Genomic DNA, 72089 nt, shown 5'->3' with positions numbered 1-72089 from the left:
TTTTACGTGCCTGGTATATCATAGGTTTTCAAGGATATTTTTTCAAGGGGGTGTTTGTGAAATGAATAGAATACATAAATCTATCAGTCATTCATACTTTCCCCTAATCTGCAACCTTTCCTCATTCTGTGAAGTAGTGAACAGGTTAAAAACAAACAAGGAAGATAGGTATACTATTGTCATTCATTCGTCTCTTCTAAATATATTTATTGAGATCAGACTCTGTTCTAGGCTCTGAGACTATTACAACAAACAGAAAGAATCTTTTTCCTTCTACACAATTGAGCAAATGTGGGCAATGGCACCCCACTCAAGTACTCTTGCCTGGAAAATCCCATGGACAGAGGAGCCTGGTAGGCTGCAGTCCATGGGGCCACTAAGAGTCGGACACGACTGAGCGACTTCACTTTCACTTTTCACTTTCATGCGTTGGAGAAGGAAATGGCAACCTACTCCATTACTCTTGCCTGGAGAGTCCCAGGGACGGGGGAGCCTGGTGGGCTGCCGTCTATGGGGTCGCACAGAGCTGGACACGATTGAAGCGACTTAGCAGCAGCAGAAGCTGATACAGACGTATTATCAGATTTAGATGAGTGCTATGAAGAAAAATAGAGACTGAGATTTTGTAACATTCAGAAGCTGTTTTTTGTGTGATTGATCTATTTTTCGGCTCTGAATGTTGTTATCTGGGAAGATGTACAATTTCTACAAGCTTCATGGGCAGAAATAATGACCACCAAAGAACTTAGAATTTCATTATAACAAGTGGCTAGCCATGCCCTGTTTAAGACCTATGGTGTGTGCATCTAAAGACATGTCCGTGCTGGGCCAGAATTTTGACTTTGATAGCTCCAGGGACCCTCCCCACACAGGTGTCTGTGACAGGATCCAAGGAATGTTATCATTCTGAATTTTATGAATCTGGGCGAAGAATTGGTGGAGAACATTCAATTCACCCTATGAACTGCACCAGGAACAGATTACCAAGCGATCAACTAGATATGAAGAGGCCACATGCAAGAGGCCACAGTATTCAGACCCAGCAAAGAATATGCAGGCATGAGTCTGCAGGAGATCTGCAGTGGCTGAGGACAGAGGTGCTGGGAGGACCTCAACTTCTTTCCCAGTCCAGAGGTACTCTCTGGGCCACCACTAACAGGGATCATTGTCCTTAAGTGAGGCCACTTATGCAGTAAATTTCATGATGGCTGTTTATTGTTTTTAGGTTCATCCTTTCCTCCCCTATTTATTTCATTTTATTTTCATTTATATTCTTTTGTGGAAAAATGATTGTTCCAAAATGCCAAAATGACTAGGTCATTTTCATATTGGAAACTCTAAGATGGTGCTTCTCCACCCGCAGACTCAGTTACAAATGCTGAGCCCAGTTCTCACAACCTCCTGGTCTTCTGCCTTCCCAGCTGTCAAGTCTTATGGCCTGCCCCTTCCTACCGCTCTGACCTTGAAGTCTAAGAGGACCAAATTACCCACGCCCCTTTATTGCATTAGATTATGTCCTACCTCTCTGTCTTCCCAGTGTTCCTTCTGGGTGGGATGTCCTCCTCCCTCCTCTTTACCTTCCAACTTCTGTTTAGCCCTTAGACTTGTCTTAGGTGCCACTTCTTCCAAGGATCAGGCTGGGGGAGTCGGGGTGATATCTTACTTCAGCAGCCTGGACATCTCCCTAGCCTCACTCTTACACTTTGCTGGTGGGATTCCAGCATCACAGGAACAATGTCTTAGTAGTTTTGAATCTGTATCACCTAGCACAGTCCTAGGCACAGAGCAGGTATTCAGGAAATATTTGTTAAACTGAATTGCAGATGGAAGGAAATGAGGCATTATCAGTCCCATTTTGCTGTTGAGGAGACTGAGGAAGGTGAAGACCTGCTGGACAGGTGGGTGGCGTGACTGAGATTATCTAGGAAGAGCTGGGGTGAGGCTGACATCAGAGGGCAAGGTGATGGGCACCTCACTCCGCTGATCTGGACCGATTTCCTAGGTGATTTCAAAGCACTGTGAAATTTCAGCGCTCAGCCAAGTCTGTTGCCCACAGGCATACTTTTTGTTCAAAATACTTCTGATTTGCAACTAATGATTTTTGGTGGTTATCACAGTCATCAGATGGCCTATTTTTGTTGGTGCAGTTTATTCTTTCCATGAAAATTCTTATTCATTTTCAAGTTAAATAAGATCTGACTTTTATCCCCAAAGGAACTTATATTTCAAACTCCTGATTTGAGCAGGATTTTGGTTTGAGTTTGGGTTTGATTCATCTCTTTGATTAAAGGCTTATCTTCTAAATAACATGTCTTAATAGTTACTCTTTCCCTTTCTAGACCTTCTAAATTTAGATAAATGAGACCAATTATCGCTTCCAGAATGTTCAGTTTATACTCTGGTCCTAGAATTTGGTCTCTAAGAGATGTTGATTTTCTTCCTGTGGGATCACTTAAATTCTGCATTTTCTCAGTTGCTGTCCTTACCCGAAGGGGAAAGACTGTGGGAGGAGCCTGTTGGCTGCTGATTCACCAGGAGCTGTAAAAGGATGGGCATTTGGCCTCCTGAGAGCTTGGGCATGACCCACAGGGACCTCATTATCTGTGAACAGAGGGCTGTCCTGCAGCAAGTCAGCTGGTGCATGAACAAGTCCACTTAGAGCATCGTGTTTGTGGACACCCAGGTAAGGAAGAGGAACCTCTGAAGATGTGCTGTGGTGACATGTAACCTGCAAGGAGAGGTTTTTTTTTTTTTTCCCAATTCCTTTTCTTCTTTGTCATTTCCAAAGATGATCTTCAATTTATGATGGGAAGATATGGAATATCATTCATGCATTACTTCAGTATATATTTAGTAAGTACTTCATGTGGGCCAGATATCAAGCCACACTTTGTATATGGGGTGGGCAGGAGACGTATCCCTGTTCTGACCTTGCAATCAGAATGGGGAGGAGGGTTTGCTGCTAGCTGTCAGGGGTGAGGGGGACAGACTGTTATACTCAACGATTTTTGATTATACTCAATTCATACTCGATTTTTGGTATATATGTACCATAGATTCCTTATCCATTTCACCTATCAATGGACATCTAGGTTGGTTCCATGTCCTAGCTGTTGTAAATAGCAATGAACATTGGGGTGTATGTGTCTTTTTCAATTTTGCTTTCTTTAGGGTATATGCCTAGTAGTGGGATTTCTGTTTTTTTTTTTTTTTTAAGTTGCTCAGTCGTGTCTGACTCTTTGTGACCCCATGGACTATTCAGTCTATGGAATTCTCCAGGCTAGAATACTGCAGTGGGTAGCCTTTCCCTTCTCCAGGGGATCTTCCCAACCCAGGGATTGAACCCAGGTCTCCTGCATTGCGGGCAGATTGTTTACCAGCTGAGCCACAAGGGAAGCCCAAGAATAGTGGAGTGGGTAGCCTATCCCTTCTCCAGAGGATCTTCCTGACCCAGGTATCTGACTGGGGTCTCCTGCCTTGCAGGGCAGTTCTCTAGGTTGTTTCCATGTCCTAGGTATTGTAAATAGTGCTGCAATGAACATTGGGGTACATGTATCTTTTTCAATTTTATTTTCCTCAGGGTATATGCCTATTAGTGGGATTACTGGGTCATATGGTAGTTTTACTCCTAGTTTTTAAAGGAATCTCCATACTATCTTCCATAGTGGCTATATCAATTTGCATTCCCACAAAATCTAATTCTCTTTTGCTGCTAAGAGAACTTTTCCCCTCAGGGTCTCAGAGCTTGGCACTCTGAAACCCTCTAAAGGGTTGCACAGCCTGGGAACTGCTTCCAATATTATAAAATCTGGAATTGGGGAGAAGGAACTAAGGGGTTTCTTTCCTCAGATGTCTGCCTACCTCTTTCACTGAATTCCAGTCCTGTCAACCCTGACTTTTTCAGACCTTCCTGTCAAAATGTGAACTTGGAACTGGCTCCCCAGGCCCCTGTAGACAAAATCCATCTGGAGAGGACATAGCATAAGATATGACCCACCCTCCCCCATCCAAGTCCTGTTGAATCTGTGATTGTTGTGATGTTGCAGGGCTGGAAGTTTCCTTGGCTTGATCCACGGACATGAGGCTCACTAGCACTAGGGTAAACAGCTTTACAAGAGTAGTAACCCTTTATCTGCTTAGAAGTAGAATCATCAGGGGGGCCTAGAAATCTGCACTGACCTGCAAACGAGGTGGGGGTGATTACAGTGTAAGCACAGACTAGCTCTGCTCAGAGAAGAAGCTTTTAGCTGGGACCCTTGGGCTGATCCCAGCTTTAGAGGGTTTCTGAGTGTCATCCAATTGCACGTGAATTTTCTTTTTGTAAGTGTGAGCATATGTGCATTTTTTTTTTTTTAAGCGGGTATGTGGTTTTTATCATATTCCTGTAAGGGTGCAGAGTCTGGAGTGCAGGGGACTTGATTCCATTCCTTGCTTCCTCTTTTTGTCAGCTAGGTTGGAGGGAGTCAATGGGGCTCTGTCTTCATCTCTGATGGGCTGTTCTGAAGTCAGAATGAGAAACATAGGTAAACAATAAGGTTTGCAAACCGCAGGCTACTATGTGAGCCCACCCCTTTCCCTTCTGTCTTCCCCCTTCCCCTTATCTCCCTGCTTCCTGGTTGATTTCTAACTGTCCTTTAAGACCCTCTTCCAGGAGCACTTCCAAAAAGCCTTACCCTGGGTAAGGAGCCCCTGTCTGTGCTCCATCACTGACCTCTAATAAGATACACTTTGCTCTGTGGCCATCACTGACTTACTGCCCTGGGTACTGACCTCGTACCCAGATGGCACACTCCTTGGAGGACACAGATGGCAACCTGGTTGTTTTCTCTGCCTGGCACAGTGTAGTTGTACTGTAATTTTGTTCAACTGATAAAATGTTAGTTAATTTATTTCTAAATCCTGCCTTAATGAGCTAACTACGAATCATTTTTATCTATTCATCCAAGGCAGACTCAGCTCCTTTCACTACGTGTAAATGGAAGTGATAAAATGGAATCCTTTAAGAGCATCTTAGTACTGTCTATTGGGTTGGCCTTCTAGCAAATTAGTCTGAATTAATGAGGGCTCATCTCCCTCTGTGGAGAGAAGAAGGGCACAGGCAGTTGCTTGCTGCGGTGTCTGACCAGGCTCTGTGCCCGCCACAGTGATTCCATCCTCACTGCCAAAGCAGCTCACGCCTCTCCAGCCTGTCATCTGTGACACGTGCTGCCCATCAAGATGGATAGATCTGGGGCCAGGAGCCATACAACAGGAGAAAGTGGCCTCGCTGGCCTCGCCCAGGCAGCACTTGACTGGAGCATCAGGCTGTCCCCAGGCTGGCTCCCCAGTGCCTCCTCTCTTTTTCTTTGCTACTTGCTGGCAGGTTATTCCCAGGAGCTGTGAAGTTCCATCTTCTGAGGCTCTTCCTGCTGGTCTCTCCAGGGCTTTCCTCTATTTTATCTCCTGCTTCTGTCCTAGCAAGTGCCCACATTTTCCATCCCGTCTGCTTTTATTTCTATGACTGGAAGGGAAAAAGGAATTATGTGCTTCCCACTGGCTCCAGCTCAGCTGGTATCAGACATTGCGTAGACTGATGCGATCTTACCAAGGAGGAAATTATTAACAGGGCAAGGCTAATTTTCTAATTCACACCTGGAAAGTGAATCCGATGGCGCTGGCACAGATCTTTAATGAAATAACATTGTTTAAGAAGTTTCCAGAGAAATTCATCACTAATTGATTTTTGAACTGTGGGAAAAGATAACAAAGAGATGAGATATGAGCCTCTGTCTGGCCTGCCTTCCCCGCAAGCTTTTTGTTCCCTTAGTTTTTCTTTCTCATGGAAAATCAATCCCAGCGGCTTCCTGAATTGGCACTGCGGATGGTAGGGCCCGCAGAAAGGCCCCCATTTGGATGTAATATTTTCTTTCTGTTTCAGTTTTCTTGTGTTTGGACTCTGCTGTGAGGTCTTGGTGAAAACCATAGGCTTCCACAGTGGAGCTGGGAGATTCTTTGTGACTCAAGTCAAAAGCATTGAGTGGGAGAGAAGGACTTGGGAGCAGGGTGTCCTCGGAAGTGGCAGTTTTGTAGTGGGGACAGCACCGGGGCACAGTCCTCCCTTTATCCCCAGGGGCCTCCCAGACTCTCTCCATCCTTAAATAGGCATCATATATATATATATATATATATAGATGATCTTTTTTTTTTGTTCATCATGCAGCATATGGGATATTAGTTTCCCAACCAGGGATCGAACACCACCCCCGCCCCTCCACACCTCCAACCCCTTACCCCTGCGCTGGAAGCACATATTCTTAACCACTGGATCACCAGGGAAGTCCCAACATATATATTCATGTTATAGTCATATATATGAACATATATTCATATACTCATATTTCATATATGAGAGGTACTGCTGACATCTCCTGGTCTTCCATTAAGCATTAATAAAAAGAACCTTAAGATTTTGTTTACATAAATTGATCTGAAACATGTGATTCCATTAAACACTGAATGCCAGAAATGCAAAGCCAGCTCCATAAGTAGCCCAGCCCCTCTCCACACAAGTTGCCTCACTTTGCTATCCCTTCTCTGTTTAAAATTTTAGAGTTCTGCCACTGAGCTTTAGGCTCCTGGACTGACCAGAGAAGTTGGCTTCTGGTCTTTTCATCTTCCTGCTGATGTACTCTATGAATTTGTCTTTTTAGAAATTTTGAGGACTAGTGGGGGCCTAGATCTCAGGAGGAATAGTTGGCTTAAAGGACCTTATTCCAAATCTGGCTTGTGAATGTATTAAGGTAGGTAGATTGGACTTGAGGTGCCCTCCATAAAAGCAGTCAGTAGTCTTTGCCAGGCCCTCACACTGGGGATGAAACAGAATGCAATTTTGCCCTCAAAGAACTCACAGCTAGTGAGATGGAAGCACATGATGACGAGGCTCAGAATATTATGAAATCCATAAAGCAGGTTTCTCATTCAGTCTTGGGAGTGCCCAGGAGGACTTCCTGACAGGGACTGTAGGGACTGAGCCTGGGAGAGGGAGACAGCTATGGGTAACACTCTTTAACTCTTCCCCTCACAGAGCCTCGTGCATCCCTTACTGGCTACTACTCTAGCCTTTGATAGGAAAAACAATATCCTGTTTATCAAGGAAGTATTCTTTGCATGATTTTTCTGCCCTTGTTGTCAACTTATATTAACTCTATTCAGTTCCCATACCCCATAGAAACTCCCATCTTAGCTCTTACTCGGGATCTGCTGAGCTAGTTCTCAGCATGGTGTTGATTATAATAACAGTCCCAAAGTTTCCATTAAAAATTTTCCTAAAGGGTTTAATACAAGGGAAAGGGACTTCGGACCCAGAGGCAGGTGGATGGGGGAGGCACTGTTGGTGTGAACATTTCTTTTGCTCTTCAAATAATGTTTTAGAGAACCACCAACCCTGGCTCCTGAAAGGTTGGCTTTTCTGGGTGGTTTGGATGGTTGGGGTGTGGAAGTGGGGCTGGGGAGCCCTGTCTGGTCCATGAAGGCCAGTGTGGAAGTCTTGTTCTGCCAAGGTGACTCATGGTGACTGAGCTGGGAGCACTAGATTCAATGTTCATTTCTGCCACTATCTATTTGGGTCAAGGTCTTGTCCCCTCAGTCCTTATCTCTGTAAATTGCAAGGGTAGCTCAACAATTCTGGGAATGTCTGAAATGGATGTATACTCACCATATTAGTCAAGGTTCTCTGGAGAAACAGAACCAATAGAAGACTATATATATATATATATACACACACACTGGGGTTGACTCATCCAATTATGAAGGCCAAGAAGTCCTACCACCGACTGTCTGCAGGCTGGAGGACCAATAGAGCCTATGGTGTAATTCAAGTTGAGTCTGAAGGCCTGAGTACTTGGAGCTCTGATGTCTGAGAGCACGAAAAGACGGACATCTCAGACCAAGAAGAGAGAGGGACTTCCCTGGTGGTCCAGTGGTTAAGAATCTGCTTGCCAGTGCAGGGTACACAGTTTAATGTCTGGTCCGGGAAGATTCCACATGCTGCAGGGCAACTGAGTCGCGTGCCACATCTTCTGAGCCCACTCTAGAGCCTGTGTGAGGCAACTGCTGAGCCTGTGAGGTACTACTGAAGCCTCTGCCTTTGTTTCATTTGCTCCATGAGTGGATTGGCCACACTGATGAGGGCAAATCTTCTTATTCAGTCTACTGAATCAAATGTTAATCTCTTCCAGGAACACTTTCATAGACACACTCAAGAATAATGTTTACTAGTTATGAGGGCTTCCCTTAGGCCAGACAAGTTGACACATAAAATTAACTCTCATGCTCACTCATCCTTTGTTGAGAAATTTATAGAAACCCATTGGCATCCTCCCAGAAGGAACATTTTATTAAGGCTATACTCATACCTTTTAGCTTAGTTTGTGAAAATAAATCATTGTGTTTATGTCAATAACACTCTGAAATTGTATAGGATTTTTCTAGTTCAAAGTGTTTTTACACCCATGGCCACTTTGGGTCTCCAGTCATTTCTATGAGGTTGCATATATTGAATACTTACTGCATGTACTTTAGATACTTCACCCCATTTAACCCTCTCAACAATTCTGTAAGGCAAATACTATTATTATCTAAGCATCTTAGATGAGGAGTCTGAAGGTCAGAAATGTAGAGCGCTTTGCCTGAGGTCACACAGCTAGTCTAAGTCTGTGGGGGAGAGTGCAGTTCTATAGCAGTAGTGTGCCCACTTGTGTCTTTGAGCCTCAATTATGCTAGTGACGTCTAAGCTGGGCATGCATTTTTGCTATGCAATGACAAGAGGGTAGGTGGGCTGCTGAGCTTTTAGCTCTGGACACCCCATAATACCAGAGTGTCACAGCAAAATTCCTTTGTGTTTCAGCTACAGGACAGCATATCCTCGCAGCACTGGATGAGCCTGAGGAACATGAGATGCTGTTAATTGGAGCAGGTAGCTCAGGGTCTGAACTTGGGAGACAGCAAGAAGAGAGAAAATAAGACAAGTTGTGTAATTAAGTGGAGAACAGAACAAGGAATGAAACTTTTAGAGCATTGGAGAGAGGTCTGAATATTTGAGAGGATGGTTTTAGAGGCAACTAAAGCACCGAGGAGTCATAAGGAAGAGAGAAGGAGAAAATGATTGTAGCTTCTTAACCAGCATAAGAGGAAACTGTGGGGGACTTAGTCAGTGTTCAAACATTTGGGAGGTGATGGCAAGCTCTTGTAGAATTCCACTGAAGACAACATACAGAGGACTCTGGTTAAATAGGGCTCTGCAGCAAGTGGGAGTTTGGTTAGCCTCTAGGGAGGATTTCTTGGATGCAAGGTGTTTCTAACACTGTAACAGATGTAGTCAAGCTACTTGTAGGATAGCTGTCAAGCCACTTGGGCACCCAGCCCTCTTGGACACCCTTTCCTATTTTTGGAGAATTTCTCACCTCTGAATCTATGCCTCTCCAAGAGAGAAGCCAGAAATGGGCTTTCCCAGCTTCTCTTGAGCAGAGTACAGGCTTAAGGTCCTTCCAAATAGATGAACCCGTGTCAGGCTTCAGTTAGGAAGCCAGTGATGCTAGAAAGCAGATGTCCAAAGGAGTCCACTCTGATCAGGAAAAAAGTAGAGCCATTCAGCATCCAGAGATGGATATGGCAGAGACTGGTGGAAACACATGGTATGCAGTAGCGTTGCTGGGACATGTGGTTTCTGTGCCAGTGGGGATGCTGGCGGGACCCTGTGGGGATAATGTGGAGGGTGGCATGATTGGTCTATTGTTCCTGGCTTTGGGACCTCCCAGAGATGCTAATGGAGAAGGCAATGGCATCCCACTCCAGTACTCTTGCCTGGAAAATCCTATGGATGGAGGAGCCAGGAAGGCTGCAGTTCATGGGGTCGCTGAGGGTCAGACACGACTGAGCGACTTCACTTTCACTTTTCACTTTCATGTATTGGAGAAGGAAATGGCAACCCACTCCAGTGTTCTTGCCTGGAGAATCCCAGGGACGGAGGAGCCTAGTGGGCTGCCGTCTATGGGATCACACAGAGTCGGACACGACTGAAGTGACTTAGCAGCAGCAGAGATGCTAAAAGCTAGCAGTACCCTTTCATAAATGTCTTTTTCACTTAAATCAGCTAGGGAGAGTTCTTTTGTTTGCAACTAAGAACCTTAACTGGTATAACAGGTTACTGAGTGAACTTTTAGAAATAGGAAAAATGCTCAGCTGTCTACTCAGCACGATCAGGATTTGTATCAGTTAAGGTTCTTGGTTGCGAACAACGGGAACCAACTCTGGGCATTTTGAGCAGAAAACGAATTTATTGAAGGTTCTGAGATTCAACAGGAGGCTAGAGAACCAGCTTTCAATATGGACAGGAACTAGTGCTTTAGTTAAGAACTCTGCTAAAACAAGAAACAGTCTTTGCTGCTCCAGAATACCACTTGACCTGCTATTAGACACCAGGAATGAGACACCCCTATGGCTGCCAGCAATAAACCTGACTGTCTTAGAGCCATATACCACTTACTCCAGCTTCTAAATAGGAGAATCTAACCATCTGAGCTTCCAGAGAATAGAGGCAGACAGAATCTTCACCCTGTGGACTTCTGAAGTGAGAGGCTGGGCACGGTGCTCCACCAGTATTAGACACAAAGCAGCATTACCTCAAAGAGAAGGGGCATTCAATACAACAATAATAGATGTCCACATCCAGACACACATCCTTGACTCCTGCTGCCGTGGGGTGTTGAGCTGCAAGAGATAAATGGAATACAAATGCCTAGCAGATGACAGGTTTTCATGCTGCACAAGTCAATGAAGGGACAAAAACTCATTTCTTTTTCATCACAGTTTCATTGTTTATTTGCATACTATATCCCTTTTATTGCAGTCTATTTCTTTTGCCTAATTCTAAAGCAACTGCCAGGACAATAGAATTGGGTGCTTTAAGATATATTTCTCCATCCATCCATCCATCCATCCATCCTCCAGCAAGCATTTCCTAAGCACCTTCTCTGGGCATGCCCCAGACAGGCTCTAGTGATGCAGAAATGAATCAATAAGGCAGTTTCCACTTTAAGAGCTCAGTGAATGGGTGAGTTGCTATATAATGGGCAATTACAGTACAAGTTGTGTTAGTTTCTTTTTGTTGTTGTTGCTGTGTAACAAATTACCCCAGATTCAGTGGCATAAAGGTAGCTCACAGTTTCACAGATCAGAAGTCCAGCAAGGCTGAAATCAAGGAGTTGGCTGGACTCAGTTCTTATCTGGGGGCTCTGAGGGTAAATCCACTTCTGAGCTCATCTTCATTGTAGGCAGAATTCAACTCCTTGAGGTTGTAGAACTGGCGTCCTTATTCCAATGTTGGCTGTCAGCTGGAGACTGCTCTTAGCAACTAGAGCTGCTCCTCAGTCCTTGCCACAGGCCCCCTCCATTTGGGCAATGGAGAACCTCCTTGGGGTTGAGCTCTCTCATGCTTTAATCTCTCTGACTTCCTCTTTTCTGGCCAGTTGAAGAGAACTCTGCTTTTAAAGGGCTCTTGTAATTAGGTTAGGACTACCTGATTAATCTTCCTACTTTAAGGTCAATGGTATAGTGTACAAAATACAGCATTATGGGAATAAAATCCATCATACTCACTGTCCCAGAGACTATGCAGGGTGTGTACATGGACAGCTGGGTGGGTAGGAAACCTTAGGGGACATCTTAGAATCTGATCTACTACACTATGTGACATGTGCAAAGTATGGAGGTGTACACAAGGAGTGGTGGGAGTACAAAGGAGGGATACTGATCCTAGCTTTCGAGGTGCGATAAGAAGTCAGGGAAGTCTTTGTGTAGGGGTATCATCTGAATTATATTAAAGGTTGAGAAAGACTTAGTTCTGCAACGTGAGGATCATCTATCTATAGGACCAGTCCAGCTAGTGAGGCTGGGGTTATGACACAGCACAGTATATTTGGAAATAGAAAGTTTGGGGCTGCCCAGGTGGTGGTAGTGGCAAAGAACCCACCTGCCAATGCAGGAGACCTAAGAGACGTGGGTTCGATCTCTGGGTCAGGAAGACCTCCCTGGAGAAGAGAACGGCAACCCATTCTAGTATTCTTGCCTGGAAATCCCATGGATAGAAGAGCCTGGCGGCTGCAGTCCATGGGGTCACACAGAGTCAGACATGACTAAAGCGACTTAGCACTCACACACGCACAGGGCTGCTAGAGAGTAAATTTTAGGGGAAGGAGTGGTCAGACAAAGACATGGTGAAGCCCAGAAGGGTTAAGTCAAAGAGGACTTTACCATCCCAACCTACGGGAGTTAGATCTGTGGGCTCAGCCTGGAATTTCCGATTTGGGGTGGGTCCTAAGAATTTACATTTCTAACAAGTTCCCAAGTGATGCTGGTCCTGCTGGCTGGGACCACACTTTGAGAGATCTCCTCTGGAAAATGAATGTAGAAGAGTAAGACCGTGTGCCTGATGGGGGCCCTGGCTTGAGTCTAATAGGAGTTATTAAGGCTCTGGCCAGGCTCAAGCAGGGTCGTCAGGGTGGAAATAGCATGGAGTGGATGCGATTTTGGGAAAGACGTAGGATGTAGCACTGGGGTGTGGGTGTACAAGGCAGGACAGCTTTAGGGTGACCAGCCATGACAGACCTGCGAGAGACCTCAGCCACTGATTAGTCCAGACTTCTCATTCCTCTGATGGACAGAGTGAGGCCCAAGAGATCAAATGACACCTTCAAAATCACAGACTTGGTGTCAGCAGCAAAACATGGGGCTCAGATTCTGGGGTATCCAGGACACAGCATTTGTAAGTTAATTTGAAAAGAAGGAAACAATATAAAGACAAGGCAGCCCCCAGCCCTCCCACAAACTACTTGTCAGTTTCACCTCTGCAGCTCCCAGCTTCCCCTGCCCATTCCTTGGGCAAGCCTGCTGCAGCCTGTGTACAAGAGCAACAGCGTCCCCTCCCTGGACAGTGACCTGTAAGGGCTCCTAAAAGAGAGGTCAACCTTATCAAAGGTGTTTTAAGTCCCCTAACCCATCTCCTTTCAGCCCCCAGCTCTCGGTTGTGGAAGAATTTTCATGGCTGAGAGAACCTGCTTGTGACAAATCTGCTGAAGCGTGGAGACAAGATTGGGAAATTAGAGGATGCTCTTGGATTTCCAAAGGGACAGATACCGAACGTGGACATTCCTTTTCACATACACAGACGTCAGTGCACACATGCCTGCGAGGGAGATCAATTCTAACCCCCAAAGACCCCTTTGTCTCACTGAAGCGCTTATTAAATGAATCTGTGTTTTCCACCGGCAGCCCAGAGTCATCTAGAAAGGGAACACAATGCGATGTCAGTCAGTATTTGTTACTGTCAGAGCCTTGCTCACAGTCTGCCCGGCGTTTATTGTCTTTTTGGGGCCCATTTTATCCATTTTCTGTGGGCAAAGTCATTAATCTTCCTCCAGGCTCGGGTGCTGTGTATCCCTGACAGCCAGGGTTCCAGCTTCTTGGGTGGCTGAGTAGGGGCACCTCCTGGCCTTGTGGTGCCCGAGCTTTGATTAGAAAGAGTGAGGAGCGAGTGGAGCCATAAAAAAGACCGAGAGGGGAGGGGTGCCAACGTCTGGGGTCCCAGGAGGAACAGGGGATCTGCGGAAAAGGTCACTCTGTTTTTGAATCATCTCCAGTGCACCCTGACACCAAAATACGCTTAGTCTTATGCAGAGTCACTTGATAAAGAGGCTAATGAAGTGGAAAGATGTCAGCAGAACTAAGCGGGCCAGGCTCTGGGGGATACGCCATGATTCACCCTTCCGTTTCCATGGAAACCAGAGAGGCTTGGCTTCTTTCTTCCTTTCCTTCCTTTTGGAAGGTCTTTCCTTGGTAACCTTGACCCTTTCCCATTGGCAGCCAGAGATAAGGAATTCCATTTTGCCTTATCTGGTCATGGTTGGCTGGTAGACACTGATGGGTCTGCGATGGGGGCGGGGTACTGGCCAGGGGCTCTGGCGTGCCTTAATTCAAATGCATGAAGTGGAGGGTGGGAGGGGATAGAAAAAGAACACAGTTAATTAAGGTTGATATTGCAGAGAAGGTTGTTTTCTGAATAATAAATTCTATGGGCTTCAAAAACAAGTGCAATTAAAGGAGTGCAAAAAGGAGAGACAGTTGAAGGGCAGAGGAGGACCACTTTGGTCAGAGGATGTTTTTGGAGGGTTGGGGTGAGGGATAGAGGCTACATCTAAGGAGCCCTCACTATGCTAGGATCTTGATACACAGAACCAACACTGTGTTCAATGATAGCTTGTGATATTACTGTCCTTACAAGCACACTTTGCTTTGAGCAGTGAGGTCACTTGTGGCCTCAGCTAATGGGGGACGGCTTTGAAATTGATCCAGACAGGAGAGTTGCCTTTAGATTATTATCAAGGAGAAGAATTTTTCTTCAATTTGGGATCAGAAATGTTGCTTCTCGGCAGATGCCTTCCCCAGACATGTTGTGTATCACTTTTCAGTTCAAATGCCCACTATACTCTTATGTTTTCTGTGTCTTCTGATTAAATTATTCCAATTAGAGTTTTTATTTTTTCTAGATACTCAGGACTAGAATTGGTAGGTCATATGGTAGTTCTGGGCTTCCCTGGAAGCTCAGATGGTAAAGAATCTGCTGGAGACCTGGGTTAAATCTCTGGGTCTGGAAAGTGCCCTGGAGAAGGGAATGACAACCCACTTCAGTATTCTTGCCTGGAGAATCCCATGGACAGAGGAGCCTGGTAGGCTACTGTCCATTGGGTCTCAAAGAGTAGGACAAGACTGAGAGACTTTCACTTTCACAGTAGTTCTATTTTAAATTTTTAAAGGAACTTCTATACTGTTTTTCCCCCAGAAAGGGCTAGCAGAGTTATGCCAAGAGAATACACTGGTCATAGCAAGGACCCTCTTCCAACAACACAAGCGACGACTCTACACATGGATGGACATCACCAGATGGTCAATACCGAAATCAGATTGAGTATATTATTTGCAGCTAAAGGTGGAGAAGCTCTATAAAGTCAGCAAAAACAAGACCAGGAGCTATCTGTGGCTCAGATCATGAACTCCTTATTGCCAAATTCAGACTTAAATTGAAGAAAGTAGGGAAAACCACTAGACCATTCAGGTATGACCTAAATCAAATCCCTTATGATTATACAGTAGAAGTGAGAAACAGATTCAAGGGGTTAGATCTGATAGATAGAGTGCCTAAAGAAATATGGACTGAGGTTTGTGACATTGTATAGGAGGCAGTGATCAAGACCATCCCCAAGAAAAAGAAGTGCAAAAAGGCAAAATGGTTGTCTGAGGAGGCCTTATGAATAGCTGAGAAAAGAAAAGAAGCTGAAGGCAAAGGAGAAAAGGAAAGATATACCCATCTGAATGCAGAGTTCCAAAGAACAGCAAGGAAAGATAACAAAGCCTTCCTCAGTGATCAGTGCAAAGAGATAGAGGAAAATAATAGATGGGAAAGACTAGAGATCTGGTCAAGAAAATTAGAGGTACCAAGGGAACATTTCATGCAAAGATGGGCACAATAAAGGACAGAAATGGTATGGACCTAACAGAAGCAGAAGATATTAAGAAGAGAAGGTAAGAATAAACAGAACTATATAGAAAAGATCTTAATGACCCAGATAACCACCATGGTGTGATCACTAACCTAGAGCCAGACATCCTGGAGTGCAAAGTCAAGTGGGTCTTAGGAAGCATCACTATGAACGAAGCTAGTGGAGGTGATGGAATTCCAGTTGAACTAATTCAAATCCTGAAAGATGATGCTGTGAAAGTGCTGCACTCAATATGCCAGCAAATTTGGAAAACTCAGCAGTGGCCACAGGACTGGAAAAGTCAGTTTTCATTCCAATCTCAAAGAAGGGCAATGTCAAAGAATGCTCAAACTATCTCACAATTGCTTTCATCTCACAAACTAGCAAAGTAATGCTCAAAATTCTCCAATACAGGCTTCAACAGTATGTGAACTGAGAACTTCCAGATGTTCAAGCTGGATTTAGAAAAGGCAGAGGAATCAGAGATGAAATTACCAACATCCATTGGATCATAGAAAAATCGAGAGAATTCCAGATAAACATCTACTTCTGTTTCACTGACTATGCCAAAGCCTTTGACTGTGTGGTTCACAGCAAACTATGGACAATTTTTGAAGAGATGGGAGTACCAGACCACTTTACCTGCCTTGTGAGGAACCTGTGTGCAGGCCAAAAAGCAGCAGTTAGAACCAGACATGGAACAACAGACTGGTTCTAAATTGGAAAAGGAATACATCAAGGCTGTATATTTTCATCCTGCTTGTTTAACTTATATGCAGAAATAATGCATGTGAAATGCCAGGTTGGATGAAGCACAAGCTGGAATCAAGATTGCTTGGAGAAATACCAATAACCTCAGATATGCACATGACACCATCCTTATGGCAGAAAGAAAAGAGAAGCTAAAGAACTTACTGATGAAAGTGAAAGAGGAGAGTGAAAAAGCTGGCTTAAAACTCAACATTCAAAAAACTAAGATCATGGCATCTGGTCCCATCGCTTCATGGTAAACAGATGGGGAAACAATGGAAACAGTGGCAGACTTTATTTGCTTGGGCTCCAAAATCACTGCGGATGATGACTGCAACCATGAAATTAAAAAACACTTGCTCCTTGGAAGAAAAGTTATGACAAACCTAGACAGTGTATTCAGTTCAGTTCAGTTCAGTTCAGTCGCTCAGTCGTGTCCGACTCTTTGCGACCCCAGGAATCGCAGCACACCAGGCCTCCCTGTCCATCACCAACTCCCAGAGTTCACTCAGACTCACATCCATCGAGTCAGTGATGCCTTCCAGCCATCTCATCCTCTGTCATCCCCTTCTCCTCCTGCCCCTAATCCCTCCCAGCATCAGAATCTTTTCCAATGAGTCAACTCTTCACATGAGGTGGCCAAAGTATTGGAGTTTCAGCTTTAGCATCATCACTTCCAAAGAAATCCCAGGGCTGATCTCCTTCAGAATGGACTGGTTGGATCTCCTTGAAGTCCAAGGGACTCTCAAGAGTCTTCTCCAACAGACAGTGTATTAAATTATTAAAAAGCAGAAACATCATTTTGCCATCAAAGGTCTGTCTAGTCAAAGGTATGATATTTCCAGTAGTCATGTATGAATCTAAGAGTTGGACCACAAAGAAAGCTGAGCACTGAAGAACTGATGCTTTTGAACTGTGGTGCTGGGGAAGACTCTTGAGAGTTCTTTGGACAGTGAGGAGATCCAACCAGTCCATTCTAAAGGTGATCAGTCCTGGGTGTTCATTGGAAGGACTGATGCCGAGGCTGAAACTTCAATACATTGGCCACCTCATACGAAGAGTTGGCTCATTGGAAAAGACCCTGATGCTGGGAAGGATTGGGGGCAGGAGCAGAAGGGAACGACAGATGATGATATGGATGGAAGGCATCACTGACTCCATGGACGTGAGTCTGAGTGAACTCTGGGAGTTGATGATGGACAGGGAGGCCTGGCGTGCTGCGATTCATGGGGTTGCAAAGAGTCGGACACGACTGAGCGACTGAACTGAACTGAACTGAACTGTTTGTTTTTCCTTTTATTTCTTTTGCCCTGGGAGACTGATCTAAGAAAATACTGTTATAATTTATGTCAAAGAATGTTTTGCCTATATTCTGTTCTAGGAATTTTATTGTGTTATGTCTTACATGTAGGTCTTCAAACCATTTTGAGTTTATTTCTGTATATGATGTGAAGGAATGTTCTAATTTCATTGTTTTATATGAGGCTGTCCAGATTTCCCAACGTTCAAGAGATTATCTTTTCTCTATTGTATATTCTTGCCTCTTTTTTCATAGATTATTTGATGGTAGGTATGTAGCTTTATTTCTGGCCCCTCTGTTCTGTTCCATTGATCCACGTATCTGTTTTTGTGTCAGTACTGCACTCTTTTGATTACTGTAGCTTTGTAGTGTAGTTTGAAGCCTGGAAAGATTATATCTTCAGTTTTGTTCTTTTTTCTCAGGATTGTTTTGGCAACTGTGGGTATTTTGTGATTCCATATGAATTTTGGGATTAGTTGTTCTAATTCTGTGAAAAATGTTATGGGTATTTTGATAGGGGTTGCATTAAATCTGTAGATTGCTTGGCAGTATGGCCTGGAGTAAATTACTGATTGAGAAAAATTTACTTGCCCCTGGCCAAGCAAACCCCACCTCCAAGCAGCAGTGGCTGCACGGGCACAGGAGGGCCTAGAGGAGATATTCCACGTTCAAGGCCAGAAGGGGCTGTGGTGAGGAGATACCCCTCATCCAAGGTAAGGAGCAGCGGCTGTGCTTTGCTGGAGCAGCCGTGAAGAGATACCCCACGTCCAAGGTAAGAGAAACCCAAGTAAGATGGTAGGTGTTGCAAGAGGGCATCAGAGGGCAGACACACGGAAAGTATACTCACAGAAAACTAGTCAATCTAATCACACTAGGATCACAGGCATGTCTAACTCAATGAAACTAAGCCATGCCCTTGGGGCCATGAAAGATGGGTGGGCCATGGTGGAGAGGTCTGACAGAATGTGGTCCACTGGAGAAGGGAATGGCAAGCCACTTCAGTATTCTTGCCTTGAGAACCCCATGAACAGTATGAAAAGGCAAAATGACAGGATACTGAAAGAGGAACTCCACAGGTCGGTAGATGCCCAATATGCTACTGGAGATCAGTGGAAAAATAACTCCAGAAAGAATGAAGGGATGGAGCCAAAGCAAAAACAATACCCAGTAATGGATGTGACTGGTGATAGAAGCAAGGTCCAATGCTGTAAAGAGCAATATTGCATAGGAACCTGGAATGTCAGGTCCATGTATCAAGGCAAATTGGAAGTGGTCAAACAGGAGATGGCAAGAGTGAACGTCAACATTCTAGGAATCAGCGAACTAAAATGGACTGGAAAGGGTGAATTTAACTCAGATGACCATTATATCTACTACTGCAGGCAGGGATCCCTCAGAAGAAATGGAGTAGCCATCATGGTCAACAAAAGAGTTCAAAATGCAGTACTTGGATGCAATCTCAAAAACAAAAGAATGATCTCTGTTCATTTCCAAGGCAAACCATTCAATATCACAGTAATCCAAGTCTATGCCTCAACCAGTAATGCTGAAGAAGCTGAAGTTGAATGGTTCTATGAAGACCTCCAAGACCTTTTAGAACTAACACCCAAAAAGATGTCCTTTTCGTTATAGGGGACTGGAATGCAAAAATAGGAAGTCAAGAAACACCTGGAGTAACAGGCACATTTGACCTTGGAATACGGAATGAAGCAGGGCAAAGACTAATAGAGTTTTGCCAAGAAAATGCACTGGTCATAGCAAACACCCTCTTCCAACAACACAGGAGAAGACTCTACATCTGGACATCACCAGATGGTCAACACTGGAATCAGATTGATTATATTCTTTGCAGACAAAGATGGAGAAGCTCTATACAGCTCTATACAAAAACAAGACTGGGAGCTGATTGTGGCTCAGATAATGAGCTTCTTATTGCCAAATTCAGACTTAAATTGAAGAAAGTAGGGAAAACCACTAGACCATTCAGGTATGACCTAAATCAAATCCCTTATGATTATACAGTGGAAGTGAAAAATAGATTTAAGGGCCTAGATCTGATAGATAGAGTGCCTGATGAACTATGGAATGAGATTCATGACATTGTACAGGAGACAGGGATCAAGACCATTCCCATGGAAAAGAAATGCAAAAAAGCAAAATGGTTGTCTGGGGAGGCCTTACAAATAGCTGTGAAAAGAAGAGAAGTGAAAAGCAAAGGAGAAAAGGAAAGATATACCCATCTGAATGCAGAGTTCCAACGAATAGCAAGAAGAGATAAGAAAGCCTTCCTCAGCGATCAATGCAAAGAAATAGAGGGAAACAACAGAATGGGAAATACTAGAGATCTCTTCAAGAAAATTAGAGATACCAAGGGAACATTTCATGCAAAGATGGGCTCGATAAAGGACAAAAATTGTATGGACCTAACAGAAGCAGAAAATACTAAGAAGAGGTGGCAAGAATACACAGAAGAACTGTACAAAAAAGATCTTCACAACCCAGATAATCACGATGGTGTGATCACTCACCTAGAGCCAGACATCCTGGAATGTGAAGTCAAGTGGGCCTTAGAAAGCATCACTATGAACAAAGCTAGTGGAGGTGATAGAATTCCAGTTGAACTATTTCAAATCCTGAAAGATGATGCTGTGAAAGTGCTGCACTCAATATGCCAGCTAATTTGGAAAACTCAGCAGTGGCCACAGGACTGGAAAAGGTCAGTTTTCATTCCAATCCCAAAGAAAGGCAATGCCAAAGAATGCTCAAACTACTGCACAATTGCACTCATCTCACATGCTAGTAAAGTAATGCTCAAAATTCTCCAAGCCAGGCATCAGCAATATGTGAACCGTGAACCTCCAGATGTTCAAGCTGGTTTTAGAATAAGGCAGAGGAAGCAGAGTTCAAATTGCCAACATCCACTGGATCATGGAAAAAGCAAGAGAGTTCCAGAAAATCATCTATTTCTGCTTTATTGACTATGCCAAAGCCTTTGACTGTGTGAATCACAATAAACTGTGGAAAATTCTGAAAGAGATGGGAATACCAGACCACCTGACTTGCATCTTGAGAAATTTGTATGTAGGTCAGGAAGCAACAGTTAGAACTGGACATGAAACAACAGACTGGTTCCAAATAGGAAAAGGAGTACGCCAAGGCTGTATATTGTCACTCCGCTTATTTAACTCATATGCAGAGTACATCATGAGAAACGCTGGGCTGGAAGAAGCACAAGCTGGAATCAAGATTACCAGGAGAAATATCAATTACCTCAGATATGCAGATGACAGCACCCTTATGGCAGAAAGTGAAGAGGAACTAAAAAGCCTCTTGATGAAGGTGAAAGAGGAGAGTGAAAAAGTTGGCTTAAAACTCAACATTCAGAAAATGAAGATCATGGAATCCGGTCCCATCACTTCATGGGAAATAGATGGGGAAACAGTGGAAACAGTGTCAGACTTTATTTTTTTGGGCTCCAAAATCACTGCAGATGGTGACTGCAGCCATGAAATTAAAAGACGTTTACACTTGGATGAAAAATTATGACCAACTTAGATAGCATATTGAAAAGCAGAAACATTATTTTGCCAACAAAGGTCCATCTAGTCAAGGCTATGGTTTTTCCTGTGGTCATGTATGAATGTGAGAGTTGGACTGTGAAGAAAGCTGAGTGCCAAAGAATTGATGCTTTTGAACTGTGGTGTTGGAGAAGACTCTTGAGAGTCCCTTGGACTGCAAGGAGATCCAACCAGTCCATTCTGAAGGAGATCAGCCCTGGGATTTGTTTGGAAGGACTGATGCTAAAGCTGAAACTCCAGTACTTTGGCCACCTCACCCGAGGAGTTGACTCATTGGAAAAGACTCTGAAGCTGGGAGGGATTGGGGGCAGGAGTAGAAGGGGACGACAGAGCATTTGATGGCTGAATGGCATCACTGACTCGATAGATGTGAGTCTGAGTGAACTCTGGGAGTTGGTGATGGACAGGGAGGCCTGGCGTGCTGTGATTCATGGGGTCGCAAAAAGTTGGACCCGACTGAGCTAATGAACTGAGCTTAACTGGCCAATCAAAGCTTGGTTATTTTTGATCTTTGGGTTGATCATCCATTCTTGGATCAGATAATGGGTGCGTGGCTGAATACATGTGGTACTAACCTGACTCCTTACCCATCCCCTCAATGGCAGCTATGGATTGGGATAAATTCTTAGTGAAAGAGATACTGTGTTATGCTACTCCAAATGCCTTTGTTATAAGACCTCTATCTTAACCTCTAATGTAAAACCTCAGGGAAGAAACGTATATTTTAAAAAATTATTATTATAAAGATAAAAATTGTAACATGTCTTCTTCCTTTATAATATGACCCTTATTTTTTTATAATTGGGAATCTGGAAATGTATTCACAGGTGTGTGCAAGAACTGGAAGATCTCAAACTTGGTTGGCTACCAAGGAGGAAGTGCTCCATGGTTGGATAATATAGGCTTACAGAATTCTTCTAATCCATTCTTCATCATTATGGATGATGATCTAAGATGATCTTAGGGGCTGAGGTAAATTTATTGGGAAAAATAGTGGAGGGTGTGATGCTCCCTCTTCCATATCATTGAGCTATGGCTTAGGGGAATATTGGAAGCAGAAGAGCTTTTGCTTAGCTTCACATAGATTGTGGACAGAGATTTCTTGTGTATGATTCATCAGTAAAGGATTGGCCAGATCAGTCATGCTACACATATAATGAAGTACAATGCAGCTATATAAGATCATGAGGAAACTCTGGAATGATATGAAAGCTTTCCCAGATCTATTATTAAGTTAAAAAAAAAGCAAGAGCAGAGCAGTGTGAATATTACATTTGACTTCTATTAGAAAAAGGAGAAAAATATATTTTCATGTATGCTTGTAATTACATAAAGAAACTCAGGCAACACACACAATACATAATAATAAAAGTAAATTACTGATAGAAGGATGGAGTAAGAATTGAATGAATGCATTGAAAGACTGAAAGGGAGATTATGAACCTTAATTTTTCTGAAAACAAGGCAACCATAATAGACTTGATATGTTCTTCACATAGCCCAGTTGACTGTGAGTATGAACAGAAGACACACACCACACATCTCTTGTCAATAGAGACTGTGCTCATGCACAGAAGAGTATGTGAAAGTAAACTCAGTAGTTTACTTGGCAGAAATTAAACTCCTGGAGCAACTTGAAAATGGCCTAAATTTTGAATGCACTCCTTAGTCTACATTAGCAGAGACTATAAGAATCCCTGGTTCAAGGTCTGAAGCACAACCTCCAACTAATATTTGGTTGAACATTAAGGTATATAGACATTAGGGTGAACTTTAGGACGCTAGGCTTGAAACTTAAACTGAGCAGAGACAGAAGCATCCAGACACTGTGCAGGAGACAGAGTTCACAGATTTGGTCCAGGCAAGTTACTCAATGGACAAGTAAACAAATAAAAAAGTAACAACAATAATTCTTGGGGAAAGGGTGGAGTCAGAATCCAGAATTGCTAAAATATATGGTCTAAAATGTCCAGGATTCAATAAAAACTATAAGACATGAAAACAAAAGTCTGGTTTATACTATGGGAAAAAAAGAAGTCAGCAGAAATTGTCTCTGACTTCCCCCAGATGTTGGAATTAACAGATGAATATTTCAAATTAGTTATTATAAATGTGTTAAAATAGCTAAAGGAAATTATGTTTAAAGAAGGGAACAAAAGTTGAATATCAAATATTCAGTGAATAGCAAATCTCTAGAAGAAGATAACATTTTTAAAAAGGAAATTCTGGAATTGAAAAGTATAATAACTTGGTAGATTTTAGATCACAGGAGAAAGAAGAAATGAATTTGAAGATGAATCAATGTAAATTACCTCAACTGAGTAACAGAGAGAAAAAATGTTTGAAAAAAAATGAGCAGAACCTCAGAACTCTGTGGGCCAATACAAGTATATTAACATATATGTAATAGCTGTTTCAGAAAGAGGGGCAAGAATGGTAAATACAACTCCAAAAATTTGATTAAAAAATTAATTTACAGATTCAAGGAGCTCAGCAAATCCCAAGATGGATAAACACAGAGAAATATACAACAAGACATGTCATTTTGATACTGTTGAAAGCCAAAGGGAAAGAGAAAATCCTTTTGTATGGAGAAACAATATAATTGCTGACTTCTAATCAGAAACAATACAGTTTGAAGGCAATAGAATGACATCTTCAAAGTGTTGAAAGAAAGAAAAAAATTCCTAAATACAACAAAGCTAGTCTTCAAAAATAAAGGTGAAATAAAACCATACCCAGATAAACAAATATCAAGAGACTTTGTTCCTAGAAGACCCGTCTTACAAGAAATACTAAAAGTTCTTCAGGTTGAATAGAAGTGATGGCAGATTGTCACTTGAATTCACAAAAAGAAATGAAGATAAACTGGCAAACCTCTTTAAGAAAGCATCAAAGTATATTTTAATGATGTTGGGTTAGGAGAAGAGTTTGGGGATATGACATCAAAAGCTTAAGACAAAAAAGAACAAAAATGACATACTAAGTTTTATGAATATTAAAACCTTTTTCACTTCAAAAGACATCATTAAGAGAATGTAAGGACAAGTTATAGACTTGGAGAAAGTATTTACATATTTTATTTTTGATAAAAGATTTCTATTCAGAATATGTAAACAATAATTAATACTTTATAATCAGAAAACAAGACAATTATAGAATGGACAAAAGACTTACATATTTCACTAAAAATTACATACATAAGTGGCTATTAAGTATAAGAAAAAGTGATCAGCATTATTAATCATTCAGTTCAGTTACTCAGTCATGTCTGATTCTGTGCAACCCTATGAATTGCAGCATGCCAGGCCTCCCTGTCCATCACCAACTCTGGGAGTTCACCCAAACTCATGTGTATTGAGTTGGTGATGCCATCCAGCCATCTCATCCTCTGTCATCCCCTTCTCCTCCTGCCCCCAATCCCTCCCAGCATCAGGGTCTTTTCCAATGAGTCAATTCTTCGCATGAGGTGGCCAAAGTATTGGAGTTTCAGCATCAGTCCTTCCAATGAACACCCAGGAAAGGTCTCCTTTAGGATGAACTAGATGGATCTACTTGCAGTCCAAGGGACTCTCAAGAATCTTCTCCAGCACCACAGTTCAAAAGCATCAATTCTTCGGGGCTCAGCTTTCTTCACAGTCCAACTCTCACATCCATACATGACCACTGGAAAAACCATACCCTTGACTAGACGGACCTTTGTTAGCAAAGTAATGTCTCTGCTTTTTAATATGCTATCTAGGTTGGCCATAACTTTCCTTCCAACGAGTAAGCGTCTTTTAATTTCATAGCTGCAATCACCATCTGCAGTGATTTTGGACCCCCCCAAAAATAAAGTCTGACACAGTTTCCACTGTTTCCCCATCTATTTGCCATGAAGTGATGGGACCAGATGCCATGATCTTCGTTTTCTGAATGTTGAGCTTTAAGCCAACTTTTTCACTCTCTCCTTTCACTTTCATCAAGAGGCTTTTTAGTTCCTCTTCACTTTCTGCCGTAAGGGTGGTGTCATCTGCATATCTGAGGTTATTGATATTTCTTCCAGCAATCTTGATTCCAGCTTGTGCTTCTTTCAGCCCCGTGTTTCTCATGATGTACTCTGCATATGAGTTAAATAAGCAGGGTGACAATATACAGCCTTGACATCCTCCTTTTCCCATTTTGGAACCAGTCTGTTGTTTCATGTCCAGTTCTAACTGTTGCTTCCTGACCTGCATACAGGTTTCTCAAGAGGCAGATCAGGTGGTCTGGCATGCCCATCTCTTCAGAATTTTCCAGTTAATTGTGATCCACACAATCAAAGGGTTTGGCATAGTCAATAAAGCAGACATAGATGTTTTTCTGGAACTCTGTTGCTTTTTCCATGATCCGGTGGATGCTGGCAATTTGATCTCTGGTTCCTCTGCCTTTTCTAAAACCAGGTTGAATATCTGGAAGTTCACAGTTCACGTATTGCTGAAGCCTGGCTTGGAGAATTTTGAACATTACTTTATTAGCATGTGAGATGAGTGCAATTGTGCAGTAGTTTGAGCATTCTTTGGCATTGCCTTTCTTTGGAATTGGAATGAAAACTGACTTTTCCAGTCCTGTGGCCACTGCTGAGTTTTCCAAATTAGCTGGCATATTGAGTGCAGCACTTTCACAGCATCATCTTTCAGGATTTGAAATAGTTCAACTGGAATTCTATCACCTCCACTAGCTTTGTTCATAGTGATGCTTTCTAAGGCCCACTTGACTTCACATTCCAGGATGTCAGGCTCTAGGTAAGTGATTCCCACCATCGTGATTATCATGGTCGTGGAGATCTTTTTTGTACAGTTCTTCTGTGTATTCTTGCCATCTCTTCTTAATATTTTCTGTTCTGTTAAGTTCATACCATTTCTGTCCTTTATCGAGCCCATCTGCATGAAATGTTCCCTTGGTATCTCTAATTTTCTTGCAGAGATCTCTAGTCTTTCCCATTCTGTTGTTTCCCTCTATTTCTTTGCATTGATCACTGAGGAAGGCTTTCTTATCTTATCTTTCTTATCTTATCGTTGGAACTCTGCATTCACATGCTTATATCTTTCCTTTTCTCCTTTGCTTTTCACTTCTTTTCTTTTCACAACTATTTGCAAAGCCTCCTCAGACAGCCATTTTGCTTTTTTGCATTTCTTTTCCATGGGGATGGTCTTGATCCCTGTCTCCCATACAATGTCAGGAACCTCTGTCCATAGTTCATCAGGTACTCTATTAGATCTAGTCCCTTAAATCTATTTCTCACTTCCACTGTATAATCATAAGGGATTTGATTTAGATCATACCTGAATGGTCTAGTGGTTTTCCCTACTTTCTTCAATTTAAGTCTGAATTTGGCAATAAAGAGTTCATGATCTGAGCCACAGTCAGCTCCCAGTCTTGTTTTTGTATAGAGCTTCTCCATCTTTGTCTGCAAAGAATATAATCAATCTGATTTCAGTGTTGACCATCTGGTGATGTCCATGTGTAGAGTCTTCTCTTGTGTTGTTGGAAGAGGGTGTTTGCTATGACCAGTGTGTTCTCTTGGCAAGACTATATTAGTCTTTGCCCTGCTTCATTCCGTATTCCAAGGCCAAATTTGCCTGTTACTCCAGGTGTTTCTTGACTTCCTATTTTTGCATTCCAGTCCCCTATAATGAAAAGGACATTTTTTGGGGGGTGTTAGCTCCAAAAGGTCTTGTAGATCTTCATAGAACCATTCAACTTCAGCTTCTTTAGCATTACTGGTTGGGTCATAGGCTTGGATTACCATAGTATTGAATGGTTTGCCTTTGGAAACAAAGAGATCACTCTGTCGTTTTTGAGATTGCATTCAGGTACTGCATTTCGGACTCTTTTGTTGACCATGATGGCTACTTCATTTCTTCTAAGGGATTCCCTGCCCACAGTAGTAGATATAATGGTCATCTGAGTTAAATTCACCCTTCCAGTCCATTTTAGTTCGCTGGTTCCTAGAATGTCGACGGTCACACTTGCCATCTCCTGTTTGACCACTTCCAATTTGCTTTGATTCATGGACCTAACATTCCAGGTTCCTATGCAATATTGCTCTTTACAGCATTGGACCTTGCTTCTATCACCAGTCACATCCATTACTGGGTATTGTTTTTGCTTTGGCTCCATCCCTTCATTCTTTCTGGAGTTATTTCTCCACTGATCTCCAGTAGCATATTGGGCATCTACTGACCTGTGGAGTTCCTCTTTCAGTATCCTGTCATTTTGCCTTTTCATACTGTTCATGGGGTTCTCAAGGCAAGAATACTGAAGTGGTTTGCCATTCCCTTCTCCAGTAGACTACATTCTGTCAGACCTCTCCACCATGACTCGTCCATCTTGGGTGGCCCCCTACCGCATGGCTTAGTTTCATTGAGTTAGACAAGGCTGTGGTTCGTGTGAACAGATTGGCTAGTTTTCTGTGATTATGGTTCCAGTGCATTTGCCCTCTGATGCCTTCTCGCAATGCCTACCATCTCACTTGGGTTTCTCTTACCTTGGACGTGGGGTATCTCTTCATGGCTGCTCCAGCAAAGCATAGCTGCTGCTCCTTATCTTTGACGAGGTCACCCCTCCTGAACTTGAACATGGAGTAGCTCCTCTCGGCCCTCCTGTGCCTGCACAGCTGCTGCTCCTTGGACATAGGGTTGCTCCTCTTGGCCCAGACTTCCCTGGTGGCTCAGACGGTAAAAGCATCTGCCTACAATGTGGGAGACCCAGGTTCAGTCCCTGGGTTGGGAAGATCCCCTGGAGAAGGAAATGGCAACCCACTCCAGTATTCTTGCATGGAAAATCCCATGGACAGAGGAGCCTGGCAGGCTACAGTCCATGGGGTCGCACAGAGTCAGACACGACTGAGTGACTTCACTTCACTTCATTACAGAAGTGCAAATTAGAAACACAATGTTATACCTCTACTACCCTCTAGAATGGCTAACGTCAAGAAAGCGGGTTCTATGAAGTATTGGCTGGAATGTGGAGAAATTGGAACCCTCATATATTGCTGGGAGGAATGCAAAGTGGTACCACCACTTTGAAAACACTTTTGCGTTTTTTAAAAGTTAAACAAAGCTTACCTTTTGACGCAGCACTTCTACTTCTAGCACCATTTCTTGAGTAGACTCAAGAGAAATGAAAAAATGTGTTCACACAAAGACCTATATGAGAATGTTTATAGCAATATTATTCATAATGGAAAGTGGCCATTATGGATGGTCTCAAACTGGAAACAATCCAAATATCCATCAACTGGGTAGCAAGCAATGGGTAAGCAAAATGTGAGATTATCCACACAATTCATAAGAATAATGCTGTAATATAGATGAACCTCCAAAATATTATGTGAAAGAAGCCAGTTGCCAAGGACTTTGCACTGTATGATCTCATTTATACAAAATGTCCAGTGAAGGCACCTTTATCTAGGCAGACAGCTGATCAGTGGTTGTGTGGAACTTGATATACAAAAGGGAATTGACTGCAAATGAACTTGAAGGAATAGATTTTGGGTGATGGAAATGTTTTACAACTGGGTTGTGATGATGCTTGTATAACTCATTTAAAGCTACCAAATATTATTGAATGGTACACTTAAAATAGGTGAATTATATAGTATGCAAATTATTCCTCAATAAAGGTGTTTTAAAATATTCCTGTCAAAGAATAAATAAGGGTAGCAGAAGTGAAATGAAAGAAAGTAAAGTGAAAGTGTTGGTCACTCAGCTGTGTCTGACTCTATGAAATCCCATGGACTGTAGCCACTAGAGTCCTCTGTCCATGGAATTCTTCAGGCAAGAATACTGGAGTGGGTAGCCATTCCCTTTTCCAGGGCATCTTCCTGACCCAAGGATCAAACCTGGGTCTCCAGCATTGCAGGTGGATTCTTTACCATCTGAGACAGTAAGGAAGCCCAGGGGAAGTGAGATAGTGATATACAAAATGTGTTCTTGAAAGCCTGTATCTCTGTTAGACAAAATTGTGGGTGTCTGCTAGTCAAAGCACACTTGAGGATCTCTAAAATCACTCACTCAGAAATGCAACTGTTCTTGTTGTTGAATCCTGAGATGAATGTCTTTTGCTGAATTAATTTTATTCATTTATTCATAAATATTCAATGTGCATCTGTTATGTGTCAAGCACTGTGTTAGGTTCTGGTTGCATAGGAATGAACAAAACAGTCATGATTCTTGCCCTCTTGGAGCTTTGAGTCTACAGTTCTTGGGTGTAGTTCTTGTGCATTTTGAAAATGCAATTGAGATCTTGCTGCATGTTTAATTCTATATTTTGGCTTTTTACTTAATACTATATCATAGGTATCTAATCATATTATTACAAGCTCTCCACAAACCTTATTTTTATTTGCTGCAAACTTTACTGCAACATGCCTCCATGTTGGACATTTAAATTATTTACAGTTTATTGCTGTTATGTATAATGCTCCAAATAATTTCCTTGCAAATGAATCTTTATTTCCTTTTCTTTTTTTCCCAACTAGAATCTAAGAAGAAACATTATTGGGTCAAAGTTGTAAATATAGATCTTAATAAATGAATTCTTGATTGTTGTTGTTTAGTTGCTAAGTTGTGTCTGACTCTTTCACAACCCTATGGACTATAGTCCGCCAGGCTCCTCTGTCCATGGAATTCTCCAGGCAAGACTACTGGAGTGGTTGCCATTTCCTTCTCCAGGAGATCTTTCTGACCCAGGGATTGAACCTGTGTTTCCTGCATTGGCAGGTGGATTCTTTACCACTGAGCCACCAGGGAAGCCCAAAGTCTTGATCAATTCAGTTCAGTTCAGCTCAGTCGCTCAGTCATGTCCAACTCTTTAGACCCCATGGAGTGCAGCACTCCAGGCTTCCCTGTCCATCACCAACTCCTGGAGCTTACTCAAACTCATGTCCATCGAGTCAGTGTTGCCATCCAAACATCTCATCTTCTGTCATCCCCTTCTCCTGCCTTCAATCTTTCCCAGCATCAGGGTCTTTTCAAATGAGTCAATTCTTCCCATCAGGTGGCTAAAGTATTAGAGTTTCAGCTTCAGCATCAGTCCTTCTAATGAATATTCACGACTGATTTCCTTTTTCCTTTAGTATTGACTGGTTGGATCTCCTTGGAGTCCAAGGGACACTCAAAAGTCTTTTCCAGCACCGCAGTTCAAAAGCATCAATTCTTTGGTGCTTAGCTTTCTTCATAGTCTAACTCTCACATCTATACTTGACTACTGGAAAAACCATAACTTTGACTAGATGGACCTTTGGCAAAGTAATGTCTCTGCTTTTTAATGTGCTGTCTAGGTTGGTCATAGCTTTTCTTCCAAGGAGCAAGTGTTTTTTAATTTCATGGCTGCAGTCACCATCTGCAGTGGTTTTGGAGCCCAAGAAAATAAAGTCTTTCACTGTTTCCATTGTTTCCCCATCTATTTGCCACGAAGTGATGGGACCCAATGCCATGATCTTAGTTTTCGGAATGTTGAGTTTTAAGCCAACTTTTTCACTCTCTTCTTTCATTTTCATCAAGAGGCTCTTTAGTTCTTTTCCGCTTTCTGCCGTCAGGGTGGTGTCATCAGCATATCTGAGGTTATTAATATTTCTTCCGGCAATCTTGATTCTAGCTTGTGCTTCATCCAGCTTGGCATTTTGCATGATGTACTCTGCTTATAAGTTAAATAAGCAGGGTGACAATATACAGCCTTGACGAACTCCTTTCCCAATTTGGAACTAGTCTGTTGTTCCATGTCCAGTTATGCTGCTTCTTGACCTGCATACAGATTTCTCAGGAGACAGTTCAGATGGTCTGGTATTCCCATCTCTTTAAGAATTTTCCAGAGTTAATTGTGGTTCACACAGTCAAAGGATTTGACATAGTCAATAAAGCAGAAGTAGATATTTTTCTGGAACTCTCTCACGGTTTTGATGATCCAATGGATGTTGGCACTTTGATCTCTAGTTTCTCTGTTTTTTCTAAACCAGCTTGGAAGTTCATGGTTCATGTACTGTTGAAGCCTGGCTTGGCAAATTTTGAGCATTTCTTTACTAGCATGTGAGATGAGTTCAACTGTGGTGGTAGTTTGAACATTCTTTGCCATTGCCTTTCTTTGGGATTGGAATGAAAACTGACCTTTTCTAGTCCTGTGGCCACTGCAGAGTTTTCCAAATTTGCTGGCATATTGAGTGCAGCACTTTCACAGCATCATCTTTCAGGATTTGAAATAGTTCAACTGGAATTCCATCACCTCCACTAGTTTTGTTCATAGTGATGCTTTCTAAGGCCCACTTGACTTCACATTCCAGGATGTCTGGCTCTAGGTGAATGATTATACCATTGTGGTTATCTGGATACCTATTACCAAATTGTTTTCTGGAAAGGTGATATGGGCTTACAGTCCTATCAGTAGGGTAAAGTGCTTGTTATCTTCCAAGACCTTGGATTGAGTTGGAGGATGAACCTTAGCCCACAAAAGTGAGCCATGCTCTCGGCTGCGGGGATTGGGCCCTGGTCTTAGGCATTAATGTTTTCTCAGAAGAAATTTTGGAGCGAAGTTTCATCAACAAGGACTGAACTAACTTCTGGCTGAGTTCTGTCCTCTCTTAGGCTACAGAAAAGTGGCTAGACCAACAATACCCAGGTCTCAAAATGAAACTGAGTTGGAAAAGGCAAACTGGTTCCAGGTACAAAGGGAAGGGTATTATGGATTGAGGTGCTGACATTAGGCACAAACTAGATGAAAAGAAATCACAAAGCAACTAAGGAAATGGAAACTAAGTATCACAGGAAAATCAACTAGTCAAAAAGTCAGGTGAAGAGCCCAGTCTGGAAGAAACACAAATCAGGTGGCAGAAGTGGCTTCCTCACCAAAGTTTTCATTAGAGAATAAATTCAGTTCAGTTTAGTTGCACAGTCGTGTCTGACTCTTTGTGGACACTCTTTGTGGAGAATAAATTAGTAGGGTTATAAATGTGAAAGAACAAAATCTGAAAGATGAGATGATATACAACAGGATGAGCTATAAAAGGATATTGCAGACCTAAGGAAGGACTGATGCTAAAGCTGAAACTCCAGTACTTTGGCCACCTCATACAAAGAGTTGACTCACTGGAAAAGACTCTGATACTGGGAGGGATTGAGGGCAGGAGGAGAATGGGACGACAGAGGATGAGATGGCTGGATGGCATCACCAACTCGATGGACGTGAGTTTGGGTGAACTCCGGGAGTTGGTGATGGACAGGGAGGCCTGGCGTGCTGCAATTCATGGGGTCTCAAAGAGACGGACACAACTGAGCGACTGAACTGAACTGAACTGAAGGAAATGAATTAAATAGAGTGATCCCCTGAAGATGGGAATGGCTTCCTGATCCAGTTTTCTGGCCTGGGGAATTCCATGGATGGGGGAGTCTGGCAGACTACAGTCCATGGGGTTGCAAAGAGCTGGACATGACTGAGCTATTAATGCTTTCACTTTTTACAACATAAAATAACAAAGAACAGAATAGACAGAGCTAAAAACTGAATTAATGGTATGAAGGGAAAGCTAGAGATAATCACATTGAATATAGAGGAAGAAGAAAAAAAAGAATAAATAGTTAGAAGGAAGAGGAAGTGAAACAAAAGTGATTCAAAATAAGGTAATGGGTGTTCTTGTAATACAGAATCCTACAGAGAGGAAGAATTCAGAGAATATTCAAACTTGCAAACCCACATGTGGAAGGGTACCCCACAAATGAAAAAAAAAAAAAGAGAATGACTGATTTTTCTAGGTTAAATGATTGAATTTAAAGAATAAAGAAGGCATTCCTCAGACATGTAGGCACAAAGCAATTCCTGACAGTGGGAAAAATGAGTCTATCCTGCTATATTCTATGATAACTTCCTATGTTCAAAGATGATGGCACACTGTTTATAAAGTTCTGAGGTTTGGAAAGTAAGACTAAGAAAACTATATGCAGCCAAGCAGTTGCCCACGTAAGAAGGCAACAGACAGCAGTCTTAAATATGACCCGCTTACATAAACCCAGAGCTCTTTGGCAATGAGACCAGGTTTGACAAAGCTATAAAAAAGGGTTAGTGGTGAGCAATGAATTCATTTGAATAAAAAACTATTTTTTTTCTCAGCAAAGTGTGGTTGCAGCATAGAATGCTACTATTATAACTCTGGCAAAATGAACCAGCCTAATCAGTAGACATTGAAGGGTAGAGGAGTGGGAGGAAGTATGAGAGTATTATCACCTCCATGCTACTTGAAGCAGCAAGTTAGTCAATACTATTTAAAATTCTCGTTAAAAAATGTAACTACAACTTGCCATGGTTCTCATAACATTTAAAAATTTTCTTTAACCTTAATTTTTAAGTTAATGAAACATTTAATGTACTATGAGTCAAATTTCCTTCAGTTTCTTTGTTGTTTAGTCACTAAGTCATGTCCAACTCTTTGTGACTTTATGGACTGTAAACTTCTAGGCTTCTCTGTCCATGGGATTTTCCAGGCAAGAACACTGGAGTGGGTTGCCATTTCTTTCTCCAGGGGTTCTTCCTGACTCAGGAATTGATCTTGCTTCTCTTGCATTGGCAGGTGGATTCTTTACCACTGAGCTCCCTGGGAAACCCTTAATTTCTTTATCTTCTGTTAAATTCAAGAAAAAAAATTAAATTTATAAATAGCATTCATAGAATCTTCTCATTTTTAGAAATGTTTCTCTGTGTCTCTCTCCCCAGCTTTCTTTTCTCTCTTTTTCCTAACATCTGTGTAAATATCAGAACAGATCAGATCAGATCAGATCAGTCGCTCAGTCGTGTCCGACTCTTTGCAACCCCATGAATTGCAGCACGCCAGGCCTCCCTGTCCACCACCAACTCCCAGAGTTCACTGAGACTCACGTCCATTGAGTCAGTGATGTCATCCAGCCATCTCATCCTCTGTCGTCCCCTTCTCCTCCTGCCCCCAATCCCTCCCAGCATCAGAGTCTTTTCCAATGAGTCAACTCTTCGCATGAGGTGGCCAAAGTACTGGAGTTTCAGCTATAGCATCATTCCTTCCAAAGAAATCCCAGGGCTGATCTCCTTCAGAATGGACTGGTTGGATCTCCTTGCAGTCCAAGGGACTCTCAAGAGTCTTCTCCAACACCACAGTTCAAAAGCATCAATTCTTCAGCGCTCAGCCTTCTTCACAGTCCAACTCTCACATCCATACATGGCCACAGGAAAAACCATAGCCTTAACTAGATGAACCTTTGTTGGCAAAGTAATGTCTCTGTTTTGAACATGCTATCTAGGTTGGTCATAACTTTCCTTCCAAGGAGTAAGCGTCTTTTAATTTCATGGCTGCAGTCACCATCTGCAGTGATTCTGGAGCCCAGAAAAATAAATTCTGACACTGTTTCCACTGTTTCCCCATCTATTTGCCATGAAGTGGTGGGACCGGATGCCATGATCTTCGTTTTCTGAATGTTGAGCTTTAAGCCACCACAAAGATGATCACAAAATGATAACACGGATTATTTCTGTGTGGTAAGATCTCCAGTGACATGATTTCTTTTTTGTACTTTTCTGTGTGTCTTGCATTTTAAAATAATGAGTATGAATCATTATAAAACATTTGTTATTTTTATAAGATGTTATACATGCTTTTTGCAGAAATTTTCAAACATACACATAAAAAGAGGAAAGAACCCTGCCATCTAGATGTATCTACCATGGTAACCTATTCTGTTGGTGGCTCCCAATGAACAATGCTTCTGGGTTTTCATGCTCCATGCAGTCCCCCTCCCACACTGACTCTGAGCTTGGCCACGAGTGATGGTTAATTTTATGTGCCTCCTTAGCTAGGCTATCATGCCAAGTTATTATTTTGTTGTTGTTGTTGAATACAAGTCTAGGTGTTGTTGTGAAGGTATTTTTTAAAGATGTGATTAATAGTCAAATCAGTCAACTTATGAGTAAAGCAGATTACATTTCATATTGTGGGTGGGCCTCATTCAATCAGTTGTAGGCTTAAGAACAAAGACTAAGATTTTCTGAGGAAGAAGGAATTCTCCTCAAGATTGTAACATAGAAACCCTGCCTGAGTTTCCAGCCTGCTGCCCTGTGGCATTCAGACTCAAGACTGCATCATCAAATCTTACCTTGATTTCCAGTCTATCAGCCTGCCCTACCATTTCAGACTTGCTATATTTGGCTAATGGGGCATAAGCAAATGTAACACAAGCACAGACTTAATACAGTCTTGCACATTAGGGGTTACTATTTTGGAACAGTTCCTCTTGGAGCCCAGAACCACTATGTGAAGATCTAGCTGTCCTTCTGGAAGATCATGGTGAGAGAGGAGGGGAAAGAGAGAGAGGTTCAGGCAGCCCCTAACTGTTCTGCTCCCTCCAGATGAGGGACCAGACAGTCTCAGTCAGGCCACGAGGTCATTGCAGCTGTTATCAGTGACCCAGGAGAGACCAGGAAAAGAACGACCCAGACTGTAGAATCATAAACAAATAAGTGGTTAGAGTTTTAAGCCACTAATTTTGGGGGTGGTCCATTGCTTTGTAAAATGTAACAGAAGTATATTGGTATATGCACTTTTTGTCTTTTTATGTAATTTAAATATTTTAATGAAACTGAAATCATACTCCATAATTTTACATCATGCTTTTTGGGTGACATTATGGGTCATTTCTTATGTTATTAAAGTTTTTCTTAAACCTCATTTTTAATGGATATATATATATATATATATATCCATTTCCTATTGCACATCTAGATTGTTTCTAATATTTTCTATTAGACAACAGTATGATAATTGTTCTTATGTATATTACCAGAATCAGCCAGCCAAGCATCTTCTATATTCCAGACTCATTGAAACTGTGTAATATAATAAATGTTTATTATTTTAAACCACTAAATAATCGGTAATTTCTTATGCAGCAATTAGTAGCTAATTCAGGACCCCTTGTGACTTTTGGATTTTTAACCTTTAAACTAGGAAAACCTACCACAAGTTTGATTCCTTGTAACTCAGCTCTTAGCATTGACTAATTCTACCACTTTATGGAGGGAGAATATGAACAATCTGTACCACATCGACTCTTCTTGGGCCTTTCTCTTCACAACAGGTCTTCAATGACCTCTGTATCTTGACAACTTATTGGAGCTCTAGCCTTAGTTTCTTCCCTGCATAGACATCAGGCTCATATTTCCAATTGCTCACCGCCTATTATCTCCTTCTGGATGTTACTCAGAGTGTGTAAAATGAAGTTCATCATCTTCTGTTACAATTCTTTCCTTCTTTCTTATTTGCCTTGATACAGAGGTGGGACTAGGCTGGGTGGAAAGTGGGAATGTGACACTGCATTAGTTATCTATTGTTGGGAAACAACTTACCCCAAAACTTAGTGGCATAAAACAAGAAGCATCTGCTATCTTGCACAGCTTCTGAGATTCAGGAAGGTGGAAGTAGGTTATCTGGGTGGCTCTTGATTGAAGTCACTTATGAAGTTACCATCAAGATGTTTTCTGGGGACTTCCCTGGCATTTCAGTGGCTGGAAATCCACCTGCCAATGCAGGGGACATGGGTTCAGTCCCAGGTCTGGGAGGATTCCACATACCACTGGGCAGCCAAGCCAGTGCAGCACAGCTACTGAGCCTGTGCTCTGGAGCTGCTGAGCAGCAGTTACTGGAGTCTGTGCTGTCTAGAGCCTGTGCTCCACCACAGTGTGCACACCACAGCTAGAGGGTAGCCCTTGTTCACCACAACTAGAGAAAGTCTGCATGTAGTAATGCAGACCCAGCACAGCCAAAAAATAGATATATAATTTTTGGGGAAAAAAGATTGCAGTATTCTAGATATCTTCCTGGGGCTGAAGGGTCTGCTTGCAAGATGGCTCACTTACACAGTTGTTGGTTAGAGGTCTCAGGTTTTTGCTGGATGTTGGAAGAAGGTCTCCATTCCTCACCACATGGACCTCTCCAGAGAGCTGCTTGAGCATCCTCACAGTATGGCAGCTAGCTTTCCCTGGAGGGAGCAATCTAAGAGCAAGGGAGAAACTGCCATGTCTTTGATGACCTAGCCTTGAAAGTCACATACCATCACTTCTCCCATATTCTTTGGGTCATGCAGATCAACCTTGAAACAAAGTGCACACAAAATCTTGAAACAATCACATACAAAGCTGTGACTGTGGGGATGGAGGGGGGGTGTCATTTGGAGCCATCCTAGAGCAGACACCATTCTTGTGCCCATGGTTTTAGAACTGAGACAACTGCTATAGGAAGTATATTATACAGCTTCCAGGTCAGTTGTGCTAGGATAAGGTACTTGGAGTTATATCACTTAATTGAGAGAGGACAAAATGAGAGAGGCAAGCCGAAACGAGACTCAGAGTGGTACATGGGACAAAGTAAGTTACTGTATATTTATCTTGAATGTATGTGTGTGAGTATTCCTTGTGGAGAGGTGCAAACACAAAAAGACCTTAAGAGGGATCTGTAAACTTGATTGTCATCACTGCAGGGACAAGCTCTTTCCTCACTCACCTCTGTGCTTCAACCTGACCTAGCCAACTATTCACAGTAGGTAAGTGTCTTGCCTCCTCTGTCTGAACTTTTCCCATGTTTCTGTAACTGAGCACTGTCTTAGTTTGACGCCCACGAGAAAAGGCTTGTTAGTGCAAGCAGTTCATTTGGAAGGCAATCCCAGGAGATTCTGGCAGAAGATGAGGGAATTGCACTGGTTAGAGATAGGGAAGGTGGTCAAGCAAACAGGCTAGTCCCATGGGCAATTAGCTTAGTCCCTCTGGAGAACACTGGGAGATAGAGTAGAGGAGTGAAAAGCTGGCCTCTGAGTTATCCCATCTGCGAGATGAGATTCCTGGAGGACCTATTCACCAACTCCAATCGTTTGTTGGTTGAGGACTCTCCCAGGAGGAGTTAATTCTCTGGCATGCTGGCCTGCCACTCAAACAGGCAGAGTTGATACAGCAGCTGGGTGAAGCTCTCAGCCTTGGAGTTGCAGGTGCTGACAGTTGGAAGTCAGAAGTTAGAAGTTGAGCCTGCAGGGATGTGTTAAGTGCCAAGGAGATATGGGAGGGGCACCAGTAGCATTTTCTGTGAGCACCATTAGAATTCAAGTCAAGCCTCACCTCTCATGAGAAGCTCTCCAAGACTCCTCTTTCTCTCCCCCAGTGGGTTGGGTGCCTCCCTGCTTTGCTCTCATCCCAACTGCCCTTTACTTTATTGTAACTCTCTGCATCTTTCCCTCTGAACTGAGAAAACTGAAGATTTGGAGTCTTTCTTCTCACTATTCCTGTGGTGCCTAGAAAAAGACCTGGCTCAGTGACTTCTCTGGTGGTTCAGTGGTTAAGACTTCACCTTCTAATGAAGGGGGTGTGTGTTCAATCTTCAGTCTGGGAGCTAAGACTGTGTATGCCTCAAGGTCAAAAAGCAAAAATGCAAAACAGAAAAAAATATTGTAACAAATTCAATGAAGACTTTGAAAATAGTCCACATTAAAAAAAAAAAAAAAGGCCTGGCCTGGCACATGGCGGATGTTCGATAAATCTTGAGCGAATGAATGAATGAAGACTTCATCATTTGGAGTAGCATGGGAAATGCTCTATGTGTTCCTGTGTCTGAAAGCTTTAACATAAGTTATTACCATTTCTACTCTTGTGGGCTTATTTTATGGGAATAATTTCCTACAGAGGGGTCTTCCAGGTGCAGGAAAAGCACTAACATGTTTATGGTGTACCAGCTGGCACATCAAGCCCTGGCTGATTCACTGCGGAAGCTCTCCCTGGATTCTTGGGGGATGAGCTGGGGAGGGGGCACGAGTGGCTGCCATGCAGCAGCTCTCTGCCTAGAAAACCCTCACAGGGGGTGAGGCTGGGGCATGAGGAATGGCAAGGTTTGTGCATAGTCCGAGAACGGCCCCAGAAATCCTGTCTAGTCCCATTTTAGGTAGTCATGATTTACTCATTGTCACAGCCACTGAGCACTCCGAGAAGGATGCGTTGTCTCTGAGTAGACAGCAGTAGTGATGATTTGGCCATTATTATGGATTATAATTGTGTTTGCTGTCTGTGCTGCCTGGGCATCTTTGGGAGCTTTGTTACCACTGCTGTAATTTTAAATATTTTAATTAATGATACTTTGCTGTGCTTATGCCTTGAGGCTCCTTAAGCAAAATGAGCAATTAAAAAAAAACACACACAGAAAGCAAACGAATGAAAATAAAAGAAAGGGCACTTAAAAAAATCATTCTGTTTCTATGATGTTTCAGGCTTGAAAAATGTATTCAACTGCCTGCTGCAGGCAAGAGAAAATTCTCCGGGCTTCTGCCTGTTATCTTTTGCTTCCATAGTCATCCATCTCCTGTAGCTGCTGAGTGACATGGAATATACATAAAGGATCATCAAAAAGAGCAAGAGCGGAGGAAAAGGGTAAAATGGAGGCTTAAAGTGTCCATCAAAATTGGAGTCCATGCTTTTAAAAGTATATCATCATCATTGATCATCATCATCAATTGTTACTGTTAGTTATTTTCACACTTCCCTGATATTGGGATATCACTGAGGAGATACCAGACAATGGGTCTCTATCTGAGCTCTTTCAATGTATTGGGTTGGCCAAAAAGTTCGCTTGGGTTTTTACATAACATCTTATGAAAAAAACCCCAACAAACATTTTGGCCAACCCAATAGTAACTGAAAATGTCCTGGCTGAGCAATCACGAGCCTCAGAATGTTCCTGGAGGAATGCACGGGAGAGGTCGGTAGGGTAGGTGATCTTCTGACTTGTGAATGTTTTAGTTTCATTATGTAGGAGATATGAAGACATGGAGGCCTAAGAGGCAAAATTTCCCTCCACATCTCACCACAACAAGGGTTATCTGGCCCAGGCCAGGATTCCAAACTCAGGGACTCATGGGCCTGCACAACTTTAAAACGGAAATGCCAAACAGGAAAATCTAACTTCCAAACTCTTGAAAGTTCAGAAGCTCTGCCAAGCCCAGTCCACATGGCAACACGGGGCTGGAGCCAGTGCTGGCCCCACTGTGGTGTGCTGGAATGGGCTCTCACCAGTTCAGGAGGGGGACTGTGTGCTTATCTTCTCAACTGTGATGAGGACCATTTTAAAAGTCTTTATTGAAATTTTTACAATTGCTTCTTCTTCTTTTTTTTCATGCTTTGGTTTTTTTTTTTGGGGGGGGGGGCGGTGGGGCACAAGGCATGTTTTAGCTCCCTGACTAGGAATCAAATCCTCCTGCATTGGAAGGCAAAGTCTTAACCACTGGACTGCCAGGGAAGTCCCTTTATCAATTCTGATCAGTGACTTCATGGTGGTAGCTTGAGATCATTGAGATCAGTCACAGTGGGAGTATTTATATCATGAAGACTGGCAAATACTACAAGTCATTAATAGTTTAGTTTTTTTTCTTTCAAAGAACTCATTGTTAAACATTTAACACACCACTGTGGCTGCCCCTGCAGATAGGTTTGTTGAGTGTGCATTTTCACACCTGCAAGCACCCCATCATCTCTCTACAATGAGATTGGGTTGTCCACCTTGCCCCTGGGGTTTAGATCCTGGGTTTAGGATATTCTTAGATTACTATTTTGTGTTCCAGGGGCCTCCACGGAAAAGAAATCCCCTACCCTAGACCTGCATTTGGAAGGATAGGCTTATCAAAATTGTCACTGATAAGGGAGAAAGGGAAAATCAGCTTTGAGCTAGGAGAAGGGCTGGCTGAATCTTTGGGGGTGAAAGACTCCTGTAAGCCAGGGAGGGGAAGAGTTCATTTTAGGAAGCAAAAGATATGAATTTTTTGTGTGGCAGACACCCAGCCCCTAGTTATACAGTGTCCCTATTGTATGCTGTGGGGTGGACCCTGGAAAAGTTAGGCCAAGACATACAGAAGTCACTACTGAGCAGACCGCTTGTGCTCTGGTGATGGGAGCATGGGAGAAACACCATGGGCAGGACTGATGTCATTGACTTGTGCTTTGTACTTGCTTTAATGCTGTTTTCCCTGCTTGAAATTCTTTTTTTTTTTTTCCTTCTTGAAATTCTTAAAAAAAAATTCCAATGAATTAAAAAAATTTTATTATTGAAGTATCATTGCTTTACAATGTTGTGTTAGTTTCTGCCATAAAACAAAGTGAGTTAGCTATATGTATACATATATCCAGGCTTCCTATATGGCTCTAGTGGTAAAGAATCCACTGGCAATGAAGGAGCCTCAAGAGACATGGGTTCAATCCCTGGGTCGGGAATCCCCTGGAGGAGGAAATGGCAACCTGCTCCAATATTCTTGCCTGGAAAATCCCATGGACAGAGGAGCCTGGTGGGCTACAGTTCATGGGGTTGCAAAGAGTTGGACACGACTGAAGAGACTTAGCACAACACACACATACATATATCGCCTCCCTTGTGAGCCTCCCTCCTACCACCACTTCCATCCGACCCCTCTGGGTCATCACAGAGCACTGAACTGAGCTCCCTGTGCTATACAGCAGGTTCCCACTCTCTCTGTCTCTTTAGCCACTAAGTTGTGTTCGACTCTTGCGACCCCATGAACTGTAGTCTGCCAGGCTCCTCTGTCCATGGGATTCTCCAGGCAAGAATATTGGAGTGGGTTGCTATTTCCTTCTCCAGGGGATTTTCCTGACCCAGGAATTGAAACTGGGTCTCCTGCACTGCAGGCAGATTCTTTACTGACTGAGTTATGAGGGAAGCTCAAGCTAGCTATTTTATACAAAGTAGTGTATATGTGTCAGTGTTCTCATTTTGCACTGACTGGGCTGTACAAATGATGCAGCTGATCCTGTCCATTGGGAACTGACAACCAGAGAGCTGCCCAATTATTTTGGGCTCCATAGTCTCTCACAGGGCTTCCTGTGCAATTTCAAGAACCAGGGGGAGGGGTTCTTCAAAATGTCCTACCGACTCCTGGGAGTGGGGCTGACTCAGAGCCACATGGTCAGAAACACTAGGAAATGTGTTACTTTTGGATAGATGTAGAGCTGTCTTCTTGCCTGGAAAATCCCATGGGCAGAGAAGCCATCCATGGGGCTGCAGTCCATGGGGTCGCTAAGAGTCAGGCATGACTGAGTGACTTCACTTTCACTTTTCACTTTCATGCAATGGAGAAGGAAAGGCAACCCACTCCAGTATTCTTGCCTGGAGAATCCCAAGGACAGCGGAGCCTGGTGGGCTGCCGTCTCTGAGGTCGCATAGAGTCAGACATGACTGAAACGACTTAGCAGCAGCAGCAGCAGAGCTGTCTTACTGCACTAGGTTGACTGTGTTTTTATTTTTTAGCCCTAGAATGAACTGGTTCAGATGGTAAAGACTCTGCCTGCGACGTGGGAGACTGGGGTTCGATCCCTGGGTCAGGAAGATTCCTGAAGAAGGGAATGGCTACCCATTCCAGTATTCTTGCCTTGAGAATTCCATGGACAGAGGAGCCTGGTGGGCTAAAGGTCATGGGGTCTTGAAGAGTTGGTCACGACTGAGCGACTAACACTATCAGTATCAGAGCGGTCTTATTTATTGCACTAGGTTGATGGTTTTACTTTTTTAGCCCTTGGATTAACTGAAGACACTGTGCCAGATTTTGGTAATATAGGACTGAATGTGACAAGGCCTCTTCCCAGAGGAAGCTCAGAGTCCAGTGGTACCTGTGTAGGTAACCCACAACTCTTAGCCTATGTGGTACGTTAGAATTGCAATCTGTAAAATGTACCATGGAGATGAAGTTGTTTTTTAGTTTGCAACTCTATGCGACCCCATGGACTGCAGCATGCCAGGCTCTCCTGTCCATCACCAGTTCCCAGAGTTTGCTCAAACTTGTGTCCAACTCATGACCAACTCATCAAGTTGGTGATGTCATCCAACCATCTCATCCTCTGTTGTCACCTTCTCCTCCTACCTTCAATCTTTTACAGCATCAGGGTCTTTCCCAATGAGTCAGCTCTTCACATCAGGTGGCCAAAGTATTGGAGCTTCAGCTTCAGCATCAGTCCTTCCAATGAATATTCAGAGTTGGTTTCCTTTAGGATTGACTGGTTTGATCTCCTTCAGGAGCTATCTATCGGTTCTGTACAAACAGGATGAGGGGCATTTATGGCAAAGCCCTGAAGGTGAGTAGAGCTCTCTGGGTGGAGAGGGTGGCAAGGTGTAAAGCAGATGCTTGACTAGAATCCTCTTACTTAGGGGTCTGCTGTGTTTTGATGATGCTGTAGCTTTGAGCAATAGTGAGTTCCACCTAACAGCTTTGTACACCCTGGAATGACTGCCTTGTGCTATGGTTTATGATGGTTATGATAGCAAAACCATTCTGGAGGCTGCTTCAAATGACCACTTGGTAAGTGGGTCTTTCTTGATAGTGTGCTGAGGTAACACATGGGAAGTACTGTGGATGTGTTTCCCCTAATACATCCCTTACTTGGTGACCCTTATCCATCTGGACAGCTGGACTCTGGAACATGCTTGCTGCAGGAAGGGATATGACAACAGAAGCTTTAGCCAGGCTTTGAAAAATCTGAGACTCAAGGGTCTTGGGGAGTATCAATGTCAAAGGAAGTCACTGACAGCTTTTCTGAACCTGAGGAATGGACAACATTTTCCCAAACAGGGAGAAGGTGGTGTCAGATGGGCAGGAGGAGGGAAGAGATGAGGGTCCCAACAATAACACTATATTCTGCAGCCATGCTTCTTCAGCTCATCCTGAGAAGGGGAAGGGAAGAGAGGCGGTTGATGGCAGTGATCCTCAGTTCTATTAAAACTAATGACTGCTTTATGTAGTAAATATTTTGTGAAGTCTTCTTTACTGTCCTGAAATAAAGTGAAATTCATGGGTAATATAACTCCTGTCATATGACAACCAATTAATATGTTCACAAAATTTCTGAAGTACCCCTTGGGGAATAGGACCAATACTGGTTGAGAATGACTGGTTTAGGGATTCCCCCCTCACCCCGGGTAGGAACCAGGAAAAGGAAAGATCCCATTAGTGGTGGGATGGGTCAGGAAGGGACCAGGGAAGCCTGCAGAAAGCATCCATTCATGGGAGTCTTCAGAGGTGCCAATTGCAGAGCTGGGGAGTGGCTGGGTCACACTGAGTCCTGGACATCATTGTGAAGGAGGTGGCCGTGGTGCTGGAAGGTAGAAGAGAGAAGTCAGATCCAAAAAGGCCTCATGTTGGGAGGGAAGAATGGCCCAGCAGTGACTTGTTTGGCCTGACCACCCAAACTGGAATGAGGCTGAGGCTGTCTCAGCAGATGCTGGTGAAGATACAGAACTGCACCCCAGCCCTACCATGCTCAGAGCTCAGCGATAGAAATGGAGTCATTTTTACTTGCTGCAATTATGTTCAGAAGATTCCCTCACTTGACTGAGTTTGGCCTCTCTCCCACCTCCTCTGATGTAGAGGGTGGACCACGGCTGAAGGTCCATCATCCAATCATAGATCCCTGCTGCTTATAATCTAACTATGCCCATCTCCTGGAAGATGAAGGTTCTGGGGCTGTCTGAAGATAGTCTGTGGGTTTTATGAAACAGAAAATCTTTGCGAAGATATATCAGGTGTAAATCCCTGGGAGGTAAGAAGTAACTACCCCTGTGGGGGCAATAATCATACAATCTTGCTTTCCATCTTTGCTGAGAATGAAGGTGGTGATGGACATATTTGTTCTAGTGAGAAAATAATGGGATTTAGAGGGTAAGAGCTCTTGAATCTTGATTTACTTTGTGGGACCATTTATTTACCTTCTTTGAAACTCATCTTTTTCTCATCTGTAGAATGGGTGTGAGAATCACACGGAATAATGTATAGAGAGTATAGAGAGCTTCTTCTCATCTGTAAAGTCATGATGGTTAATTATTGCCATGAAAATCACATTAGGAACAACTGATTTTTGCCATCCAGTGGCCAGATGGGGGTAAGTAGATTTCCTCTGGGCTCAATAGTTTCTGCCTCAGATAATCACCTCTTAAGAGTTCTTTGGTTGGCACTTGAAGATCAGAAATTTCTTTGAAAGCAATTTAATCACTCTGTGAATAAACTGAAAAATATATTTCATTTTACAGATGAGTGAAATGTAAACTACTAATAGCATATGGGCTATATCTGTAAGAGTTTAATTTTGATCACTAATGCTTTCACATTGGCCTTTGGTTAGTTTTTGGATTGGAGATGTATTTATTTAAGGCTTGTTTGAAACCTGTGTGTCAGTGCATGCATCCTTTTATCCAGCCAGTAAAAGCATACTCACTGAAGTGTTTAATTTGTTCAAGTGTCTGGGAAAAGTCCTGGGGGCTGTAGCCCTGAATCTCAGGTAAGCCCTATTTAAGTATTAACTCTTGACCGTTCACTTTTTCTATTCTTGATATTACTTCTTGCATCTTCATTAGAGATTATACACTTTATTTAGTTCAACTGTTTTATTGATAATTCTTAGCTGATTCCTTTTTTTTTTTTTTTGAGGCATAGAAGAATCATTTGTTTGGGCTGAAAGGGATCAAGTTATGGGAGACTGATATCAAGAAGCCCTGTCTCCAAGAGTAAAGTAATTGATCATGTTCAGTACATGCTACTTTTCCATTTGATAAATTTGCTAAAGTAAAATTAAGAATTAAAACAACAACAATACCCAGTGTCAGAAGAGTATATACTCTTGGGATGGGAAAGACCTAAAATAAGCTAGGAAAGCCATCATCCAAAGAAGAAAACTTTGACGTATTCATTCATTCATTTTCATTCATTTCAGTCACTCAGTCGTGTCTGACTCTTTGGGATTCCATGAATCGCAGCACGCCAGGCCTTCCTGTCCATCACCAACTCCTGGAGTTCACTCAGACTCACATCCATCGAGTCAGTGATGCCATCCAGCCATCTCATCCTCTGTCGTCCTCTTCTGTTCCTGCTCCCAATCCCTCCCAGCATCAGAGTCTTTTCCAATGAGTCAACTCTTCGCATGAGGTGGCCAAAGTACTGGAGTTTCAGCTTTAGCATCATTCCTTCCAAACAAATCCCAGGGCCGATCTCCTTCAGAATGGACTGGTTGGATCTCCTTGCAGTCCAAGGGACTCTTAAGAGTCTTCTCCAACACCATAGTTCAAAAGCATCAATTCTTCGGCACTCAGCCTTCTTCACAGTCCAACTCTTACATCCATACATGACCACAGGAAAAATCATAGCCTTGACTAGACGGACCTTTGTTGGCAAAATAATGTCTCTGCTTTTGAATGTGCTATCTAGGTTGGTCATAACTTTCCTTCCAGGGAGTAAGCGTCTTTTAATTTCATGGCTGCAGTCAACATCTGCAGTGATTTTGGAGCCCCCAAAAATAAAGTCTGACACTGTTTCCACTGTTTCCCCATCTATTTCCCATAAAGTGATGGGACCGGATGCCATGATATTCATTTTCTGAATGTTGAGCTTTAAGCCAACTTTTTCACTCTCCACTTTCACTTTCATCAAGAGGCTTTTTAGTTCCTCTTCACTTTCTGCCATAAGGGTGGTGTCATCTGCATATCTGAGGTTACTGATATTTCTCCCGGCAATCTTGATTCCAGCTTGTGTTTCTTCCAGTCCAGCATTTCTCATGATGTACTCTGCATATAAGTTAAATAAGCAAGGTGACAATATACAGCCTTGGCGTACTCCTTTTCCTATTTGGAACCAGTCTGTTGTTCCATGTCCAGTTCTAACTGTTGCTTCCTGACTTGCATACAGATTTCTTAAGAGGTAGGTCAGGTGGTCTGGTATACCCATCTCTTTCAGAATTCTCCACAGTTTATTGTGATCCACACAGTCAAAGGCTTTGGCATAGTCAATAAAGCAGAAATAGATGTTTTTCTGGAACTCTCTTGCTTTTTCCATGATCCAGCGGATGTTGGCAACTTGATCTCTGGTTCCTCTGCCTTTTCTAAAACCAGCTTGAACATCAGGAAGTTCACGGTTCACGTATTGCTGAAGTCTGGCTTGGAGAATTTTGAGCATTACTTTACTAGCATGTGAGATGAGTGCAATTGTGTGATATTTTAAGCATTCTTTGGCATTGCCTTTCTTTGGAATTGAAATGAAAACTGATCTTTTCCAGTCCTGTGGCCGCTGCTGAGTTTTCCAAATTTGCTGGCATAGTGAGTGCAGCACTTTCACAGCATCATCTTTCACGATTTGAAATAGCTCCACTGGAATTCCATCACCTTCACTAGCTTTGTTTGTAGTGATGCTTTCTAAGGCCCACTTGACTTCATATTCCAGGATGTCTGGCTCTAGATGAGTGATTACACCATTGTGATTATCATGGTCGTGGAGATCTTTTTTGTACAGTTCTTCTGTGTATTCTTGCCACCTCTTCTTAGATGAGATAAATATTTGAAACTTCTATGTCAAATGATATCATAAACAAAATCTAAAGGCAAACAAAACATTCGGGGAAATACCCACAACCCGTATGAAAGACAAAAGTTCCTATCTCAAGAGCTCTATAGCATGTTAAGAAAAAGGGTTCCAGCTGTTAGAAGGAAGCACAAAGGCGGGTCATACCTGAGAAAACAAAAGTGATAAGTAAACCTATATGCAGGTCAGGAAGCAACAGTTAGAACTGGAACTGGAACAACAGACTGGTTCCAAATAGGAAAAGGAGTACGCCAAGGCTGTACATTGTCACCCTGCTTATTTAACTTCTATGCAGAGTACATCATGAGAAACGCTGGGCTGGAAGAAACACAAGCTGGAATCAAGATTCCCGGGAGAAATATCAATAACCTCAGATATGCAGATGACACCACCCTTTTGGCAGAAAGTAAAGAGGAACTCAAAAGCCTCTTGATGAAAGTGAAAGAGGAGAGTGAAAAAGTTGGCTTAAAGCTCAACATTCAGAAAATGAATATCATGGCATCTGATCCCATCACTTCATGGGAAATAGATGGGGAAACAGTGGAAACAGTGTCAGACTTTATTTTTGGGGGCTCCAAAATCACTGCAGATGTTGACTGCAGCCATGAAATTAAAAGATGCTTACTCCTTGGAAGGAAAGTTATGACCAACCTAGATAGCATATTCAAAAGCAGAGACGTTATTTTGCCAACAAAGTTTCGTCTAGTCAAGGCTATGGTTTTTCCTGTGGTCATGTATGGATGTGAGAGTTGGACTGTGAAGAAAGCTGGGTGCTGAAGAGTTGATGCTTTTGAACTATGGTGTTGGAGAAGACTCTTGAGAGTCTCTTGGACTGCAAGGGTTCCAACCAGTCTTCTAAAGGAGATCAGCCCTGGGATTTCTTTGGAAGGAATGATGCTAAAGCTGAAACTCCAGTACTTTGGCCACCTCATGCGAAGAGTTGACTCATTGGAAGAGACTCTGATGCTGGGAGGGATTGGGGGCAGGAGGAGAAGGGGACGACAGAGGATGAGATGGCTGGATGGCATCACTGACTTGATGGACGTGAGTCTGGGTGACTCCGGGAGTTGGTGATGGACAGGGAGGCCTGGTGTGCTGCGATTCATGGGGTCGCAAAGCGTCGGACACGACTGAGTGGCTGAACTGAACTGAACTGAAGCATATGAAACAATATACAGCCTCTCACAATGTTAGGAAAATATAACTTAAAAGAATGGATTAGCATCTTTATTCAGTCATCAGCAAAACAGGAAATAATTGAGGATTGCCAAGGCTTGAGTGGTATGGGAAAATGGGCTCTTTCATCCATTATTTGTGGGAATGTAAGTAGGTGTAACATTTTGGATAAGTAATTTAAACATATTTTTTAAAATATAAGATAGACATCACAACAACACAAATTGACCTAGAGATTGTCATATTTAGTGAGGTAACTAAGAAAAAGAGAAATATCATATATCACTTATATGTGGAATCTAAAAAGAAATGATGCAAATGAAGTTATTTACAAAACAAACAGGTTCACGAACTTATGAATGAACTTATGGTTATTAGGGAGGAAAGGAGAGGGCAGGGATAGTTAAGAGAGTTTAGGATGACATGTACTTGCTGCTATATTTAAAATGGATAATCAACAGGGACCTAGTGTATAGCACAGGGAACTCCATTCAGTGTTATGCATCAGCCTAAATTGGAAGAGGGTTTCGGGGGGGAATGGTTACATGTACATATATGGCTGAGTCCCTTCCCTGTTCATCTGAAACTGTTACAACATTGTTAATTGTTTATACCCTAATACAAAAAAAAATGTTTAAAAAATAAAATAAAATGAAAAAATAGAATTTATAACCAACAAAGACCTACTGTATAGCACAGGAAAGACTGCTTAATATTATGTGACAGCTTACCTGCAATTACACACTTTCTCAGAGCTGCTGGATTTATGGTTTTGGTCTCAGTGTTTATGCCTCACAAAAGCAAACAATCATTAATGTGTAGAAAGTACGAATCTAAACCTCATAAACAGGAACAAGTTCATTTTTTTAAAAAAGTTGAATAAAACATGATGCCAGCACAACACACACACACACACACAAAGTGTGGTGGCCTGAATGGGAAGGTAGTGGGGGAGAATGGATACGTGTCCATATGTGGCTGAGTTGCTCTGCTGTGCACCTAAAATTCATAATGTTGTTAACCAGCTATACTCCAACAAATAGTAAAAAGTTAAAAAATTTTTTTTAAAAATAAAATAGATGAAAAAATAGACATATTCTTTGATGCAATAAATCCAGATTTCAGCAAATAAGGTGCTTAATACAAAAGGAGAAATATATAAAAATAGCTATTGCAGCAGTGATTGTAAAAAATAGGGATGAGGGAGTAGGAAATGTGAATGTTCATCAAGTCAGGAATAACCAAATAACCTGCTCTCTATATCATATGAAATATTACAAAGCCATTAAAAAGCATGACTTGGATTTATATTTATTGCCTTGAAAGAATCCACACCATGGCTGTCAGACAAAATGTGTGTGTATTATTAAGGCCTAGGAAAAGCTATGGAAACAAATACCTCAAATTACTGAGGTTGATTAATCCAAAGGGGTGCATTTGAGGATAGGAGACTAATAATTGTCATTGTTACAGATTTCTGTTTTGTTTGAAAGCATTGCAAGCAATATCTTCATGACTTCATGATTTCATTGGGTTGAAGTGAAGTTATAAAAACAAAAATGAAAAGAGAGAGGAAGGGGGAAGGGCAAGGAATAAAGAGCTGTTAGCCTGACGCCATCTTGGGCCCTTGCAGTTTCTCCTGTCCTTCCTCTGACCCTACCCAAGACTGTAGTGTGCCGTGAATCACTTCTCTGTCATTAAGGGCTTTGTAGTTAATAGATATTAATAATCATTAGGACCAGGTGGCCTCTATGCCCTGTTAGTCCCCAAACAATGATGGAAACCTTCCCTGACATATTCTCAGCACCCACAAAACTAGTTATCCATTCATAAATCTTGACTTAGGAATGCATGTCCTGTTTCCAAGCACTTACCCTCACGCCCTAGGTTAACTATAAAATTTTCACAGTGGCCCTTTGGCAGTGCGGAATGCAGCTTCAAATGATTCTCAGTCATTGTCTGCCCCATCCCACCCTGTAAATGTTACCCAATAATAAATGGATCCTCTGATTATATGGAGGTGCCTGTCTCATTTTTGGTCTCAAGATGCCTTCTTAGTTTAGTGGGCATTTTTCATTCCTTCTGTGCTCCAAAGGGGAAGGAGGAAGACAGGGATGGAGGGAGGGGCGGGTAGAGAGAAAGAGGAAGTGAGTTAGAACATTAACATTGTAGAACATTAATGGAGGAAAGAAAAAAAAAAAAAATCCCAACCACAGAAAAACAGTCATAAGTCAAAGGGAGTTAGAGCTAACAGAAATACCACTATAGAGTGAGTTCTTCAACCTGACATTGTTATTCTTATAAATCACATAAAATGGACTACTTGGGGGTTAATGTTCAGTGTTAGGGTAGTGAGGCTCTTTCTAGTCTCTCTTTTATATTGAAGTATTTGTGCCTTGATTTTTGTTGTTAACATCTTAGTTTTGTTTGTTGGAAGTTTATTTGAGATCTTGGTTGTTTAAAAAGAACAGGAAATCAGAAAAGATAAATAAGATTGAGAATGGGGAAAAGAAAAAAAAAATTACTTGTGCCCCTCAGTGGTTTGAAAGTAGCTGTAGTTCATCTTCAAATACAGAGTCATGAAAGATTTATTTACCTGCGGTTCTCTTAAGGTCGAAGGAGTTGAGATTATCACTCTCTCGTCCAAGCTCCCTTTCTTCACCCGGGTTCTCTTATTTATTTCCCTCTGCTCCTGAGCCAAAATGTGAGCTTCTGAAAGAGATTCTTAGTTGGTTCCCAATATTTGAAACCACTTTCAACAATACCATCCATCTCCTCCCCGAGCAAGAGGCATTATCTCCACACTCCTGGAGATGAGCCTCCTCCTCCTGCTTTTATCACTCAGAGCTGCACAGTTTGGTTACAAACACCCTCATACTGTTCCTATTGGTATCTCACGAGTGAAATAACAGATAACCGTTCTCCCAGTGATGACAATGCTGTCGCCCCACACCCAGATAACTAGGAGGGGAGGTTTCCATTCCCATTGCATGCTGTGATTAAGATCTCACTGGCAAAGATACAAGTGAGATTGCCTATATAAAATAATATCTGTGCTCATATCATTTTACTCAGCTCAGATAGCAGCTCACATCATTTCTTGGGGCCCTCCCCCATATCAATCTGCATTGGCTTTCAAACATGTATACTACCACCTGCCCTCCTGGTGAGATAAGAATAAAAGCACGAGATGGCATATTAAATTGTGCAGCGTTTTTCATATTACTCATACAAATGAGATAACAGCTGCAGGATAGTTGTTTCATTCTTGGCAGAACTCCCAATCATTGTGCTGCTGAAATAGGGCTAGCCTTACTTCTCAGCAGTGGGGGCTTTGGTTCATGGGCGCAATTCAGTAGGGCCAGAAGGCCACCCTCCCCTCTGATCACCTTCCCAGCCTGCTTGATGTGAATTCATAAAGGACAAATCCTTTTATTCCCAGCCAGATTTAGGTTCAATGTGCAGTTACTTAAAGGAAGTCATCCGTAGAGTATTTTCCAAATTTCACTTATCAAGTTCCAATTTTTAAATATTTAAAAAAATTATTTAACTACCCGTCTTCAGTTCAGTTCAGTTTAGTCGCTCATTTGTGTCTTACTCTTTGCAACCCCATGGACTGCAGAATGCCAGGCCTCCCTGTCCATCGGACACTCCCCGAGTTTAACCAAACTCATGTCCATTGAGATGGTGATGCCATCCAACCACTTTGTCCTTTGTCGTCCCCTTCTCCTCCTGCCTTCAATCTTTCCCAGCATCAGGGTCTTTTCCAATGAGTCAGTTCTTCGCATCAGGTGGCCGAAGTATTGGAGTTTCAACTTCAGCATCAGTCCTTCCAATGAATATTCAGGACTGATTTCCTTTAAGATGGACTGGTTGGATCTCCTTGCAGTCCAAGGGACTCTCAAGAGTCTTCTCCAACACCACAGTTCAAAAGCATCAATTCTTCGGCACTCAACTATCTTTATAGTCCAACTGTGACATCCATACATGACCACTGGAAAAACCATAGCCTTGACTAGACAGACCTTTGTTTGCAAAGTAATGTCTCTGCTTTTTAATGTGCTGTCTAGGTTTGTCATAGCTTTTCTTCCATGGAACAGGCATCTTTTAATTTCATGGCTGCAGTCACCATCTGCAGTGGTTTTGGAGCCCCCAAAAATAAAGTCTGTCACTGTTTCCACTGTTTCTCCATCTATTTGCCGTGAAGTGATGGGACCAGATGCCATGATCTTAGTTTTCTGCATGTTGAGTTTTAAGGCAACTTTATCAAGAGGCTCTTTAGTTCTTCTTCGCTTTCGGCCATAAGCGTGGTGTCATCTGCATATCTGGGGTTATTGATATTTTCCCTGGCAATCTTGATTCCAGCTTCCTCCAGCCCAGTGTTTCTCATGATGTACTCTGCATATAAGTTAAATAAGCAGGGTTATAATATACAGTTGTGACATACTCCTTTCCCAATTTGGAACCAGTCTGCTGTTCCATGTCCAGTTCTAACTATTGCTTCCTGTCCTGAATAGAGATTTTTCAACAGGCAGGTCAGTTGGTCTTGTATTCCCATCTCTTTAAGAATTTTCCAGAGTTTGTTGTGGTCCACACAGTCAAAGGCTTTGGCATAGTCAATAAAGCAGAAGTATATATTTTTCTAGAATTATCTTGCTTTTTTGATCATCCAACAAATGTTGGCAATTTGATCTCTGGTTCCTCTGCCTTTTCTAAATCCAGCTTGAACATCTGCAAGTTCATGGTTCATGAACTGTTGAAGCCTGGCTTGGAGAATTTTAAGCATTACTTTGCTAGCGTGTGAGATGAGTCCAATTGTGTGATAGTTGAAGCATTCTTTGGCATTGCTTTTCTTCGGGATTGGAATGAAAACTGACCTTTTCCAGTCCTGTGGCCACTGTTGAGTTTTCCAAATTAGCTGGCATATTGAGTGCAGCACTTTCACAGCATCATCTTTCAGGATTTGAAATAGTTCAACTGGAATTCTATCACCTCCACTAGCTTTGTTCATAATGATGCTTCCTAAGGCCCACTTGACTTCACATTCCCGGATGTCTGGCTCTAGGTTGATCACACCATCATGATTATCTAGGTCGTGAAGATCTTTTTGGTACAGTTCTTCTGTGTATTCTTGCTACCTCTTCTTAGTATTTTCTGCTTCTGTTAGGTCCATACCATTTCTGTCCTTTATCGAGCCCATCTTTGCATGAAATGTTCCCTTGGTATCTCTAATTTTCTTGAAGAGATCTCTAGTCTTTCTCATTCCTTTGTTTTCCTCTATTTCTTTGCATTGATTGCTGAGGAAGGCTTTCTTATCTCTCCTTGCTCTTCTTTGGAACTCTGCATTCAAATGGGTATATCTTTCTTTTTCTTCTTTGCCTTTCACTTCTCTTCTCTTCATGGCTATTTGTAAGGCCTCCTCAGACAACTATTTTGCCTTTTTGAATTTCTTTTCCTTGGGGATGGTTTTGATCCCTGCCTCCCGTACAATGTCAGGAACCTCCATCCATAGTTTTCAGCCTTATCTTAACTAATAAGAATGATAAAATAATCAGAAGTTTGCTATGCTGGTTTTATTTCATTATTTCTAATTGGTATTAAAATATATAATTATTAATGTTTTCTGCATAGCATCTAAAATAATTTTGAGTGATAACTTATAGTTATTTTTGAAACCCTGTGTTTCAGAAACACCAGTAGAATAGTCCTCACTGAAGTATACATTGCTAATACACATCATTTCCTGGTGGCCACTTTTGATAGATGATCCCATACCTGGAAAGGGTGGGGAAGAAAATCTATGGATATAAAAAGTGTTTAGAAAGGAGAAATTAGAGGGAAGTGAGGAGCAGTCCTGTCCAAGGCATTATCTCATCCTGGCCAGCCTTAGATGAGTGAGATGGAGCCAGAGGTATCATGACTATTAACTTTCTGGGTGGGATCTAGGAATGGAGGATCACAGGGCTCTCTTTGAGGTCCTGAACCATATGTTCAGACACCCAAAATTTTAGCCACTCATGACTCCAGGATGAGGGTTCTACTTGCCTCCTCTAGGCTGGCTCACAGCATAGACCCCCCTCAGAGAGAACCAACCCTCATGGGGCATTTCCCAGTAGACACCACACACAGGATTGTGTTCAACCCTGTAGTGTCCATACTGGTTGGAAACACAAATTAACTAGCACCATGAAGACGGGGTAAGGATGACACAAGATGGCAAGTGCCAGGTGTTAGAGAAGCAAACTTTCTGTCAAGACTATCTTATTCACCCGAGAAAAGTGGCTCCATGATAAAGTCACTTCATATGTGCTTATATATGTTATTTTAAATGCAAAAACAAAACCCCACAACCAAAATCAGATTAATGAAAGTGAGTGTTTAGGGTTGGAAAGCATTGATTTAGAGGTAGCAGAGGTCCCTGAGAGCTGTCAGAGAAAATTCTGTTCCGAGCTTTTCTAGGTATCTGTAACCTCAGGCACCCAGAGCTCTGCCATAGTGATGCTTTCCCTGCCAGTCTTTGGCTCTGTCCTTCCTGGTCATTATCCTAAACAAAGCCTGCCAGAGATCATGATGATGATCTCTCCTGCTCTGGCCAACTCCTAAGTTCTATCATCTCATGTCCAGGTCATGACCTCAGGACAACTATCCCAAACATGGCCCTGAATGCTGTAGAAGAGCTGTCTTGAGCATGTGGCCTCTTCTCTTGCAGAGCTTTCAGGAAACCTGTGTGGATCCAGAGCTGAATAGGACATACAGGTTATTGATAGGCAGCTGGGCAGGAAAGATTTAATCTCCAAACCCACCATGGGTTAGTTGTGGGCCTGCCAAGCATCCAGGCTGAGCTTGTGGGAGCACCACAGGGCAGCAGTTAATCAGAGATCTGCTTCTAGGAGTGTGAATGACCTGACTGATGACCCAAGATGAGCTAAGTGTCTGGGACGGTTCACATGTACAGGCCTGAGACACAGAGGAGACAATGATCAATCCCTGCTTCATCCTTTAATCCACATTTGTTGATAACAATAATCCAGCAAAATTCAACGGGGCAGGGGAGGGGTTCTTTTGCACTCTGATTAAATGAAGCAGGAAGGCATCCTCCGCGTTTTGTACATTGTATTTTTCCTAGTTGGTCAGTGATGATTAGCTCATGTTTACCCCGAATTAACTTTTGCCATCGTCTTGCATACCCATGAAACTTGGTTTCCGCAAGATGACTGGTCAGTAAATCTCCCTATTGTGCCCTCTGGCCAGTCCCCAAACAATCTTGCCTCTGATCCTTTCAGTGCCGATTTCCCTCTAGGTTCCTTTCTCACCTTTGTTAATAGAAAAGGGAAAAAGAATTATTCCAAGAATTTAGACTTTTAGTAACTTAGAATATTCTTTTTCCTGATTTTATAAAACCCAAATTTTTCCTCTTTATCCCTTGAAAGAAAGAAAAAAGGAAGAAAAGAAGGAAGGAGAGAAAGAGGAGTGAGAACAGAGGAACACATTTCTGCTCTTCACAAGGAGTAAATCTTTTCCCAAGTGAAAGAAATAAATGTACATTTGTATGTAATTTAGCTCATTACAAAGGTAATAGAATCACGTTACAGAAAAGTAGGCAAAAGAAAAAGAAAAAAAAAAAAAAAACCCATAATAGTAACAACATAACAGAATTGCTGTTAGCAGGCTGGGATGTTTTCTGCTAGTCTTTCTGCTAAGCACCACTTTTAAAATCTAGCTATAATTCTATGGTATATACAATTTTTTTCTCTTTATTTAATGTTAAGCCATGAGATTTTTCATTGTGCTATGTGGCCTTTAAAACCATAGTTTTTAATGATTGTATAATGTTTCCTCCAGTGGAAAAAAATGCCAATTAAAAAAGCCAATCTTTGTTTTCATATCTAGATTGATGGTAATTTAAAAAGGAATCACCGTATCACTGAAATGATACTGTTCAAGCAAATGCTCCCACTTACCCCTACTTTTGCATTATTTTATGAGGATCTCATCAGAAATCTGATGACCAAACAAAGCCCATGGACATTTTAAGGTGCCTGATTCACCATTTGAACTAAAAGCACCTGTGGCCATGAAGTCCTCACCATGGGTGTTGGAGGGACCACAGCACGCCCTCACTATGCTTCTCCCTCATTTTTTCTCCTTCCACAAAGGTGGAAAAGAGCTGCCTGTCACAGATTTCTTATTATTTGCCCCCAGTCTAAAGCCAGAAAAGCTTCATTTATCTTGCAAGTGGTTTTCATGCTGTTCTCGTCATTCAATTGCTCAGTCATGTCCAACTCTGTGACCCCCATGGACTGCAGCATGCCAGGCTCCCCTGTGCTCCACTATATCCCAAAGTCTGCTCAAACTCATCTTTATTGAGTCGGTGATGCCATCCAAACATCTCATTCTCTGTTGTCCCCTTCTCGTCCTGCCTTCAATCTTTCTCAGCATCAGGGTCTTTACCAATGAGTTGGCTCTTCCCAAAAGGTGGCCGAAGTATTGGGTGTTTCAACTTCAGTATCAGTCCTTCCAAATAAGGGTTGATTTCCTTTATGACTGACTGATTTGATCTCCTTGCAGTCCAAGGGGCTCTCAAGAGTCTTCTCCAGTACCACAGTTCAAAAGCATCAATTCTTTGGCGCTCAGCCTTCTTTATGATCTAACTCTCACATCTGTACATGACTACTGGAAAAATCATAGCTTTGACTATATGGACCTTTGTCAGCAAAGTGATATCTCTGCTTTTTAATGTGCTGTCTAGGTTTGCCATAGCTTTTCTTCCAACGAGAAGCATCTGTTGTTCATGGCTGCAGTCACCATCTGCAGTGATTTTGGAGCCCAAGAAAATAAAATCTGTCGCTGTTTCTGTTTTCCTCCCATCTATTTGCTATGGAGTGATGGGACTGAATGCTATGATCTTAGTTTTCTGAATGTTGTGTTTAAGCCAGATTTTCTACTCTTGTCTTTCACCATCATGAAGAGGCTCTTTAGTTCCTCTTTGCTTTCTGCCATAAGGGTGGTATCACCTGCATATCTGAGGTTGTTGATATTTCTCCTGGCAATCTTGATTCCAGCTTGTGCTTCATCTAGCCTGACATTTCATATGATGTATTTTGCATATAAGTTAAATAAGCAGGGTGACAACATACAGCTTTGATGTACTCCTTTCCCAATTTTGAACGAGTCCATTGTTCCATGTCCAGTTTTAACTGTTGCGTCTTGACTTGCATACAGGTTTCTGAGGAGACAGGTAAGGTGGTCTGGTATTCCCATCTCTAAGAATTTTCTACAGTTTGTTGTGGTCCACACAGTCAAATGCTTTAGTGTAGTCAATGAAGTAGAAGTAGATTTTTTTTAAATTCTATCACTTTTTCTATGATACAGCAAATGTTGGCAATTTGATCTCCTGTTCCTCTGTCTTTTCTACATCCTGTACATCTGGAAGTTCTGAGTTCACGTACTGTTGAAGCGTAGCTTGAAGGATTTTGAGCATTACCTTGCTAATGTGTACCAGCACTGGAGTGATTGTGAGGAGATACCCCACACCCAAGGGCAAAGAAGAAGCCCCACAAAGATGGTAGGAGAGGCAAAATCACATTTAGAATAAAACCACATACCCATCAGAGATGCTCAGAGGGCTCAAACAAATGTTGTGTGCACCAGAACCCAGAGAATCCACAGAGACTAAGACAGAACTGTGTTTGAATGTCTCCTTCAGAGGTATGGGTCAGCAGTGGACTGCTGTAGGGGCAGAGGCTCTGGGTGCAGCAGACCTGGGTATGGCATAAGCCTTCTTGAAGGTGGTCACCATTAACCCCACCATAGAGCCGCCAGAACTTACACAGGACTGGGGAAACAGACTCTTGGAGGGCATAAATAGAACCTTGTATGCACCAGGACTCAGGAGAAAGAAGCAGTGACCCTACAAGAGACTTACCCAGACTTGCCTGTGAGTGTCCAAGAGTCTCTGTCAGAGGTTTGGATCGGTGGTGGCCTGCTGCAGGGTCAGGGACACTGAGTGTAGCAGTGCATGCATGAGACCTTTTGAAGGAGGTCCTTATTATATTCATTACCTCCACCATCTGTTTGGCCCCAGGTAAACAACAGGGAGGGAACACAACCCCACCCTTCAACAGAAAATTGTATTAAAATTTTTCGGAGCATGGCCCCACCCATCTGAATAAGACCCAGTTTCTCCCTCAGTCAGTCTCTCCCATCAGGAAACTTCCACAAGCCTCTTATCCTTCTCCATCAGAGTGCAGACAGATTAAAAATGACAATCACAGAAAACTAACCAATCTGATCACATGGACCACAGCCTTGTCTAACTCAGTGAAACTACGAGCCATGCCGTGTAGGGCCACCCAAGATGGATGGGTCATGGTGGAGAGTTCTGACAAAATGTGGTCCCATGGAGAAGGGAATGGCAAACCACTTCTGTATTCTTGCCTTGAAAACCCCATGAACAGTATGAAAATGCAAAAAGATAAGACCCTGAAAGATGAACTCCCCAGGTCAGTAGGTGTCCAATATGCTACTGGAGATCAGTGGAGAAATAACTCTAGAAAGAATGAAAGGACAGAGCCAAAGCAAAAACAACACCCAGTTGTGGATGTTACTGGAAATGGAAGTAAAGTCCTATGCTGTAAAGAGCAATATTGCACAAGAACCTGGAATGTTAGGTCCATGAATCAAGGCAGATTGGAAGTGGTCAAACAGGAGATGGCAGGAGTGAACACCAACATTTTAGGAATCAGGAAACTAAAATGGACTGGAATGGGTGAATTTAACTCAGATGACCATTATATCTACTACTGTGGTAAGAATCCCTTAGAAGAAATGGAGTAGCCTTCATAGTCAACAAGAGTCCAAAATGCAGTTCAGTTCAGTTCAGTTCCTCAGTCGTGTCCGACTCTGCGACCCCATGAACCGCAGCATGCCAGGCCTCCCCGTCCATCACCAACTCGTGAAGTCTACCCAAACCCATGTCCATTGAGTCAGTGATGCCATCCAACCATCTCATCCTGTGTCGTCCCCTTCTCCTCCTGCCTTCAATAATTCCCAGCATCAAGGTCTTTTCCAATGAGTCAGCTCTTCACATCAGGTGGCCAAAGTATTGGAGTTTCAGCCTTAGCCTCAGTCCTTCCAATGAACACCCAGGGCCGATCTCCTTTAGGATGGACTGGTTTGATCTTCTTGCAGTCCAAGGGACTCTCAAGAGTCTTTTCCAACACCACAGTTCAAAAGCATCAATTCTTTGGAGCTCAGCTTTCTTTATAGTCCAACTCTCACACCCATACATGACTACTGAAAAAAACCATAGCCTTGACTAGATGGAACTTTGTTGGCAAAATAATGTCTCTGCTTTTTAATATGCTTTCTAGGTTGGTCATAACTTTTCTTCCAAGGAGTAAGCATCTTTTAATTTCATGGCTGCAGTCACCATCTGCAGTGATTTTGGAGCCCCCAAAAATAAAGTCAGCCACTGTTTCCCCTGTTTCCCCATCTATTTGCCATGAAGTGATGGGAATGGATGCCATGTTCTTAGTTTTCTGAATGTTGAGCTTTAAGCCAACTTTTTCACTCTCCTCCTTCACTTTCATCAACAGGCTTTTTAGTCCCTGTTCACTTTCTGTCATAAGGGTGGTGTCATCTGCATATCTGAGGTTATTGATATTTCTACCAGCAATCTTGATTCCAGCTTGTGTTTCCTCCAGCCCTGTGTTTCTCATGATGTATTCTGCATATAAGTTAAATAAGCAGGGTGACATTATACAGCCTTGACATACTCTTTTTCCTATTTGGAACCAGACTGTTGTTCCATGTCCAGTCTAACTGCTGCTAACAACAGTTCTAACTGTTGCTTCCTGACCTGCATACAGATTTCTCAAGAGGCAGGTCAGGTTGTCTGGTATTCCCATCTCCTTCAGAATTTTCCACAGTTTATTGTGATCCATGCAGTGCTTGGATGCAATCTCAAAAATGACGGAATGATCTCTGTTCATTTCCAAGGCAAACCATTCAATATCACAGTAATCCAAGACTATTCCATGACCAGTAATGCTAAAGAAACTGAAGTTGAATGGTTCTATGAAGACCTACAAAACTTTCTAGAACTAACACCCCCAAAAGGTGCTGTTTTCATTATAGGGAACTGGAATGCAAAAGTAGGAAGTCCAGAAATACCTGGAGTAACAGGCAAATTTGGCCTTGGAGTACAGAATGAAGCAGGGCAAAGGCTAATAAAGTTTTGCCAAGAGAACACACTGGTCATAGCAGACACCCTTTTCCAACAACACAAGAAAAGACTCTACACATGGACATCACCAGATGGTCAATATTGAAATCAGATTGACTATATTATTTGTAGCCAAAGATGGAGAAGCTCTATACAGTCAGCAAAAACAAGACCAGGAGCTGACTGTGGCTCAGATCATGAACTCCTTATTGCCAAATTCAGACTTACATTGAAGAAAGTAGGGAAAACCAATAGACCATTCAGGTATGACCTAAATCAAATCCCTTATGATTATACAGTGGAAGTGACAAATAAATTCAAGGGATTAGATCTGACAGACAGAGTGCATGAAGAACTATGGATGGAGGTTCATGACATTGTAAAGGAGGCAATGATCAAGGTCATCCCCAAGAAAAAGAGATGCAAAAAGGCAAAATGCTTGTCTGAGGAGGCCTTACAAAAAGCTGTTTAAAGAAGGGAAACTAAAGGCAAAGGAGAAAAAGAAAGATATACCTATTTGAATGCAGAGTTCCAAAGAAGAGCAAGGAAAGATAAGAAAGCCTTCCTCAGTGATCACTGCAAAGAGATAGAGGAAAATAATAGAATGGGAAAGACTAGAGATCTCTTCAAGAAAATTAGAGATACCAAGGGAACATTTCATGCAAAGATGGGCTCAATAAAGGACAGAAATGGTATGGGCCTAACAGAAGCAGAAGATATTAAGAAGAGGTGGCAAGAATACACAGAAAAACTATACAAAAAGATCTTCATGACCCAGATAATCAAGATGGTGTGATCACTCACCTAGAGCCATCCATCCTGGAATGTGAAGTCAAGTGGGCCTTAGGAAGCATCACTATGAACAAAGCTAGTGGAGGTGATGGAATCTTGGTTGAGCTATTTCAAATCCTAAAAGATGATGCTGTGAAAGTATGCCAGCATATTTGGAAAACTCAGCAGTGGCCACAGGACTGGAAAAGGTCAGTTTTCATTCCAATCCCAAAGAAAAGCAATGCCAAAGAATGCTCAAACTATCAAACAATTGCTCTCATCTCACACTGTGATAGTCAGTGTGATATCTCATTACTATGATAATCACACACTAGCAAAGTAATGCTCAAATTCGCCAAGCCAGGCTTCAATAGTACATGAAGCATGAACTTCCAGATGTTCAAGCTGGATTTATAAAAGGCAGAGAAACCAGAGACAAAATTGCCAACATCTGTTGTATCATTGAAAAAGTGAGAGAGTTCCAGAAAAACATCTACTTCTGCTTTATTGACTATGTCAAAGGCTTTGACTGTGTGGATAGCAACAAACTGGAAAATTCTTAAACAGATGGGAATACCAGACCACCTGACCTGCCTCTTGAGAAATCTGTATTCAGGTTAGGAAGCAACAGTTAAAAGTGGACATGGGACAACAGACTCGTTCCAAATTGGGAAAGGAGTACATCAAGGCTGTATATTGTCACCCTGCTTATTTAACTTATATACAGAGTGCATCATTGAAATGCTGGGCTGGATGAAGCACAAGCTGGAATCAAGATTGCCAGGAGAAATATCAATAACTTCAAATATGCAGATGACACCACCCTGAAAGTGAAGAACTAAAGATCCTCTTTATGAAAGTGAAAGAAGAGAGTGAAAAAGTTGGCTTAAAACTAAATATTCAGAAAACTAAGATCATGGCCTCTGGTTCCATCACTTAATGGCAAATAGATGGGAAAACAATGGAAACAGTGACAGACTTAATTTTTGGGGGGCTCCAAAACCACTGCAGATGGTAACTGCAGCCATGAAATTAAAAGATGCTTGTTCCTTGGAAGAAAAGTTGTGACCAACCTAGACAGCATATTAAAAAGCAGAGGCCAACAAAGATCCATCTAGTCAAAAGTGTGATTTTTCCAGTAGTCATGTATGGATGTATGAGTTGGACTATAAAGAAAGCAGACTGCCAAAGAATTGATGCTTTTGAACTATGGTGTTGGAGGAGACTCTTGAGAGTCTCTTGGACTGCAAGGAGATCCAACAAGTCAATTCTAAAGGAAATCAGTCCTGAATACTCATTGTAAGTACTGATGCTGAAATTGAAACTCCAATACTTTGGCCACCTTATGTGAAGAATTGACTCATTGGAAAAGACCCTGATGCTTGGAAAGACTGAAAGCAGGAGGAGAAGGGGATGACAGAATGAGATTCTTGGATGGCACTACTGACTCAATGGACATGAGTGAGTAAACTCCAGGAGTTGGTGATGGACAGGTAGGCCTGGCATGCTGCAGTCCATGGGGTCACAAAGAGTCAGACATGACTGAGCAACTGAACTGAACTGAACTTGCTAGTGTGTGAAATTAGTGAAATTGTACAGTACATTGAACCTTTTTTGGCATTGCCTTTCTTTGGGATTGGACTGACCATTTCCAGTCCTGTGGCCACTGCTGAGTTTCCCAAATTTGCTGGCATATTGAGTGCAGCACTTTCACAGCATCATCTTTTAGGATTTGATGTAGCTCAGCTGAAGTTCCATTACCTCCACTAGCTTTGTTTATAGTGATGCTTCCTAAGACCCACTTTATTTCACACTCCAGGATGTCTGGCTCTTACTTAGTGACCACACCATCGTTATCTGGGTCATTAAGACCTTTTTTTGTATAGTTTTTCTGTGTATTCTTGTCAACTCTTCATGCTGTTTAGTTCAGTTCAGTTGCTCATTCATGTCCGACCCTTTGCGATCCCATGGACTACAGCATGCCAGGCTTCCCTGTCCATCTCCAACTCCCAGAGCTTGCTGAAACTCATGTCCATCGAGTCGGTGATGTCATTCAACCATTTCATCCTGTGTTGTCCCCTTCTCCTCCTGCCTTCAATCTTGCCCAGCATCAGGGTCTTTTCCAATGAGTTAGTTCTTTTCATCATGTGGCCAAACTATTGGAGCTTCAGCTTCAGCATCAGTCCTTCCAATGAATATGCAGGACTGATTTCCTTTAGGATTGATTGGTTTGATCTTCTTGCAGTCCAAGGGACTCTCAAAAGTCTTATCCAACACCACAGTTCAAAAACATCAGTTCTTTGGTGCTCAGCTTTCTTTCTGGTCCAACTCTTAGATTCATGCATGACTACTGGAAAAACCATAGCTTTGACTATCTGGACCTTTGTTGGCAAAATGATATTTCTGCTTTTTAAAAATTTAATACCCTGTCTAGGTTTGCCATAGCTTTTCTTCCAAGGAGCAAGCGTCTTTTAATTTCATGGCTGCAGTCACCATCTGCAGTGACTTTGGAGCCCAGGAAAATAAAGCATGTCAGTGCTTCCATATCTATATGCCATGAAGTGATGGGACCAATGCCATGATCTTCATTTTTTGAATGTTGAGTTTTAAGCCAGCTCTTTCATTTTTCTCTTTCACTTTCATCAAGAGGTTTTTCAGTTCCACTTTCACTTCATGCTGTAGCAGATGTATTTAAAAGTGATGGTCTTTGGTCCTTCACCTCAGCTGAAGTTCAGCAGGTGTGGAACACAAAAGGTTAATGATGAGATAAAGGGCTGTGGGCCAGCTAGGAGGGGGATTTGGAACATAGATCAGCACAACTGTTGGTGTCAGAATGACTATAATAGATCCAGGAGAATTTTATTGAGTAGTTATGTGTATTAGCCACTGTGATGGGTTTGATTGGATACACAGAGGTATCCCATCAAATAGATACTTATGAATGTCTATTTTTCCAGTAGTCAAGTACTTAAAACTACCTTTCAAAAAATGAAGATCATGGCATCTGATCCTATCACTTCATGGCAAATAGATGGGGAAACAATGGAAACAGTGACACTACTTTGCTGACAAAGCTCCATTTAGTCAAATCTATGGTTTTTCCATTAGTCATGTATGGATGTGAGAGTTGGACCATTAAGAAAGCTGAATGCAGAAGAATTGATGTTTTTGAACTGTGGTGTTGGAGAAGACTTTTGAGAGTCCCTTGGACTGCAAGGAGATCAAATCAGTCAGTCCTAAGGGAAATCAGTCCTGCATATTCATTGGAAGAACTGATGCTGAAGCTGAAGCTCCAGTACCTTGGCCACCTGATGAAAATTATTGACTTGTTGGAAAAGACCCTGATGTTGGGAAAGACTGAAGGCAGGACGAGAAGGTGACAACAGAGGATGAGATGGTTGAAGGGCATCACTGACTCAATGGACATAAGTTTGAGCAAGCTCTGGGAGTTGGTGATGGACAAGGAAGCCCAGGGTGCAGCATTCCATGGGGTCACAAAGAGTCGGGCACGACTGAGTGACTGAACTGGGCTGAACTGATGAGTGTCTATAATCATCTATAGTAAGTATAGAGCTACTATAGAAGGGTTTTGCAGCTTGTTGGGAAATGAGAGTCCTTTGAATAAATGTTACAAAGACAGAAGAAGGGGAACAAAGGGGTCAGGATGAGCCAGCAGTTTACACCCTCAGAGAAGAATCTCTGTACTTTAGGCACATGCTTTCAATGTTCATTTTGATATGATCACGTGATTGTGGAAGATGGAGTAGGAAGTGAATTGTGGCACCTTCACTTCTGCTTGTGTGAGTGCTAGGTTGCTTCATTCAAGTCGGACTCTTTGTGACCCCATGATCTATAGCTGGCCAGGCTCCTCTATCCATGGGATGCTCCAGGCAAGAATACTGGAGTGGGTTCCCATTTCTTCTTCCATGGGTTCTTCCCCACCCTCCTGCATTGGCAGACAGGTTGTTTACATCTAGCACCACTTGGGAAGCCCATGGCACCTTCACTAACATAAGATTAATTCTGATTGCAGAAGAAGGTAAGGTCTGTATACAGGTGTCTGAGTAAAGCATTTACATACTCACTGACCATTCACTGACATATGAGAGTGAGCATATGTATTGACTGGGGGGGGGGAGGTGACAGATGCAGGGAGCACAAGATGTTAGCTTTTGCTCTGCAGCATCCCTATGGTTCCAAAGACTGAAGAATCAAGAAATGCCTGCCCTCGAAAATCTTCTGACCTAACAGTAGGTTTACAACGAAGGGCTGAATATCAGATTAAGTAACAGATGACAGGAGTGGAATATTAAGGGGAATTAGGTACTATACATACCGAGGTATATGTGGTTCTTTAGATCTTGCCACATAATATATCTATTCTTTCACATGTCTCTTATAAAATGATTAATTTAATTGTGGGGTTTTAAAATAGAAACTGGCCTTTATCATTTGAGAGGACTTAGTAACATGTTAGACTATGATACGGAGAAGGCAATGGAACCCCACTCCAGTACTTTTGCCTGGAAAATCTCATGGATGGAGGAGCCTGGTAGGCTGCAGTCCATGGGGTCGCTAGAGTCAGACATGACTGAGCGACTTCACTTTCACTTTTCACCTTCATGCATTGGAGAAGGAAATGGCAACCCACTCCAGTGTTCTTGCCTGTAGAATCCCAGGGATGGGGAAGGCTGGTGGGCTGCCGTCTATGGGGTTGCACAGAGTCGGACATCACTGAAGCAACTTAGCAGCAGCAGCAGCAGACTATGATAATGGAATCAAACATCCTCCTTTAATTTAAAATGCATAAAAATTCTAGATTTAAAAACAACAATAACAAAATTTTGGTGAAATTGCATTTGCTGGCTTGAAAGAAGGAAGAACTAATCTGAGATGTAAGGGGAAAGAAAGGGAAATGAAAGCTACTGTGAGTGAATGGATAATGGGGAGCCCATGCCCAGGAACTCATGGGAGTTCAGGTTTCACATGGCCTGGGCTTATGGTATCTGAATGAGGATCAGTTACATGGTTTCCAAACCATGGATGATGGAGGGAGGAGGAGTTCTATATAAAGCCTGAAAAAGTCAAAAAGCATCCCTGCTCATAAAATATAGACCAGAAAATTTCACCCTTTTGCCAAAGAAAGCAACATGGAAGCCTGTCATATATCCAGAGACTTAAGCAGATAGGAACAAAAATCATTTGAGAAACCTAATCCTTAAGCCTGAACTGCATAGAAGTATGTGATCCAAATTTACACTACCTGTCTGATGTGGGACGTCCAAGCTGAGAATTTATCATAAACCAGGTCAAGGACCATTGAAACTCTATAGGCTACAGTAAAAGCAAATATAAAACTTCTCAGCAGGAACCCTTTCATAATCCAGGGCACACAGAATTCCAGAGACCTAACATCCCTGATGAAGAGGGACTCATAATAAAAAACAGACAAACATCATAAATCAAACTACCACACATCAGGCTCAGGAGACACCACAAACAGGAATTCCTATCTGCTACTGGCTGGAGTGTCAAAAGATAAAACTACACCAGAAAAATTTAGCAAGACCCAGTACATTTGAGTATGGGCACATGGTGTACCCAGAAAACTGTACAAGGCATATGCTCTTGAAAATTCTCTTACATGTATATAAGAAGATGTGGCCAAAGATGTTCACTGCCCCGTTGTTTGTAAAAATAAATTACAACAATAACAGAAAACTCCAAAAGGTCAGAATGGGAATGAATTTAAGTAAAGCGTGATTTATGTACATTAGGATAAAAGTGAAAGTCAAAGTGTTAGTTGCTCAGTAGTGTCTGACTCTTTGCGACCCCACAGACTGTAGCCCGCCAGGCTCCTTTGTCCATGAGATTCTCTAGGCAAGAATACTGGAATGCATTGCCGTTTTCTTCTGCAGGGGATGTTCCCAACCCAGGGATCAAACTCAGGTCTCCCTCAATGCGGGCAGATTCTTTACCTTCTGAGCCACCAAGGATGCTTATGTTAGGATACTGTCAAGTCATTAAAATGAATGAGCATATCCAAATGTATAAATCTTAAGAACATGATGTCAAGTGAACATGGCAAGTTCTCAAGTTTCTCAAGGATAAGCATAACATACTATTAATATAAATTAAAAGTTAATAAATACTGTATACTGATATGAACATGTGCAAATATAGTAAAAGCATAAAACAGAAAAAATAGTCTAAGAAAAGTAATTTCCTTTTGTGTGGTATGGAAGGTGAAAGACTTGATTCAAATCTAGGTCTGACTTTGAAACTAAATACTAAAAATATAGGATAGGAGCTCCCTGCAAACCAATACATTTTGTTTTTAACAGTAAAAACAAAAACCCTCTCCAAATATTGTTTTTTTCCTGCATAATTTTTAAAAAAGAAATAATGCATTATAGAGTCCTTTGACGCTCCATTTACATATCAATTCCATCCACCCCCATATCCTTGTATTTGTATGCTCTCTGTTTCCTTTTCAAATGTAAACCAAGGTCAAATCATACATTTAATCACTCCCACCACACCAGGAAAGAATAAAGCATAATAAGATATTTCTTTTTTGGAAAAAAAGTAGGGACTGGGGAAATAATGCTGTTGGCATTAGTGAATGTCATGTACCATACCCTCCTGGGTGAACATTCCAAGGACACTCTGATAGAGGAGGGAGTTCCTTACTGGGTCAAAATGGCTGTCTTTGATCTGATTTGAAAGCATTTCCCTTATCTAATGTTCTCCACAACCACGTGTAAGCTGGGCAGGGGCTATATTTCTTTTCTAGGAGCTGTATTTATGGTCATAGATCATTTCCTGTTTTAGGGAGTCTAGGGCATTAGGGCGGACCTTAGGGACTGAGCAATTACGAGCTTTTGTTTTCAGGTTTTGAAGTTGGACTAATTAGCCAGTCAGTTAGATTTCTAGAAACTTCAAGGGATATTAAGCAAAGCTAGAGATGTTATGGAGTCATGGTCTATGAAGTTTGACCATTTTTTCATAGTGTCTATCTCTTAGCAACAAGCTCAAGAGCTCTGTGCATGCTCCCAGCCCTGGGCTTAACTGCTTCCATTTTATCCCCTCAAATAATGAATCAAGGCAAAGCTAATATGATCCTTACTCTGGAGCTGTTTACAATGGGGGCAACTGTATGTTTTGAGCAGCAAGTGAACCACTGGAGGTGTTGCTGGGCTCACTCCACAATTCTGATTTTTTCTAGGTTTTCAATCTTAATTGCCTCTGCATTTCCCACCTAATTACCTTGACTTAAACTAACTTCAGCTTTGGGAAGACAGTATCTGACTCTTAGCCCTCTTATATTGCTGGCCTCTGTCTCTAAGCAAGGCTCTGTAAGCTTCCATTTCTGCTTGTAGATTGGCGAGCCTGTGTTGAAATAGAAACTCACTCTAATATCATGATAATGTTTTCTTCTAAGCTGAATCTCAAAGCATAACATGTGATGGTTTAACTAGCTCTTTTGCAAGCCCATGAAAGGATTACCAACTTGAATACAGGAGCAGGAATCTTCACTATATCTTAGTCCACCTAAATTTAGCCACTTCCAAGTAGGTCTGTTGCTCATAGCATCCCATACCTGGTATCAATGTATTGGTTATACCCTTTAAGAGAAAGGAAAAGAATTCAAACTATTTTAAAAAAGAGCCCAGGAATGAAACTGACCCATGTTTAGTAAGTAAAAGAAGTATGGATATGAAAACAAGCTAGACCCTGTGGGGCTCCTGGGCACAGGAGCCTTTCTGTATCCCCCATTTCTTATTTGTGGCTTCTCTGGTGGCTCAGCAGTAAAGAATCTGCCTGCCAATGCAGGAGACTTGGGTTCCCAACCTTAGGGTCTGGAAGATATCCTGTAGAAGGAAATGACAACCAACTCCAGTATTCTTGCCATGGACAGAGGAGCCTTGTGGGCTACAGTCCGTCCATGGGCAGCCAAGACACAACTTAGGGGCTAAACAACAACAACAGCATTTCTTGTTTGTAGAGAACAAACTCCAGGCTCCATGACATTCCCTAAGTTCCAAAGGACAGAAAGTAGGGAAAATCACTAGGCCATTCAGGTATGATCTAAGTTAAATCCCTTATGATTATGCAATGGAAGTGACAAATAGATTCAAGGGATTAAATCTGATAGAGTGCCTGAGGAATTATGGATGGAGGTCTGTAACACTGTACAGGAGGCAGGGATCAAAACCATCCCTAAGAAAAAGAAATGCAAAAAAGGCAAAGCGGTTGTCTAAGGAGGCCTTACAAACAGCTGAGAAAAGAAGAGAAGCAAAAAGCAAAGAGAAAAGGAAAGATATACCCATCTGAATGCAGAGTTCCAAAGAAAGCAAGCAGAGACAAGAAAGTCTTCTTAAGTGAACAATGCAGAGAAATAGAGGAAAATAATAAAATGGGAAAGACTAGAGATCTCTTCAAGAAAATTAGAGATATCCAGGGAACATTTCATGTAAAGATAGGCACAATAAAGGACAGAAATGGTATGGACCTAATGGAAAGAGAAAATATTAAGAAGAGGTGGCAAGAATACACAGAAAAACTACACAAAAAAGTCTTAATGACCTGGACACCATGATGGTGTGATCACTCACCTAGAGCCAGATATCCTGGAGAGTGAAGTCAAGTGGGCCTTAGGACACATCACTACAAACAAAGCTAGTAGAGGTGATGGAATTCCAGCTGAGCTATTTTAAATCCTAAAAGACAATGCTGTGAAAGTGCTGCACTCAATACGCCAGCAAATTTGGAAAACTCAGCAGTGGCCACAGGACTAGAAGATGTCAGTTTTCATTCCAGTCCAGAAGAAGGGCAATGCCAATCTACTGCACAATTGCACTAATTTCACATGCTAGCAAGGTAATGCTCAAAATCCTTCAAGCTGGGCTTCAACAGCATGTGAACTGAGAACTTCTATATGTAGAAGCTGGATTTAGAAAAGGCAGAGGAACCCAAGATCAAATTACCAATATTCACTGAATCATAGAAAAAACGAGGGAATTCCAGAAAAGTATCTACTCTGCTTCATTGACTATGATAAGTACTTTGACTGTGTAGATCACAATAAACTGTGAAAAATTCTTCAAGCGATGGGAATACAAAACCACCTTATCTACCTCCTGAGAAACCTGTATGGAGGTCAAGAAGCAGTAGTTAGAACCAGACATGAAATAATGTACTGGTTCAAAATTGGGAAAGGAGTACGTCAAGGCTGTATGTTGTCATCCTGCTTATTTAACTTATATTCAGAGTACATCATGTGAAATGCTGGGCTGGATGAAGCTCAAGCTGAAATTAAGATTGCCAGGAGAAATAACAATAACTGCAGATATGCAGATGGCATCACCCCAGTGGCAGAAAGTAAAGGGAAACTAAAGAGCCTATTGATGAAAATGAAAGAGGGATTGAAACACCTGGCTTTAAGTTCAACATTCTAAAAACTAAGATCATGGCCTCTGGTCCCAATCACTGTGGTCAGTGACTGCACCCATGAAATTAAAAGATGCTTGCTCCTTGGAAGAAAGGCTGTGACAAACCTAGACACCATATTAAAAAGCAGAGACATCACTTTGCTGAAAAAAGTCCATATAGTCAGAGCTATGGTTTTTCCAGTGGTCATGTATGGATGTGAGAGCTGGACTATAAAGAAGGCTGAGCACTGAAGAATTGATGCTTTTGAACAGTGGTGCTGAGGGGACAACAGAGGATGAGATATTTGGATGGCATCACCAATTCAGTGGACATGCTACTGCTAAGTTGCTTCAGTCGTGTCCGACTCCGTGTGACCCCATAGACAGCAGCCCACCAGGCTCCCCCGTCCCTGGAATTCTCCAGGCAAGAACACTGGAGTGGGTTGCCATTTCCTTCTCTAATGCATGAAAGTGAAAAGTGAAAGTGAAGTCGCTCAGTCGTGTCCAACTCTTTGCAACCCCATGGACTGCAGCCTACCAGGCTCCTCTGTCCCTGGGATTCTCCAGGCAAGAGTACTGGAGTGGGGTGCCATTGCTGACATGAGTTTGAGCCAACTCTGAGAGATAGTGGATGACAAGGAAACCTGGCATGCTGCAGTCCATGGAATTGCAAAAAGGCAGACTGGACTGAGCTTTGAACAACAACAAATAGGGAAAGGAGTGGATGTAGAGACAAGGGAAGAGCAGTGAAGAAACAGTATTACAGCCTTGGGATAGGGTCCTGGTTATTCCTCAAGGATACACATAACAATACCTTTACATTCTTTACAGAACTAAAATCCCCCCAAAATGGAAGATGTTAGCATTTTTCACTCCAGAGAAAACC

This window comes from Bos grunniens, chromosome 1 (assembly GCF_055505025.1).
Source record: "Bos grunniens cultivar Pamir isolate PY7600 chromosome 1, Bosgru_T2T1.0, whole genome shotgun sequence".
NCBI lineage: Eukaryota > Metazoa > Chordata > Mammalia > Artiodactyla > Bovidae > Bos > Bos grunniens.
Note: the sequence above shows the minus strand (reverse complement) of the source record.